Source organism: Nansenia antarctica, assembly GCF_963989245.1.
Source record: "Nansenia antarctica genome assembly, chromosome: 2".
In the NCBI taxonomy this organism is placed as follows: Eukaryota; Metazoa; Chordata; class Actinopteri; order Argentiniformes; family Microstomatidae; genus Nansenia; species Nansenia antarctica.
In genome coordinates, this window is record NC_137675.1 from 73,649,531 (window position 1) to 73,720,148 (window position 70,618).

Sequence of the window (70,618 nt, forward strand, 5' to 3'; positions counted from 1 at the left end):
AGGTCACACACAGACACGAGGAGGGCTTCCAGGAGCTGCAGGATGGCCAGTGGTGAAGGGAGGATGCTGAGGGAGAGGCGTGAGGTCCAGCCCTCCGAGGATGGACAGATGAAGCGCAGGATGGCGGAGGAGAAAGCCCAGGGGGAGAATACGTGGAGGTTACATGACCCGTACGCTACATTCAGGGAAGACAAGCCTCTGAAAATAGGTAAATGTTACAAGGTGCCTCAGGGTCTCAGCGATGAGGGCAAGAGGAAAAGGGAGGCCCCACCGTGCTCCAAGGTCACACACAGACACGAGGAGGGCTTCCAGGAGCTGCAGGATGGCCAGTGGTGAAGGGAGGATGCTGAGGGAGAGGCGTGAGGTCCAGCCCTCCGAGGATGAACAGATGAAGCGCAGGATGGCGGAGGAGAAAGCCCAGGGGGAGAATACGTGGAGGTTACATGACCCGTACGCTACATTCAGGGAAGACAAGCCTCTGAAAATAGGTAAATGTTACAAGGTGCCTCAGGGTCTCAGCGATGAGGGCAAGAGGAAAAGGGAGGCCCCACCGTGCTCCAAGGTCACACACAGACACGAGGAGGGCTTCCAGGAGCTGCAGGATGGCCAGTGGTGAAGGGAGGATGCTGAGGGAGAGGCGTGAGGTCCAGCCCTCCGAGGATGAACAGATGAAGCGCAGGATGGCGGAGGAGAAAGCCCAGGGGGAGAATACGTGGAGGTTACATGACCCGTACGCTACATTCAGGGAAGACAAGCCTCTGAAAATAGGTAAATGTTACAAGGTGCCTCAGGGTCTCAGCGATGAGGGCAAGAGGAAAAGGGAGGCCCCACCGTGCTCCAAGGTCACACACAGACACGAGGAGGGCTTCCAGGAGCTGCAGGATGGCCAGTGGTGAAGGGAGGATGCTGAGGGAGAGGCGTGAGGTCCAGCCCTCCGAGGATGAACAGATGAAGCGCAGGATGGCGGAGGAGAAAGCCCAGGGGGAGAATACGTGGAGGTTACATGACCCGTACGCTACATTCAGGGAAGACAAGCCTCTGAAAATAGGTAAATGTTACAAGGTGCCTCAGGGTCTCAGCGATGAGGGCAAGAGGAAAAGGGAGGCCCCACCGTGCTCCAAGGTCACACACAGACACGAGGAGGGCTTCCAGGAGCTGCAGGATGGCCAGTGGTGAAGGGAGGATGCTGAGGGAGAGGCGTGAGGTCCAGCCCTCCGAGGATGAACAGATGAAGCGCAGGATGGCGGAGGAGAAAGCCCAGGGGGAGAATACGTGGAGGTTACATGACCCGTACTCTACATTCAGGGAAGACAAGCCTCTGAAAATAGGTAAATGTTACAAGGTGCCTCAGGGTCTCAGCGATGAGGGCAAGAGGAAAAGGGAGGCCCCACCGTGCTCCAAGGTCACACACAGACACGAGGAGGGCTTCCAGGAGCTGCAGGATGGCCAGTGGTGAAGGGAGGATGCTGAGGGAGAGGCGTGAGGTCCAGCCCTCCGAGGATGAACAGATGAAGCGCAGGATGGCGGAGGAGAAAGCCCAGGGGGAGAATACGTGGAGGTTACATGACCCGTACGCTACATTCAGGGAAGACAAGCCTCTGAAAATAGGTAAATGTTACAAGGTGCCTCAGGGTCTCAGCGATGAGGGCAAGAGGAAAAGGGAGGCCCCACCGTGCTCCAAGGTCACACACAGACACGAGGAGGGCTTCCAGGAGCTGCAGGATGGCCAGTGGTGAAGGGAGGATGCTGAGGGAGAGGCGTGAGGTCCAGCCCTCCGAGGATGAACAGATGAAGCGCAGGATGGCGGAGGAGAAAGCCCAGGGGGAGAATACGTGGAGGTTACATGACCCGTACGCTACATTCAGGGAAGACAAGCCTCTGAAAATAGGTAAATGTTACAAGGTGCCTCAGGGTCTCAGCGATGAGGGCAAGAGGAAAAGGGAGGCCCCACCGTGCTCCAAGGTCACACACAGACACGAGGAGGGCTTCCAGGAGCTGCAGGATGGCCAGTGGTGAAGGGAGGATGCTGAGGGAGAGGCGTGAGGTCCAGCCCTCCGAGGATGAACAGATGAAGCGCAGGATGGCGGAGGAGAAAGCCCAGGGGGAGAATACGTGGAGGTTACATGACCCGTACGCTACATTCAGGGAAGACAAGCCTCTGAAAATAGGTAAATGTTACAAGGTGCCTCAGGGTCTCAGCGATGAGGGCAAGAGGAAAAGGGAGGCCCCACCGTGCTCCAAGGTCACACACAGACACGAGGAGGGCTTCCAGGAGCTGCAGGATGGCCAGTGGTGAAGGGAGGATGCTGAGGGAGAGGCGTGAGGTCCAGCCCTCCGAGGATGAACAGATGAAGCGCAGGATGGCGGAGGAGAAAGCCCAGGGGGAGAATACGTGGAGGTTACATGACCCGTACGCTACATTCAGGGAAGACAAGCCTCTGAAAATAGGTAAATGTTACAAGGTGCCTCAGGGTCTCAGCGATGAGGGCAAGAGGAAAAGGGAGGCCCCACCGTGCTCCAAGGTCACACACAGACACGAGGAGGGCTTCCAGGAGCTGCAGGATGGCCAGTGGTGAAGGGAGGATGCTGAGGGAGAGGCGTGAGGTCCAGCCCTCCGAGGATGAACAGATGAAGCGCAGGATGGCGGAGGAGAAAGCCCAGGGGGAGAATACGTGGAGGTTACATGACCCGTACGCTACATTCAGGGAAGACAAGCCTCTGAAAATAGGTAAATGTTACAAGGTGCCTCAGGGTCTCAGCGATGAGGGCAAGAGGAAAAGGGAGGCCCCACCGTGCTCCAAGGTCACACACAGACACGAGGAGGGCTTCCAGGAGCTGCAGGATGGCCAGTGGTGAAGGGAGGATGCTGAGGGAGAGGCGTGAGGTCCAGCCCTCCGAGGATGAACAGATGAAGCGCAGGATGGCGGAGGAGAAAGCCCAGGGGGAGAATACGTGGAGGTTACATGACCCGTACGCTACATTCAGGGAAGACAAGCCTCTGAAAATAGGTAAATGTTACAAGGTGCCTCAGGGTCTCAGCGATGAGGGCAAGAGGAAAAGGGAGGCCCCACCGTGCTCCAAGGTCACACACAGACACGAGGAGGGCTTCCAGGAGCTGCAGGATGGCCAGTGGTGAAGGGAGGATGCTGAGGGAGAGGCGTGAGGTCCAGCCCTCCGAGGATGAACAGATGAAGCGCAGGATGGCGGAGGAGAAAGCCCAGGGGGAGAATACGTGGAGGTTACATGACCCGTACGCTACATTCAGGGAAGACAAGCCTCTGAAAATAGGTAAATGTTACAAGGTGCCTCAGGGTCTAAGCGATGAGGGCAAGAGGAAAAGGGAGGCCCCACCGTGCTCCAAGGTCACACACAGACACGAGGAGGGCTTCCAGGAGCTGCAGGATGGCCAGTGGTGAAGGGAGGATGCTGAGGGAGAGGCGTGAGGTCCAGCCCTCCGAGGATGAACAGATGAAGCGCAGGATGGCGGAGGAGAAAGCCCAGGGGGAGAATACGTGGAGGTTACATGACCCGTACGCTACATTCAGGGAAGACAAGCCTCTGAAAATAGGTAAATGTTACAAGGTGCCTCAGGGTCTCAGCGATGAGGGCAAGAGGAAAAGGGAGGCCCCACCGTGCTCCAAGGTCACACACAGACACGAGGAGGGCTTCCAGGAGCTGCAGGATGGCCAGTGGTGAAGGGAGGATGCTGAGGGAGAGGCGTGAGGTCCAGCCCTCCGAGGATGAACAGATGAAGCGCAGGATGGCGGAGGAGAAAGCCCAGGGGGAGAATACGTGGAGGTTACATGACCCGTACGCTACATTCAGGGAAGACAAGCCTCTGAAAATAGGTAAATGTTACAAGGTGCCTCAGGGTCTCAGCGATGAGGGCAAGAGGAAAAGGGAGGCCCCACCGTGCTCCAAGACTCACTTAGTAACCACATTTTATGCAGCAAACCAATGACTACGGATCGTGTATAACCAACAGAACACATCAAACTAGAACGCACGGCGCTTCAACCAGAGTCCGCGGGTTAGCATCTCAGTAGCCCAGTATTAGACTGTGCTCCTTTAACAGGCGGTATAGGAGTAGTTCCGGACAAGGATCCGTCGCGCAACAGCGCCCCCGGGGTGCCGGAATAACAGGTGCTGGGCTCGAGGAGCCAGTCAGCTAGTCTGCCTGGCGGCCTCTTCTGGGACTGCCGGCCACGGGGTCGTGCGGCGGATCCTTCGCAATAGGCAGGGGATAATTGGATGCTAGGTTGGGTTCAATTGGCTACCAAATTGGGTGAAAAAGGGATAAAATCTAAAAAATAAATTAAAAAATTAAAAATAAAATAAATCTAATACAATAAAGAATTCATAGTGGATTCGATGATGGTGATCTGGCCAGGCCGTGCTGCAGCAAAGCAGCCCAAAACATGACATTTCCACCCCCATGCTTCACAATAATTCAACTTTGGATTCATCTGTCCAAAGAACATTGTTCCAGTTTGACTAGGTGTTCTCTGGCAAACTTTAGTCTTGCCCTGATGTTTTTTTTTGTACAGTAAGGATTTCCTCCTTGCATACCTCCCATGAAAATCGTTCAAAATGTCAATTGTGATGACAATTTAGGATTGTTCTTTAAGCATCTTGCGGTCTGCTCTTGGACTGAACTTGCTAGGACGGTCTGACCTGGCCATGTTGACAATTGTTTTAAATGTTCTCCACCTGGAAATTATTTTCGGGACAGTGGAATGGCTGATTCCAGATCTTTCTAAATCCCCTCCCAGACTCATACGCATCTGCAACCTTCTTTCTGAAGGCCTCAGAGAGCTCCTTTGATCTCGCCATGGTGATGCCACTCACTTCAACAATCAACAGCAAACCAAACGAAATGCCTGAGGTTTAAATAAGGCTCCTCCAAAATCCTCTCTAACGATGTTCTAATCATTTGCACCAGATGTGGTGCACCTGATTCGAATTTCAGGCATTTTAAGTAGTAATAATTGTGGGGGTGTCCTAACTTTTTCCTCAAAAGAAAATAACTAATTGTATTAATGACATTTAACAAATCATCTTAAAAAAACGTTTTATTTTAGTTATATTATCTCCATCTATCAATATTGTTAAAAAGAAGATCAAATGTCCATATATTTAAATATGTTGAAAAAGACAAAGGTTTTCATGTGGTGTCCTATCTTTTTCACATGACTGTGTATGTATGTATGCATGTATGTATACACACACACACACACACATCACAAACTGTGCAAGAAAATATGGTTATGGTCATTTACCCCTAATATATATTCATATATATAAGCTGTATATGTGCAACTATAACAATAAAAAGAGCACATTATTTCACCATAGTCTGAATGATGATTTTCACTTCTACAAAAAATAATAATGTTACAAACAATTATAAACGCAAAGTATAACGTGGATAAGCCTTTGGCGTATCTATTAATTCAAAACATTAAGCCAGTACCCAACAAAAATCAGTTCAATACTTGTTTTTGTCTTTTTAGACCCCTGACACGAATACTATTTCATGACATTGCCTTTCAATTCTTGATTTCTTTTTCTTCCTGCCCTTAAGACAGTCTCACCAAAGAACAATACTATGTAACATTCACTCCATGTCATCCATTTTGAGCCACTCATACAAACATCAGCAAACAGAAGAACAAAATCCTAACGTTCTATCCTAACCTTAGCACAAATTTCCCCTCAACATCAATGAACAATTCAAGCAAACATTTGAGTTTTGTGCATATTTCTCAAGTTAGCAATGGGCCAATAGAGAACATGATGGTAAGTGATCCAGAACCCTAAACTCTACGGGACCTGGCCATATTTGTCTCATCTTAACCTCTCACTTGTGCCTCTCGAACCTTCCAGTGGCACACAAGTCACCCTTTCCTTTCTTATTTTACAGAAAAAAAGCCTAAAAAGCCTATCAATAAGTGTCAAAGGGATCTGGGGTACATACAAAAAAAAAATAGAAGAAAATGAACAGACTTCGAGACATATAAGTGATCGTGGGTGGGCATTTGGGTGTGGGTAAAAGTGTAAAGAGTACAAATAAGAAAATAAAGCAGATTTGCATTGGTGGACCCTGCGGTTAATGGGGGAGGAGCAACAGGGAGAGGGGCTCAGACAGAGAGTGACACAAAGCTGTTGTACTGTTGGATGTTTCTCTTCAGGATGTCAGAGCAGGGCCCCAGCACACGTTCAAACCGTGGGCGGTCCAGCTTCACGCACTTCAGGGGACCACGGGAGACCACGGTCGCGGCACGGGGGCGGTTCATCAACAAGGAGATCTCGCCTACAGGGAGGGAAGGAGAAAAACCATCAACACCAACACCACAAAAGGAAATCATTCAACATTTAAAAAAAAGAAGAGGAAAATAATCATCCCCAAAAGGTTAAGCACATTAGAGACAAAAATAATAAACCGAATAAATCTGAGCACTTCAATGGCTGAAATGTTCCCATGTTTGACTAAAATCCTCAGAAAATGTCATTGAGGTGCTATAAATATTGCTAAGCACGGTAAAACAATTCTCTCTCTGCATACGAGACCTGAACTATAAAATACCAATTTCCAGAGAAGATGGAATCTTCAATTTGTCCTGAGATTACACTCACCAAAGTAGTCGGAGGGCCCCAGCCTGCCCACCTCAACAAACTCCTCATTCTCTGACCGTCTCTGAAGCACTGCAGCTGAGCCCTGCACAGAGGAAAAATAAATCAATTCAATGATTGTTTTTCAGCATGAGGGTGAAAGCGCACTACACAGTTTGACCAATGGCAGTATAACATAAGAAGTAAGGCAAAAGCAGGCATCAATCTTCTTGTTAGCTCTGAGAATATTGATGTTGAACGTCTCACCCGCACCCACAAATGTCTGTTTAAACTCAGAGTCTATAGCAGTGGTCCTCAATCATGGTCCTGGAGAGCCACAGCACTACAGGATTTTAGTCCAAGCAAAGCACTGACACGCCCGGTTCAGCTAATCTAGGTTTTGAAGATCAGTTAATTAGTTCTATCAGGTGTGATAGCAATAGGTTGGGATGAAAATCAGGACCCACTGTGGCTCTCCATGACCAGGGATGACTATCAGAGGGTTATAGGAATCAAAATGGAAGAAGGTAAATAATAATAATAATAAGGATCTGGTGAGTTCCCTCCTACCTCTAGGATGATGAAGAATTCATCGCCCGGTTCTCCCTGCACCACAATCTTCTGTCCGTCCTCAAATTGCACCGTCTCCAGAGCATCAGCCACCGTCAGCCTCTCCCACTTGTCCAGGGACTCTGCAGAGGGCAAGCGAAATTACTAAAATGCCCATCAGGTGGCACCAAATAGTAAAAACTAAAAACAAATTCGCTCTGAGTAAAAAGAGAGACATCATGAGAAAGACCAAGGGTTGTCTTCCCTGTAGCACCCTGCTTTGTAAACTCTACTCGCACAATATAAAATGAGGTTAGCACTGTGTAATGTCCGGATATGGTTGTTACAAAAGTTGCCATTGCCAAATGAAACAAAGAATGTGTGGCTCCTCCTCACCTAAAATGGACACCTTGCTGAGGAATTCCTCATACATCTTGCGCTTTCTCAAAGTGCTCCCCTGAAAGAGAGAGAGTCCCCATTAGGAATTATATAACATAACCAGCTGTTGCTTTTTCAGAAGAGCAGCAAATTGACCATATGCTATGAGGAATACAAGTACTTTGAGATCTTGCAAAAAGCAGTATACAAATACCATCAGGTAAAATTAAAGGAGCCAGGCTCACCATTAATATTCTCCTGTAGCTGTCTCTGTCGATGCCCCACAGTTTGACGTTGGACTTGGCTCTGACTGTGGCTGCCCTGGGGGTCCCATAGATCAGGGCGAGCTCTCCGAAGCTGCCCCCCTCCCCAATGCTGGTCACCCACTCATTGTTTACATACACCTGTATGAGAGGGAGTAAGAGCCCCAACATCAACACCAATGGACAGAGCAGCGATGTGATTCTGTTCCACTGAGAAGATGCGGTTACGAAGGCTAAGAATGTATATACACAAATAAACAGGTGATGTCATCTGAAGTATTTTCAAGAAGCTATAAAATCTTGATGACAGAGTGGTATGGCTTCTGTTTACAACAGGGCAGGATTACTATGCCAAATATTCTATCTAACAATTCCAAGATTCCAAGTTTTGCCTTCATAGTTGTAACTGTCATAGTAAAGAATCAATTTTCTTATTTTCTTAAATGTAAAAAGATTCTTTATAGAAATGTATATGTTATTGTTGTACAATTATTGTTTATTTTGTTTATCTAAACTTTGTAATTGTGAAGTGTTGACGACACCTCACTGTTCACGTACTGTGGTCACGCGATAAGACTAGATGCGCATATATTAACAGAAGCTGAACGTGAAAGGGTTTCCGTCACTGTCTGAAGAGAAGTTTGATGTTTAAGACTGTATATAACTATTCTAGCTACTCCTGAGGTTCTGAATAGAAGGCGCACACGGTATGTCGTTGTTTTGTTTGTTACTGTTTGATTGTGCATTTTGATTTGCCGTTTTCTAAAGTAATTTCTCACGTGTATGTAATGTCGGAACGCCATGCTAGCTAAAGAGGTGGTTAATATGTTGAGTGGGTAGCCTACTCGACGTAGCCTCGTTTTGGTTTCATTGTGTAATCAATACCTTATTTCACATTTCAGTTTTTCACGGTGTTTATGTGTACGGTGTGCACACAAAATAAAGAACATCAGTATCAGAATCGTGGGTTGCTTGTCTATCAGAAGAACACCTTCGGGAGCAGTTATAATAGTTGAGACCATAAGAAAAGATATACTGTATCAATATTTTCTGAATATGCCATGTAAGGAACAGTTACATACATGCTAAATAATACAAACTAAGCCAGCAACTTACGTCCATCTCTCCCTGATCGATGACATAGAAGTTGTCACCCTCATCACCTGAAGCAAAGAACATCAGCTATAAGGCATGTATTGTGATTAAATTATAGCAGACTGATTACCTCATAGCAGAAATAATGCATACCAATGTTCTGAAGACGTAACAAACCTTGCTGAATAACTGTCTCCCCAGCAATGTAGGTGACTGAAAACATGGCGTCAAATATGTCACTGCAAATGAAGAGTACACAATCAGTACAATTAAAAACACTGAAAGAAGGATTATCCTCTTTAGGTAGCCTACACCATTAGACGTCATGTTACCTTCTCTCATTGTCATCCAAGTGAGCAAACAGCACATTCTTTTCAATAGCTTTGGCCAAAGCAGCCATTGTTTTGTAGTCTTTAGGGATAACCTAGAGAGAAAAAAAGCAGTCAGATTAATCAATATCCAATTGGTAATGATTTGCACCATATGACATGAGACTATACTGATGTCATGCAAAAGAATATCAATACTACTAATATCACAGCACCAACATAATAGATACAATTGCAATCTTATAACATCCACAATCATCAGTTTTTCCAATATGAGTAGTAGTAACAGTTTTAGGGTGCACCTGTAGCGTGTGATTGGCTGAGGGCTGACCGCTGACCTTTCTGACATAGGAGGTGGCGTCCTCCTCGGTGTAGACCTCAGCACTGATGGCGCCCCTACGGCGGCGCCCCTTCACCACAGGGTTCATGGGAGGGGACACCTCATCCTCCCGCGAGTCCGAGCGCGAGTTGGACTTCTGCTGGCTCAGGATCTGCTTGGCCTCCTCCTGTTGAGGGCGTAATGTCAGTTAGACTAGAGGGCAGTTGAAAAATCTAGAACTTTATTGTTGAACTGAAGATGAGAATGTGCCCTTGTATAGAATGTAATCATTCCTGAATCAAGTTTTTGCCAGGTCACAGGAAGACTACGGTCGAGCTGTTGGCTATTTTCATAGCAGCAGCAACACAGAGCAGGATTCTCTGTGCTCTTGCATCTTGATGGTATTTCCCAACACCATTCCAGTACCGTACATAGTCTGGGTCAGCGTACTCCCTTCCTCTAGAACCAGACTCCCACCCACCTTCTCCAGCTTCTCAAAGTAGTCCTTGAGGAAGGCCATGGGCCTCTCAGGCCTGGAGGTGCACAGCTGGACGATGCAGTCCTTCAGCAGCTGCTGAATGTTGTGCTTCTGCACGTAGAGCTCACACTCCCGCAGGCTCCTCTCCTCCTCGCTGCTCGTGCTGCTGCCCGACGCCGCCATCACAACCTAACCTGACTGACCTGAGAGGGGCAGAGAGGGATACATAAACAGCCGGAATTTGTTCAAAGAAGAGGACATCATGTGAGGTGAGGAGGAGGAGAGAGGGAAGATTGAGCGAGTTTGATAAACAGATGAAACGACAACAGTGTGACAGTGAGAGAGAGAGTGGGGGCTGGATGAAGTTTGGTAAACAGAGGGTAGCAGCAACAGAGCGGAATGAGGTGGTGGAAACAAAGGGAGAGGTAGAGGAAACTATAAAGACAACAATTGCATGCAGGCAAGTAGAGGGTGAACAAAAAGATAAGCAAGGGCAGGAGTTTGGTTGGAATTGTGGCAAATTGAGCCTTTAGCCGTAGTTGTTCCATTTAGTCTCATGTGGACAGTGGACAACTGACTACACAAACATTCCTCTGAAATCACCATAGCCAGACATAAAACATTCTAGGTAAAAAAAAAAAAAAAACGACTCACTCCTTTCCTACCTTTAATTAAGAGACTGCGCAGTAAAATTGTGATGGAATTTGACAGGCATGCAACAGCAAGGTGCCAAAACATTCTCAATATCCCACTCATGGTGTGGGACAGTATAGGCTACTGAGACTGGGTTAAATGAGGAGAACGAGAAGGCAAGAAGCAACGTCCAAATAAAAGTATGCACTGCAAATGTCCGTTATGTCAATACAACTGTAGCCCTGAAGCAAGTGCCAGTACCCCTCCATGCCCTTATTAGTGGTCTGTCAAATAAATTGATTTGGATAATAAAGACAAAATCGAAACACAAACTCTAGAGATGGCGGGTGGAATTGGCAATTAATTTAATCGCAACACTTAATGAAAAATAATAATAATAATAATAATAATAATGTTAGCATAGCTAGCTGGCTACCGAGGAACATCTTTCTCTAGTCTAGTCCAACACCCTTCCTGTATAAGCAGGCAGCTACGTTAACTAGCTCACTCACACAATTCTCTGGCTCATTCCTAACATACAGCAAAAAAACACTTTATTATTTTAAATACATACGCTCATATATACATGTTCAGTAATAGAGAGAAAAATACTTCACTACGTTGAAGGTAGCTCAGGCCCAGAGGTCTTTTCTTAGCGAACAGCCATCTTGAAAAGCAAAACTAGCTGGCTAGCGAACTTGCGTTATCATAACAAATGTGGAAGGCGGAGAGATTACAGATCGTAATCAAGCGATCCGACCTCACAAGCAATTCCTCAAATGACATCACAATTATTCAGGGGAAAACATAAGAAATATGACTTACCAAACCGATGTAAATACTCTCCTGATTCTCCCGATAGTGTTCTTTCTGACGCTGAGAGTTCTTCGTCCCTGTTTTTTTTTTTGTCAGTCCTGGATGGAAGGCTGCCCTACCGGAAACAGGTTAGGACCAATCGAAAGCCGCCATTGACGTCAATGCCTTTAAAGAGACATGTCGTGTTTTTACATGTTTTGTAGTGCCTGCCAACACTTCAGAGAAACGGAGTGTTTGGACAACAACAGGTATTTAGTTGACTCCATCAACTGAATTTGTTGGTGTAGCATCAGAAATGTGAAACTATCATAGGGCTTAGCTACACCAACACTAATGGCATGGCACACATTTTCAGGAGAGGTTCCTTCTGTTCATAATGATGAAATTAACTTCTTACTTGAAATACTTCTCTCAAGTATAATAAAGTGGTTGAACAAACAGAGTAAGTATGCTGATGTTGACCTGTTTCTATAATTGATTGCGTCCGAGGAATGTATTTGTCTATGTAATATGTTGCTTTGGATAAAGGTGTGTCTGCTAAATGCCAAAAATGTAAATGAAATGTAAATGGAATGTTCACAAACATGGATGCTAAGAATTTTAAACATGATGCTTTTTTCACTCTTTTATTTGATACTCTTCAGCTCCAGCACCTCAGCTAAGTCTGATAACGGATGAGCGGTGGTATTTTCACTATTTTAAACAACGAAAGATGTCAAAGTATCTCAAAGTACACCTGTATGTTGCTCTCCTTGGCTTGCCCCAGGTGTTTGCTCAGTAGCTGTGTACACAGGCACACCTCTCTCTCTCTCTCTCTCTCTCTCTCTCTCTCTCTCTCTCTCTCTCTCTCTCACCCTCCCTCCCTCTCTCTCTCACCCTCCCTCCCTCCCTCTCTCTCTCTCTCTCTCTCACCCTCCCCCCCTCTCTCTCTCTCTCTCTCTCTCTCTCTCTCTCTCTCTCTCTCTCTCTCTCTCTCTCTCTCTCTCTCTCTCTCTCTCTCTCTCTCTCTCTCTCCTCCCCTCTGTCACTCCTGTACGTGTCCTCACCAGTCCTCCACTGTTTCATTCGTGTCGACTGCCCAGAGTCCGCGAACACAGCTCAGCAAACACTACACTCGCACAAGGGAGTAAATCATACTCATATACCCCAATACCTTAACAGCAGCAAAGGTAAGAGCCTCCATCTGTCCTTTGTCCTTGTGTTGTTTATCATAAGACCATGTCATTTCTGTCCATTGAAGGAAGGAGTGCTTTTCTTTTCCTTGCCTCTTACATCTAAGCTCCTTCTCTTAGTTTCAAATGGTCTCAGACGTATGTGGTGTGTGTGTGTGTGTGTGTGTGTGTGTGTGCGTGCGTGCGTGTGTGTGCGTGTATAGTGCGTGTGCATGTGCATGTGTGTGTGTGTGTGTGTATAGTGCATGTGCGTGTGCGTGTGTGTGTGTGTGTGTGTGTGTGTGTGCGCATGTGTGTGTGTATAGTGCGTGTGCATGTGCATGTGTGTGTGTGTGTGGGTGTGTGTGGGTGTGTCTGAACAGTGATCTTTATGGTGATTTGAGTCCGATAGGAGCCACCCTTGTTCCCTGACGGGTACAAGATAATGAAAGCCCTTGCAGAAATGTGTTGCATGCAATTCCATTTATCTAGGGTATCAAGATTAGAGATCCGTTTGAGGAAAATAGATTGTATTAAAGCATTGAAGGCAGAGGCATATACAAGCAGTGGAATGCAATATGACCAGTTTGACATGTTTCATACTGTAGGATCAATCAGGAAATTCCCCCAGTGTTCTGAGGGCCTTCAACCAAGTTCTTAGTCACTCACATTATAAATCTGTATCTATAGTACAGTATATAAAACACACGTTCAGATATGAAGGCATCATTTATCCAGATAGAACTATATCAACACAAGAAACAGGCAAAACCCACCATGTACGACTTAAAGGTAGCAATTAGGTGTGTTGGCATAGTGTGTGCAAAGGCTGACAAGGTTCATTGTTATTTTTGACTCATTGCTCAACTCACTAAACTAACACAGACTCAGTGGTCATGGTCATGGAAAGATAAAAAGAAACGCAGAGACTCAACAATCTGGTCAATGAAGTCTGTAAAAAGGGGTTTTAATAACCTTATTTCTACATCTGTTTTTCATCAGCGATCCATAGCAATCTAACCCAACCTCTCTCTCTCTCTCTCCCCCCTCACCCTCATCCCTGATTTTACTGCAGTAGATTTCCAAACAATCCCTGACAAGACATTCCTCTCCTAGCAGCATTCCAGAGCCCGCTTTGTTGAGACATGTCTCTGTACAGCTTTGGGCTTGAGCCCCTGTCCTGCCACGCCTGGAACAAAGACAGAACCCGTAAGTGAAACAGTAAACCAGTCTACCCGCATTTCAAACCCTATTACTTCTCCTTCTAAAGCCAGTGGCTTGGTGATGCCTCCTCATGTTGCAGTCCGAGGATGCATTTTCTCCTTCCTCCGTACTTGATGGCCATTAACGTTGTCTGCAGATCCACAGTTAATCTGATTATCAATAGAAGGAATATAATGGACATCCATACCATATGCATTTGACTGCACTCCAACAGTTACCCTCTTGGCACTTTAGAGAGAGAGATCCCACTGTTCCCTTGCATTACCAGAAATATAGAAACTTCAATGTTCTATGTGAACAGTCATGTTTATTTATTAGTATTTCTGTCATTAAATGTAAATGTAATATGCTACTGTATATCTGCTGTAGACTATGCTGGAGCTTGCTGCTGAACATACAGTCTATTGCCTACACCACTGATGTACTGCTGAATGGGTTGCTAGTAGATCTATGCATCAAATAGACATCTTTAGTGAATGAAAGAGATTATACTTGTGTTGAGATGTCTCCTCCCCACAGAGATTGCCGTGAGTCCCAACAACAGCGTGGTGATCATCTATGAGAAGAAGAGCAAGGAGTGGGTCAAGATCCATGAGTTGACAGAGCACAGTGGACGCATCACAGGTACTGACACAGAGAACCAGGAAGGAATTAGTCATTCACTTTACTTACTCACTTTGAGTCAAGACCATGGATATCATTGTAGCGACACTTACTGAAAAAACATATGAATGGTCACCAGAATTTTGTCAACAAGCAAGAACAACATTTCCAAGCTCCAAAGCTGACATTTTGTACTACAAATGGAGAAGTGAGCTGATGTAGGCACCCACCTGCTCTCACTTCAATTCTCTGTGGCTTTTGGTGAAATTAATTAGTTTGACGTATGACATGATTAGTTACCGTAATAGCACTAAAACACATCAACATGTCAATGAACTAATATCAATACACTGAACCATGATGAATGCTAGACATGTCAACAAACAACAATACATTTTCACTCACAGGTATCGACTGGGCTCCAGAGTCCAACCGTATTGTGACATGCGCCTCGGACAGGAACGCATATGTGTGGACCCTGAAGGACAGTGTGTGGAAGCCCACCCTGGTGCTGGTCAGGATCAACCGGGCCGCCACATGTGTAAAGTGGTCTCCGCTGGAGAACAAGTTTGCCCTGGGCAGTGGGGCTAGACTCATTTCTGTGTGCTACTTTGAGAAGGAGAATGACTGGTGAGAGATAAGAGATCATCAATATATGATGTAAACCTATTTTACATACTGGAATTTTGTTGTATTTTTTGACGGTTTTAGTCTAATATTCTGCTCCAGGGTTAGTGGTGGCGTAGTCACTAGGCCCTAGTGGATAGTGAGCTGGACTGGTGACCAGAAGCTCATGAGCTCAAATTCCACCTGGGAACACCACTACTAGTGTGCCCTTGAGTAAGGCACTTTGCCCTAAGTTACTCCAGGGAGACTGTCCCTATAATCTCTAATTGTGCTTTGGATAAAAGCATCTGCTAAATGGTAAAAATATGAAAGTGGTCTGAAGTTTGAATGAACTAAAATCACAGCTGGTAATTATAACATGAAACACTAGGTGAAGAAAAAGCAGAGTACTTTGGAAATCTCTCATGTAACCGTGACCCTTTGACCCCTGCAGGTGGCTCAGTAAGCACATCAAGAAGTCCATCCGCTCCACGGTGCTGAGTCTGGACTGGCACCCCAACAACATCCTGCTGGCTGCAGGTTCTGCTGACTTCCACTGCAGGTCAGAATGAGAAGGTCTACTACAGAGGACACGTTTGTGTCCAAGGCACTCTCAAGACCCTGTGGGGGTCTCCCTGCACTGTGGAGGCCATCTTGTAGGACCCACATGCAGCATGTCACTATGGGTTTATTCCCCACCTGGCTTGACACCTCTATATATAAACTAAGGGGCGTGTTATTTTAACAGCCTGACATCATTATGTGTTTGGGCAGCAGAATAATTTGGATGTATGGGAGTGTCTGCTATAGGTGGATGTAGGTACAAACCAGGCGAGGCTGGTGGAGGTAAAAATCGAGAAATGTTTGATACTATTCCTCATTCTATCCCATGCATTACAATGAGCCCTGTCTGCCGATTTCTACCTCCACCAGCCTCCACGGGTACAAACTGGTCTGTTACACTTACCAAATCTGGTCCAAATTGCTTTCCCAGGGTTTTCTCTGCCTACATCAAGGACATTGAGGATAAGCCAGGCCCCACGGCCTGGGGGGCGAAGATGCCATTTGGGGAGTTGCTGATGGAGCACAAGGACTGTGGTGGCTGGGTGCATAGTGTCTCCTTCTCCCCCAGCGGAGACCAGCTGACCTGGGTGGCCCACAACAGCAGCATCAGTGTGGCTGACGCCTCACAGGGAAAAGAGTGAGTCCCCAACAAAGGCAAAATGTCCATGTACATGAATATGCATTACACATTGATAAACATTTGGGTGGGTTCTACTATGTCCATAGTTAAAACACAGTCTATCGTAGAGTAGATAACGGGATTCACCTTTGGGAACAGCAATTCTGAGAGGGATTATTTTCTTTCTCAAAGAGTAAATCCCAGTCTTAGGGCATTAGTTGTGTGCTAGTGGTCTTACTGTCTGTGCACCTCAATAGTCGAAAGAGGCTTCCTATCCTCCTTTCATTCATCTGCACTGACAGGTCCCAAATCCCAGGGCCTATGTGAATACTTTGAGAGTGATTTGATAGGTGTGAGTTTAGCAATGGTTATGTAGCTGAGTTACCAAGGAGCAGCTACACCTTCAGGTTAGATCAGTGATTACACAGTAAGTAAGGTCACGAGTTCAAATCACACCTGGGGACACCACCATTAGTGTAAGTAAGGAACTTAGCCCTAAATTACTCCAGGAAGAATTTTCCAATTTTAAATTGTAAAAAATGTCTGTTTACTCTATACAAACATATATTGTACTAACAACTTCCGACCCATCTGTTGATTTCAGGGTGACCCAACTGACTACGGAACGCCTGCCTCTTGTGAGCGTTCTCTATGTGAACCCGACTGAGATTGTTGCCGCGGTGAGAGATACCTGCCTTGTGTTTGCCTGTCATATGGACTGTATCGCTCTCATTCATTCCCTTTTTATCTCTGTCTCTTTGTCTCTGTCTCTCTCTCGCTCACCCGCTCTCTCTCTCTCTCTCTCTCTCTCTCTCTCTCTCTCTCTCTCTCTCTCTCTCTCTCTCTCTCTCGCTCTCTCTCACTGTGTCTGTGCATGAAGCTCTTTAGTACTGCTTATCAGATAAGAATATAGTAAGTGTAGGTTTGCCAGAAGCCAATTAGAGCACACCAGGAGACCGATGCTGTTTGGGACCTACTGTCTGATAGCTACTGCTATAGCAGGTTGAAGGCCTACTGGTAGGTCATAGCCATTTACTGCGGGGTATTTCTCATCCTCCTCCACATTACATGAACTCTCCTGAACCAAAGGATCAATAGCTAAGATCACTTTACCGTCTTTGTCAATTTACTCATGTTTTATAGATCCAGCCATGTCCATTAACAAATTACAACCATTTAAAATGGCTGTCTGGCTATAGGCCTGCATTGCAGTGGCAAGGATTGAGAAGAGGGGTATACTATTAATAACACTGTCAGTGATTTCTGCATGCAGAGCCACCAACCAAATGTAAACAATGGAGCAAGTACATGTTAACAGGAAAATAGCACATGATTTTTGTGACATAATATGTATTGCGTTGTACACAAGGAATGACGTTGTGGATGGAGGGAAGCTCACATCTGCTGATCTTCTCAGCTGTCCGCACTACCCTTTGCAGCACTTTGCGGTTTTGGGTAGTGCAGTTCCTGTACATGCATCCGTCAGGATGCTCTCAGTTGTGCCTCTGAAGAAGGCCCCTAGGATCTTAGGCCCTAAGTCAAACTTTTTCAGCCGCCTGAGATGGAAGAGGCAACGTTATGCTTTTTTCACCACCTGGTTGGTGTGTTCATCCCAGGCGAGGTCTTTGGTGATGTGAACCCTCAGGAACTTGATGCTGCTGACCCTCTCTACAGCAGACCCGTTGATGGTCTTGTGCTGCCTCTTCTTCCTGAAGTCCACCACCAGCTCCTTGGTCTTGTCGTCTCGTTGCCGTCAGTGATCAGGCCAATCACTGTTGTGTCGTCGGCGACCTTGATCATCGTGTTGGAGCTGTGAGTGGCCACGCAGTCATGTACAGGGGTGTACAGGGAGTAGAGGAGGGGGCTTAGTACACAGCCTTGGGGGGCTCCTGTACTGATGGTCAGAGGGGCGGAGGTCTAGAGCCACTTGTTTACGGTTCGACAGGAAGTCCAGAATCCAGTTGCATAAGCTGGGGTCGATGCCTAGGTCCGAGGTCCAAGGTCTGAGCTTGCTGTCGAGTATGGCGGGGACTATGATGTTGAATGCTGAACTGTCTACAAACAGCATCCTCACATAGAAGTTTCTCTTGTCAAGGTGGGTGAGGGCTGAGTGGAGTGCCGTGGCAATGGCGTCGTCTGTCGATCGGTTTTCTCGGTAGGAAAATGTATGAGGGTCTAGGGAGGGTGGCAGCGTTCTGCAGATCAGGACCTTGATGATCTTTTCAAAGCATTTGCTCACTATGGCAGTGAGAGCAACAGGGCGCCAGTCTTTTAGGCATGTTACCTTACCATTTTTCGGTACTGGGATGATGGACGATGACTTGAAGCAGGAGGGCACTATGCCCGTGGAGAGGGAGAGGTTGAATATGGTAGTGAAGACACCAGCCAGCTGTCCTGCGCACACTTTAAGCACCCGGCCTATTTATTACTATGACCTTCACTTGGAGTTTGGCTCCAACTCCAATAGCTGATATATCCTTTTATTTTATTTTATTATTATTATTATTATTATTATTATTTTTATTTTATTTATTGCTAACCATTTTAATGACTTTTATGTGGATAAGATAACCAAGCTCAGGGAGAGTACGCAAGTCTCAAAGAACACAATATCTACGGACATCATTAAGAGCATCATTATGAAAGACAAATGCTGTAAATTTGAATTTGAACAGGTTGAAGTTGGTAAGATTGAAAGTCTCCTCCATGTTCTTCCTGGAAGTAAGTTAGCTGGCACTGACAACATGGATAGCAAATTGTTACAGATGACGGCTAGCATTATAGCTATTCCTGTCTGTCATATCATAAATAGATGTTTACATGAGGGACGATGTCCAAAGATATGGAAAGAGGCCAAGGTTACACCCATACCAAAAGATACCAAATCAGTCTTCAATGAAGGAAACTCCAGACCTATAAGCATCTTGCCTGTATTATGCAAAATCATGGAGAGGTGTGTTTTTGTGCAGATTAAGGATTATTTTCAGGTCAACGGACTGGCAACTGAGTCACAACATGCATATAGAGATGGCTATTCTACGTCCACTGCTCTGATACAGATGACGGATGCCTGGCTCGGAGCCATTGATAACACCATGTTGGTTGGAGCTGTATTTTTGGACTTCAGTGCTGCATTCGATGTGTTAGACCATTCTCTTCTGCTTGAGAAACTTGAATGTTATGGTTTCAACCCTCTGGCTCTGATGTGGATGCGGAGCTATCTGTCCTCCAGGTCACAGCAGGTGTATTGGAATGGCAGTCTGTCCAAGAGCAGGAGTCTGGAGTGTGGGGTTCCACAGGGAAGTTCGCTGGGGCCTCTGCTCTACTCTGTCTTCACCAATGACCTGCCATGGGCCACTCAGCAGGCCAAATTGGTTCAATACGCAGACGATTCCACCTTACATTATGCTGCACAGTCATGCAAGCAGCTAAATGAGGTCCTGAGTAGTGAACTTAACATAGTAAATGACTGGATAGTATCGAACAGACTTGTCCTAAATATCTCTAAGACAAAAAGCATGGTGTTTGGGTCAAGGCTCAGGCTGGCTTGCAACCCAAAGCTCATCTTGGGTTTATGTAACTCAACCGTTGAACAAGCGGATAGTGTGCTAAGCTCCTGGGGGTGACGCTAGATGGTTCTCTAGCTTGGAAGAAGCACATCAATAACACTGTGTCAAAGATGGGTAGAGCTATCGGCATTTCCAGGAAATGTACATCCCTTGTAGATCGTCCTCTTTTACGTCAGATTGTGCAGAGTTTAGTATTGTGTCATCTTGATTATTGCTCTCCAGTCTGGTCTTCGGCTGCCAGAGGTGAGATTAGGAGGCTCCAGGTGGCCCAGAATAGGGCGGCGCGGTTGGTTCTGGGTTGCTCAGTCCGAACTAATGTGAACAGCATGCATGTTGATCTCTCCTGGCTTACAGTGGAGAACAGGCTATCTTTGAACTCACTCGTGCTCTTGAAGACTGTTGAGTTGAGTAAAAATCCATCTTTTTTGTGTAAACAGCTAGTCCACAGAAAAAGTATACAGGACCACAACACAAGAGGTGCCAGAAATGGTCAGCTGGTACTTCCTCGGCCTCTGGTGTGAGTAGCGATATATCCTTTCTAAAGAATCTTGACACTGTCTAATGATCCTTGTTTCATAACAGGGCCATGACTGCTGCCCATACCAGTACTCCTACAAGGGCCTGGGCACTCTGGAGTTTGTGAAGAAGCTGGACATTCCCAAACAGACTTCCAAGGGAAGTATGTCTGCCATGCAGCACTTCCGAAACCTGGACAAGAAAGCCACTGACGATGATAGCAACGAGTTGGGCTGCCTGCACCAGAACAGCATCACGTAAGAACATGTTCTATATCCTACATCCTATACTATATCCTGTAGTGTGTGTGTGTGTGTGTGTGTGTGTGTGTGTGTGTGTGTGTGTGCGTGTGCGTGTGCGTGCGTATGTACATATCTATATCAGTAAAACATATATTCTAGAAAAATGTCCACTGAATGTTAGTACGTCTCTCTTGGCTTTTCTCCTGCAGTCAGCTGCGTGTGGTGTCAGGGGAGAGGGCCAAGGTGGACCAGTTCAGCAGTGTGGGTCTGGATGGAGCGATGGTGCTCTGGGACTTTAAGGTACAGAAGATTAGATTCGATTCGATTCAACCTTTTTGTCATTGTACAACAAAATATATTTTTTTGCTCTTGGCACAGGGTCAGCCATAGTCAGTGCCCTTGGAGCAATTAGGGGTTAAGTGCCCAGCTCACATGCAGCTCTCTGCTGAGGCAGGGATTGAACCAGCGAACTTCTGATTGCTAGCCATTCTCTCTAACCTCTAGGCTACCTGTCTAATAATTGTCTTTATTTCCATCTGCGCAGCACTGAGTCCATGGAGGTTGGAGGAGTCTGGAACAGGAGCCACTGTGCCCTTGGTGTGACCATCACTGTTTCAGTAGATCAAGTCGAAATCAACAGTTCATCAGTTATTTTCACATCACTGCCAATTTACCATAGGCCTATTTGTTTACAGAGAATGTATAGCATTGAAGAGTTCATTTCCAACTGGAAGAGTATGCCTACACTACTGTGCAGCATCACAATCAATATGTTATATTCAATATAATATTATTTGAATCAATAAATCAATACTTTTAAACAAATATGCGTTGTACAAGTTTTCCGTATCATTGTGTTGGTTCATTTCACTTTCAATGCTTTCCTTGTACTTAATTCATACAAAAGTTCCCTTCGGCAAATGAGTCTAGTAACACTGCAGTGCAGAATGCATACAGTTATAATTAATGAGTGTATTAGGGATAATTTGTGAACTGTTAATTAGTTACAAATTACAAAAAATGTTTGTGTTTATGTTGCTACAGTGTATCAAGATGCAAAAGCAGCCGGAAGGCTATGTCTAATTAGCATCCCTAGGCTATGTCCTCGGTCAAAGGGAAAGTAAATATTTGGGTAATATTTGAAAGACAAAGACAGTCTACAACAGTTTGAGCGAACCGCTGTCCTTGGAGACCACCGCCCACTGTTTCTGAGAGCTTGGTTATGAATAACATTTTGCTACATTAGGGGTGGTGCCAAACCACTGGGTTCTCTTTACCATCGGAGCCAATGAAAACAGCCGTATGTATGCTTGATCAATCTGATTCGTGCCGAACGACAACATTGCTTTTCTCTCTCAGCCAATTGGTGCAGGATATCTGAGTGACGCAACACGCTGTCAGCTGTTCTTGTTTTGCTCCGTTTTTTCCCTTCTTTCTCTGGCGTCTCTGATCTCAACTCTCATTTAAAAACATTTATGAACGATTTGAATTCTAAAAGATCTGGAAATACGAGGTGAAAACAGACAGGGTTGAGATTAGATCGTTTACTTCTCAATAAGTTATTCATAATTCATCCCCACTGGATCCTTCGTCGGCCGCTATCTTGCGAAGAGGCGCAGCCGATCCCAGGCCTCCAATCCAGGGCGGAGGAAGGGAAGGAGGTCGCTGGGAGTCGGGATGGAGACCGGAGAGGGAGCTGACGGGCCGGGCGGACCCGGGCCAGGGCTGGGACTTGGCTGCGCCTCTTTCAACCAAGACTCCACGTAAGCAATTTCGCCTCAGTTCCCGATGTCTACCGGATTGATTGTTCATACAAGACTCGACAAATTGAAAGCTCTATATATTTCAAAATAATTGTATAGCAATTTAGAATCTATAACACTTTTCTTGTGTGATGACTTCTGCTCTTTGGAATAATGCAACTGAATTACGCTGTTGCCTACTCCTGCCTAGTTTTTTTATTTATTTGAATGATGGCCTATTCTTTTGCTGTTATGATTAGGCCTAATGGATATAGGCCTACGGTAATTGATGAAAAAGTATCATCATCAACATATTCCGTCAATCAAACGATGATTAATCATAATAGGTTCGCAAGTTCTGAAATAAGTTCATCCGCGACAGAAAAAGAGTGCAATAGAATCAGTTTGAAGCCATTGCAAGTTCTACACTCAATCTACACCCTCTACAATTGTAGAGTAGACCTTTCTGTTTTTTGCCTCTTTCCCTATTTAGATATCTCACTAGGGGATGGATGTTTGGAAATGCCTCTGTTTACAAATCTCCTGTTCTGGGGGATCTCATTGAACACACACGCACACACACACACACACACACACACACACACACACGCACGCACGCACGCACGCACACGCACGCACGCACACACACGCACGCACACACACACACACACACACACACACACACACACACACACACACACACACACACACACACACACACACACACACACACACACACACACACACACACACACACACACACACACACACACACACACACACACACACTAGCTTCTAGAGTTAAGCTGTTAAAGTGACCCACTTGTGACCTGTGTTGTCACTGCATCGTAATTCACTCAGTGTCCCTTGGTGTGTAAGCACAACTTTCCAGGGACGCTTTAGGCCAAGCTCGATTATCTGCATGCACAGAATGTTGCTCAGACACCCTGCTGCTCACCTGATACAGTATGTGACTAGCACATGAGAATTCTCACAACCTGTCTGGAGACTGCACTAGCACACCCAAAGCAGAACAGTTTCATGACCATGGGAATGCAGTCCTATGTTTGGTTGTTTAGCTTGAATATACAATTACTCTGCAAAAAAAAAAACACACACATATAAATCTGTTTATTTTGCCCACACTATATAACATTTCATTCAAGATGTAATGAACAAAATATTACATTGTTGTAAGAAAATAAGAAAAATAACCCATCTTAAATATGGCAGTTCAAAGTCAAAGACAATAAATACTGTGAAGAGAGAGTATACACTGTGGCCCAGTGTGGTCAATGAAGAAGAGCAGTAACATAACAGCATCTCTTCTGGATGCAGGTTAGTACCTGTTTCAGAGCAGGATTGGACATGAAGCCCCATCAAGGAGAATGGTGGCTTTGAAAACCAGGTGTGGGTTAGGAAAAAGTCTTGGACTCAGTCAACTCTTTAACTATTTTAAACACACCGTCCCTAAAGATTACTGTCTTCACTATGTGGGGTTTTGTTTGTCAGCTCAATGATGAAACTGTGTAGACTAAACAACCCCCTGTGTCTTCTCATGTTTGGGTGAAAGAGTTGAACGAGTAGCCTACATTCCCATGAACATGTGCATGCTGGTCCCGTAGGCTGAGACAACTTATTTACATTTTCTTTTAGAAACTCATGGACAATAACTATCAACACTGCCTTTGCATTTTTGGAATATACCCAATATGTCTGTCTTTAGCAGCTCTAAATAGCTTGTTAACAAAGCCTGTTCCTGCATGTGAACATACTGTGAACCTCAGATACATTTTCCGTGGTGATATTACTGTATATATTCTTACACTTCTTACATAGTCATGTGTCTCTTATGTACTACCATTTGGAGCTACAGATGTGTATTAGAGACAGGATGTATGTGTGTGTGTGTGTGTGTGTGTGTGTGTGTGTGTGTGTGTGTGTGTGTGTGTGTGTGTGTGTGTGTGTGTGTGTGTGTGTGTAGCCTTGGGCAGTTGCTTCAGTCTTTTCAGTGGTGTTGCATCAGTTCAGGTCTGATGGTGCAGATATTGTGAGTATGGTAATAACCTCTAGTATTCTCACTGACTTTGGTGTTTGTCATGCGATCTCATAATGACAAAAACCTAATATACAGTATATGCAAACAATATCTGAGCTAAACCACATTTGTATCCCATAGGCAAAATAGATGTAAAATAGAAACCAAAAGTTACTCCCTCCTGCTAAGGAAGGACGGATGTGAGAGGCAGTCATTTCTAGTAGTTTGTCTTCTCAAACTCTGATTTTTGGTTTTTGTGTCTCTCAGGTCATTGGCTGTCGGAACGAAGACTGGTTACAAGCTCTTCTCTGTGACCTCGGTGGACAAACTGGACTGCATCCATGAGAGCGGTTAGTATGGTCCTGTCCTATAACTATTCCAACCCCCTTTCCCTAGACTCTATCCATAGGCCTCTGTTGTCTCCCTCAGCATAGCCCCATTCGAAACCCATCCTACTGTAGTATATCAATACCCTATTCCTTTGGCCCCTTGTTGCTTGTTTTTTTGGTATGGCCCTGTTCCAAACCGATCCACAGATCATATGCCTAGTCCCCTGTATTCTCCCTCAGTATGGCCCCATTCCAATATGATCCCAACACACTGTTCCCAGGCCCTTTTGACTCCTAGGACTGGGAAAGTATGGAGGGAATTCCTCCTGTTCTGGGGGCTAGTTGAACTGGCATCACACCTGATACCTATCTTATGCCAGGGGTTGTGAAGGTGTCCGTCTTGCACGCCAGGCCACTAGGTTAACAGGATCGTTTAAGGGTAATGTTCTTCTGAACAGGCCTAGTTTGATGTAATAGCTCTGTTTTTGTTTACAGTTTGATTTTGAGACATTGCATCCAGTACATGACTCATAGCCTGCCATGCTTTTGCATTTTCTGGCGTTTTTCTCAAGGTAGTTGTGTCAGTTACAGTGGGGAATTGTGGGGAATTGTGGGAACTTCCTCTATCACTTATTTCCTGGTAGTCCACTTCCTTGTGATGAATGGGCACATTCACCAGGCAGCCTGATAAATGATGTTTGGTAGACAACTAGATATAGATTATGTGAGTGGGTTGTAGGATGTTCTCCTGTAATGGCATAGAGTGTGATGTTTACATTTTTGACATTTAGCAGACACCTTTATCCAAAGCGACTTACAACAAATACATTTGTCTAAGTAAGTGAATCATTTATCCATCAGTCATCCCCAAGAGAGGGATGAGGTCCCTGCCTCAGGAGGGAGCTGCATGTGAGCTGGTGACTGGAGGGTTGCTGGCATCATATCTAACTGCTGTTGTGCCCTTGAGCAAGGCACTTAACCCTTAATTGCTACAGGGGCGCTGACTATGGCTGTGCAGAGCAAAAAATACATTTTGTTGTACTCTGTGCTGTGACAAATAAGGTTGACTCTAATCTAAGAAAAATAAATCTATGCTTGGACAAGGGGCCATTGGCAGTCACAATGCTAGAAAAAGGAAGAATTACATTTATTTTTATTATTATTAATTTATTATGTATTATTTAGTTAGTAGAGAAACTGTATAGGGGGGTAGTGAGGATGAAGAAGTCTTTAGGAGGGACAGTTAAGATGTAGCCTGAAGAGATGAGTCTTCAATCTATGGTGGAAGATAGGTAGTGACTGCAGTCCTGACCGTTTGCGTATCAAATGATGGAAGCTGCGGGGGCCTCAGGATTCATACACACTTGCCTCCCAAATTGAGAGCCTCTTGAAATGAACCATATTTAGAATGTCCCATGATTTACCCTATTTTCTTAGAAATACAGTACTATGGGTCACTACTACATAGTATTACTATAGCTTACAGTTAGTCATCCGACTCATTAAAACAAGCTTTTGGTAATAGGTAGTTACCAGCTGTTGAGAATAATTATAAGTTAGTACAAGAAAATAACCCATTGTTACCAGTACATTTCCCAGTAAATACCACCTGGCATAGGACTTATAGAAGAAAGTCCTATGCCAAGAAGAAAGTCCTAATCATTTCATCAAACACTTATGCCTTATGCCATGTTACCCATGCTGATGCCTGAAGACCCATCTCTTCAGGCTACACCTTAACTGTCCGTAACTGTCCCTCCTGAGACATCTACTACCCCCCCTGCGCTGTGTCTCCAGAGACACATACTCCCCCCCCCCCTATACTGTTTCTCCTGAGACATCTACTACCCCACTGTACTGTTTCCTGTGTCAATATACGAATAAAAATAAACCCTTCTTCTAGCAGGACGACTGGCAATGGCCCTTGGCCTGACCATAGAGTGCTTTTACTGTTATGACTAGTGGATAGACGATTCACTTACTTAGTCAAATGTATTGATTGTAAGTCGCTTTGGAATAAGGCGTCTGCTAAATGCCAAAAATGTAAATGCCTGCACGCCTGCTCTTCCCCAGCAGAAACGGCAGACGTGTACATTGTGGAACGTCTGTTCTCCAGCAGTCTGGTGGTAGTGGTGAGCATGGCCATGCCACGGCGCATGAACGTCTACCACTTCAAGAAGGGAACCGAGATCTGCAACTACAGCTACTCCAACAACATCCTCGCTGTCAGACTCAACAGACAGGTAGGTTTAGTTGTTGCTTTATAATTACTTGCAGACAGGAAAACATAGAACTGTTTTTCAAGACGTGAAGGGCATAGAAATGTTGATTGAATGGATTCCTATCACAAAAAGTATTTCATTACAGTTTCTCAAGTTTCATAAGTTGAGTGTTCAACAGGGAGGAGTTCTCAAAAGGACAGGTAACAGTAGATATCCTAGAGACAAACATAGACTGGAAGAGAAAGAGAAAAACAGAGAGTGGTGTTGTCTTTCACTTTTAACGACTGGAGAACAATAGCCATTGAGTCGACGCTAAACTCAACTTGTTGTTGAAGCATTGTCATTGTTGCACAGTAGACACAGAGGAATCAGAAAAAAGTAGAACCAAATGCTCTCAGTGCTGTTTGGGGTCTCCCCCTCATTGCCTTCCCTCCCTTCTTCCAAGAAAGATGTTAGCTTTTGTCACCCTACTAGCCAGAAGATTAATCCTGACAATTGGAAATCGATTGTATCTCCCTCTCGTACCCACTGGATAAGAGACATCCTTTATTTTCTTAGATTGGAAAAAGTCGGACTTTCTTTAAGTGGCTCCTCCAATAAATCTGGGAAATTATGGGATCCATTCTTCCAATTCATTCAGAGGATACATTTCCAACTCATTCCTGATTGAGGTATCTCTTGTGGTTTGGAGGGTTAGCAATATTGTGCTTGTTGTGGTGTAGGTGTTACTATGCTGCTATTCTGACTTTTAGTATCCATTACTGACACTGTTATAGATTACCTGACTGATGTTTTTTGGTTTTCTGTTTTTATTAATGTCTGTTTATGGTTGTTATTTTAGTTTTGTCAGCTGTTTTGGTGTTTAGTATTATGTCATGGGAGGATGTTGTTTGTAGACTACAGCTCAGCTTTCAAAACCATAGTCCCCTCCAGACTCGTCAGCAAGCTCAGGGACCTAGGCATCGACCCCAGCCTATGCAACTGGATCCTGGACTTCAAGTCGGACCGTAAAAACAAGTGGTGAAGATGGGCTCTAAGACCTCCGCCACTCTGACCATCAGCACAGGAACAAGGCAGTTCCCATGACCGGGTGGCCACTCACAGCTTCTGTAGGCGACGAGACGGCCTACAGAAGCGAGGTCGACTGCCTGGCTCATTACAGCCAGGTCAATAACCTTGCTCTCAATGCCGACAAGACCAAGGAGCTGGTAGTGGACTTCAGGAAGAACAGGCAGGCAAAAGACCCCATCACCATCAACGGGTCTGCTGTGGAGAAGGTCAACAGCATCAAGTTCCTGGGGGTTCACATCACCAACGACCTGGGATGAACACACCAACCAGGTGGTGAAGAAAGCACAACGTCGCCTCTTCCATCTCAGGCGTCTGAAAAAGTTTGGCTTACGGCATAAGATCCTAGGGGCCTTCTTTAGAGGCACAACCGAGAGCATCATAATGGGATGCATCAGTGCCTGGAACGGGAACTGCACTGCCCAAAACCGCAAAGCACTGCAAAGGGTAATGTGGACAGCTGAGAAGATCAGCGGGTGTGAGCTTCCCTCCATCCACAACACCTACAAGGACTGGTGTGTCAGAAAGGCCCTCAGCATTATTAGGGACCCCAGCAACCCCAATCAGAAACTGTTCGAGCTACTGCCGTCTAGGAAACAGTACTGAAGCCTCGGGGCTAAAACCCAGAGGCTGACAAACAGCTATTTCCTTTAGCAATCAGGCTCCCTCTTATTACAATGTAGGGTTACTTTTTTTACTTACTTATGTTGCTTATTATTATTGTGTTATTATTGTGTTTGTTATTATTGTGTCAGATTTTGAATCTGAATGCTGCAATGTCATTGTTGAGGAACCAAAGCCAAATAATCTTACTCTTGTGGACAGTAAGATGTAATAAAAGCGATTCTGATTCTGATTCTGGTGTGCTGTGCCGTTTGCAGCATACATACATGTTTAACACTTGAATCTTTATAAGGACATGCTAACCATCCAGAAGTGTCTAGAGTTACTGGTAGGGACTCTACGGCATAGCGACTTCTCTACTGCAGCTGAAGCCAATGGATGTTACCAACCTGTGCTAACTCTCACACTTCTCTGTCTGTTTCTGTTGTAGAGGCTGGTGGTGTGTCTGGAGGAGTCGATCTACATCCATAACATCAAAGACATGAAGCTGCTCAAGACCCTGCTCAACACACCGTCCAACCCCTCAGGTACACATAAACAACATCATTTGACTATTTATCTACATCAGCAGATGTTGGTGGAGGTAGAAATCGGTGGACAGGCTCATTGTAATGCATAGATAGTGGTTTTATTAATATAATTAACTCTTTGACTGCCAGCCATGTTCAGAGCGGAGAGCTCCACACTGCCAGACTTTTGGGGCATTTTCGCTGAACTTTGAAGACCCACCAAATATTGACTTTTTGGACTACATAAACATTGAACATATCTACCAAAACTTTAGACTCTCTTCTTTCATCAGAAAAAGAAAGTTTGTTTCTAGCCTCTTTGAGTGTTTAGAAATCGGCCGTAGAACATAGGGTGGTTTCAGCAAAAACACCTGATTTTGACCAATAAACAGAGAAAACGAGCTTTTTCTGCAGAACTTTTTTTTTTTTTTTTTTCTGCACTTTTTCTGTATCATCCGACTCTGAACTGTTTGAAGAGTCGCGCGATGGCCGCGATGCTCCGCAATGCTCCGCGCCGCAATTGGCACATACCCTGATCCGTTTCGCCATTACTACAACCCACAGCAAGCCACTTCCTTCTCCAGGCTTTTATCGAACTACTGCCCCCATCTGGGACCGAAATACATTACACCCAAGTCTGAAATTCACTCGCTAGGTGTAGAACATGTCAATAACGCGATCCCCGCGGATTTTTTTTTCTTCTTTTCTATAAGACGCCAATTGGCGTCTTTGGCAGTCAACGTTACTATTCTATAAGACGCCAATTGGCGTCTTTGGCAGTCAATGAGTTAAGGGGGTGCTTATTAAGTTGTATGTATTTGAAATGACACAGTTCTCTTCAAAATGTCACCCCCTTTGGGCCACAGAGCTCGGCACCGGTTCAGCCTGATTACCCTGTGTGTGGTTCTAGACCCTCTCTCATGCCCTGTGTGCCCCACCTTCTGCCCAGGTCTCTGTGCCCTCTCCATCAACCATTCCAACTCCTACCTTGCCTATCCTGGCAGTGCCACCATCGGAGAGATCATAGTGTACGATGCCAATAACCTGGTGAGGCCACACTGCATTGCTCCACAGTACATTGCTATACCACCAATCTGTTCAGTAACATTTACATTTAAAATTGTTTATGTTTAGCAGACGCTTTTATCCAAAGCGACTTACAAGTACAATAACAACATGGCTTGTGTCACTATATCATGATACTGCACTATACTAAAGTACTGTATACTTCACTACACCACACAATATCATAGAAGATGTACTAAATCTCCCTCCTTCCCTCTTTCTCTCTCCCTCAGAGCACAATGACCATGATCCCGGCCCACGATAGTCCCCTGGCAGCTCTCACCTTCAACGCTTCGGGTACCAAGCTGGCCAGTGCCTCTGAGAGGGTGTGTAGAACTAGGAGGCCTGGGGGACTGCTTTGACTGCTAGCCTACATGTTGAGTCTAGGCCCTGGATGTGTACCAAAAATATTTACAGGGCAACAACAAAAACGCTAGCGAATATGAGCCCTGACTGTCATTTTATCCCTCTGTTTATCCCCTGCCTCCCCCCCCCCCCCCTTTCTCCCTCCCTCCACATCTCACTCTTTATTCCTTTCCCTCTCTCTTATTCCCTCCCTTATTCTGTCTCTCCCTCCCTCTTTCTCACCATCCTCTCCAGGGTACTGTCATCCGAGTGTTCTCCATCCCCGAGGGTCTACGTCTGTTTGAGTTTCGCAGAGGGATGAAAAGGTCAGAGTTCATACACATTATTCACACACACTTCCCAACAGAACATACAGTAAAGTTCACCATATGAGCAGTGCTAAGTGCATATTTGGTCTCAAACACTCATCTGCATGTGGACTAGAACAGCGGTCCCCAACCTTTTTTGTGCCACGGACCGGTTTCATGTAAGACAATATTTTCACAGAACGGCATTCAATGTGTGGGGGATAAATATGCCCAAATAAAATGATACGACTGGCATAAAAACAAATATAAAGTGCATAAAAAATACAACTCACCATTACGCTGAATTAGTGCAAGCCCTGAGCTTGTATCTTTGCAACGAGCTGAGAAGCGAGAAGTTCACTGCAAATGTTCTTAACGGCAGGCAGGATCAACTCTTTACCAATAGTGAATGGCTTCTTAGCCGTGGCAATGTGGTTAGCCACTAAGAATGATGCTCTCAGTGCACTCACATGTTGATGTGGTGTGCCATCAGTAATTGCTTCTGTCCTTCTTGTTTCTTAAAAAAAAAAAACTCCAAAGGCTTGTCTTTTAATGCAGGATACATTGTCTACATGTGCTGAAGCAGGTTTGAAGGCTTCATTGCCTCATTTGCTAGCCTGTCGACACATATTATGCAGAGCGGGCTGGGTGCGTGAGAATCACCTGTAACGATAAACTCGTATTTTAAGTAGGACTCCTGATATTATCTTTTAAATGCAGCTTTCTTTTTCTTGGCAGTCGTAGGCTCTTCTTCTTCTGTCTCCTCATTGGGCCTTTTCCCCGTTCCAAAGAAGCTCTCCAAAGACGTACATTTTTTACTCATTTTTTTGCTAATTTTAATTTTTGGTATAACGCATCACATGACTGAGACGAGCGTCTTGACATGTGTTTTTCAAAATAAAACATCTAAAACACAAACATTTAAAAAATAATCTTTAGTAAAAAATGTATTCATTCTTTCTGTGCGGCACGGTACCAAATGACCCACGGACCGGTACCAGTCTGCTCCCCGGTGGTTGGAGACCGCTGGACTAGAAGACATATTCAATGAAGAAACTTTATTAGTATTTTTTAATCCAGGCACAGTTCAATGGGTCTGTGCAACCAACCCAAAAGTAAGACACACAGGCATGCGTGTACATAGCCTGGAATGTAGACTTTATGACATACCAAAGACAGATTTATGAGCCTTTAATGAGAGATGTCAGCTAAATCTGGTTACCGTGATTATGGGAGTCATTCATTTATGGGTGACGAGTAAATGCTAAGATGTTATGAAAAAAAAACATTAGAACAGATTTAGAGACTAACCTTCTTTGTGTGTGTGTGTGTGTGTGTGTGTGTGTGACTACAGGTATGTCAACATAAGCTCCCTGTCCTTCAGCCCTGATGCTCAGTTCCTCTGTGCTTCCAGCAATACGGAGACTGTGCACATCTTTAAACTTGAGCAACATGGACCAAGGTACACACACACACACACACACACACAGACACACACAGCACATTTTTTAACTAGAGCAATACAGACTAAGATGTACACACCCCCTCTAACCTTATCTCTCTGTAGTGGGGAGGAGGAGGTCCCGACCTGGTCTGCATATGTGGGTAAGATGTTCTCAGCGGCAAGCAGCTACCTCCCTGCCCAGGTGTCAGGCATGATGAGTCAGGACCGCGCCTTTGCCACTGTGCGTCTCCTAGTATCTGGACAGAGAAACGTCTGTGCCCTCGCCACGTGAGTGCGTGTGTGCGTGTGTGCGTGTGTGTGTGTGTGTGTGTGTATTTGGCCTCATTCGTCCTTGTCCAAACCATCCAGGACAGGTTCAAAGGAAGCAAACTCAATCTTCGCTTTGTGGAAAGGTGTATTAAAGGTGTATGTGTGTGTATGTTTTCTCTGTCAGGATTCAGAAGCTTCCGAGGCTGCTGGTGGCCTCGTCTGATGGGCAGCTCTTCATCTACAATGTGGACCCGCAGGACGGGGGGGAGTGTGTGCTGGCTCAGAAACACAGGTGAGAGACATGCTCGGATTGATGAAAACATTATTGGGTGGTAACCTTGCTTTTGCTTATCCAATCATGAAAGTGATGGTGAAAGCGAGAAAAGGTAGGGTCCTATTTGATTCAAATAGGTCCTCCGCCTCTCCCCCACCCCCCCAATTCTCTCTCTCTCAGGCTGTTTGGAGTTGATGAGGACGGAGAGGAGGGGGCAGAGTTTGAGGGGTCAGAGGTCACAGTCCCTGTCCAGGCCTGTCCTTCATATGCTGCAACTGTAGCAATACCAACCACCGGGCCAGTAACTGCTACACTCACAGGTACAGATGTATACATGTGTGCATGCAAGTATTGTATGATTATGTTTAGAAAGCAATTAAAAACAATGTGACTGACTACAGGACCGGAAAACTGCGTACTGTGCACTCATCCAAACTGCACGTCAGGAGTGACTGTGTGTAAATGTGAGAGAGTAGTGTTGCTAGAAGTGTGTGTGTGTGTGTGTGTGTGTGTGTGTGTGAGAGAGAGACCGTATGTAGTATATCTGTACTGGCCGACGATCGTAAATATTAAACGTGTTCAATATTTATGATCAAAAGTCCTCTAGTGTGTGGGTAGAACTGACAACTCCCGACTCCGTGGATTGTGAAGTGGAATGGAATGTAGCCTATCAAGAAGCTTGCGTCTTCATCTTTTCGTTCTAAGGCACTTTATTTGCCCTGTTGCACATGGCTGCCTCGTACAGGTCAGTTAGGGTATTACTACCCTGATGACGCGAGATTTCTGGCTAGGGAGACTAGAGTGTAGACTGTCGTAGGACAGATCTTTATGTATGTGGTGTGCTTTATTGGGAATATCGGAGCACACCACACACTAGGGGTGCAACGGTTCTCGGTTTTTTTTACGGACGGTACGGTTTGCGTTCCACGGCTCAATTCACTAGTGAACCGTGACGGTTTTCGGTTTTCGTTTTTTTTTTTTTTTTTTTTTTTTTTTTAACCTTTATTTTACCAGGAAGTCACATTGAGATTAAAACCTCTTTTACAAGAGAGACCTGGCCAAGACAGGGTCAAAATAGTAGCTTAAAAAAACTGTTCAGATAACAAGACAGGACATAAGACAGTGGCAACAATACAATAGACAAACAATGGTAGGGGTGATTAAAACATTGAGAAGTCTAACCAAAGCAGGTACAGCGAGCGGTGACCACATCCTTTAATCTACGCTTGAAGATACTTATGGAAATAAGGGCCTCTAATTTAAAAGTAGTCTGTAGGTCATTCCAAGACCAAGGGCCATAATAAGACAAGCTTGCCCTTCCAACATTGTTCATGATAAGTGGCACCTTGTATTGTAGCCATCTACGAGACCTGAGACCCGAGCCACTCGGTATAGGGATGAACTTCAGGCCCAGATAATTCGGTAAGAAGCCAGAGATGATTTTAAACACAAGAGTGTACCAGTGTTGGAGCCTTCTGACAGAAAGAGATGGCCATCCAACCAGACTATACAGTGTACAGTGATGGGTCCTGAAGGCACTATTGGTGATGTATCTTAGAACCGAATGATACAGGGGGTCTAGCTTGGATAAAGTGGACAGAGAAGCAAACCTATATACTGTATCACCATAATCCAATTGTGAAAGGAAAAGGGCGGAGACAAGACGTTTTCTGGAAGCCAAGGAAAAGCAAGATTTAAATCTATACAGGAAGCCCACTGTACGCTTAAGCTTTATGGCGAGAAGATCAATTTGGCCGCGTTCGTAAATTAGCTCTGAGAGCGCCGGAGCGTCCACGTGAATGCCTCGAACGCGGCCTTTGGTCAGAGGTCGAGTTGGTCTGGAACGTTTGTTTCTGAACCGAACCGTACCGAAAACCGTGACCCAAAATACCGAACCGTACCGAACCGTGGGCCAACTGAACCGTTGCACCCCTACCACACACAATACGATCAAAACTGTTCAATCCATGATTTTTTATCTTCACGTGTGGGGTCTCTCTCTCTCTCAGTTAAGATTTTGAAAATCGTTATGTGTGTACCAGGCTTAACAATGACCCCCCCTTCCTCCCAGGTTACTCTGAGGACGGCGGGGCCAAAAAAGGCGAGCTGATCCCGGAACACGAGTTTGCTGCTGGGCCTGTCTGTCTGGACGACGAGAATGAGTTTCCTCCTGTGAGCATCCAGAAGCGCTAACCCTGATAGTTAGCTAGCCTGGGTGTCAGTCTCTGCTTCAGCCAATTTATTTGCCTGACAAGGCAACAATGTATAGGATACATTATGTATATACATTATAGGATGCAGAAAAAAAGTCAGATACCAGGGCTACCGGCTAGCCAGGTCCCATAGAGAAATGCTACCCAGCTAGCCAGAGCCATTGATGAGAGTTTGGTCACTGGAGTGTTGGCTTAAATGGAGGCCAACTGGTCCAGTAATTGTGTTCATTGGCAGTTCCATTCAGCTCCCAGTGCACTATACTTCTTGAAGAATCTTAACTTAAATTACATCCCTGTCTAATCTTCATCACATTCCATGTTTCAATGAATAACATGCTCTTAAACGACATCACATACTTCCATGGAAGCCATGTTAGAGCCTCCTGAGATTAATTGACCAAATTAGAATCCACATTTTCTTCATGAGTGAATATGGAATTCTCAACAATGGCGTTCTCAAGTTGGCCAAACTCTTACTATGTGTGGCTCTGCTGCTAGCTAGGTCCCATATAAAAACACTAACACACTTTTGTGCTAGACTACTCCCTTTCCTAACTCCTACCCCACATAGCAGTGGCCTAGCCAGAAAGACCTCCCCAGTAACTCCTACACAACAGTAGGTTTATAGAAAGGTCATGGGTTTAAATGCTGATGTCGCAAGGTGTTTCACTCAGTGAATACCGATATTACTTTTCATTCCTCTGGAATAGATATTTCATTGGTTTTTACAATTTTATAAATGAATTGACTTTTTAGTAAAAAGTGTGAAATCTGGCCAAAGTGTCAGAGGGCATTGTTATATTATAGCTATGGTAAAACATGAATTCAGTATATGTTTCACCGTAGTGAAAGGATGTTGAAAGAGTGTTTAGATGTATTATATACGACATTTTTTTGTTCTTAAGTTGCGGCCTTAGCTAGGTACTACACAGCCTACTTACAAACAATTTGGTATGAATTTATTGCATATTATACAAAGATTGCTGTGTGCCTAGCTCAGGCCGACCATTGTGCGCACACAGTTTGATGCATGTATTGCTGCATGTGGCCAGTTCAGTTCATACAATACTTACACTTACTCCCACAACCTCCAATTGAGCGCCCGTGCTCAGTGCGACCAGGTAGAAGTTGCTCCTAAGCCCGGATTAGCTTGTTTCTACCCTAGGTCCGCTATGCAGACCTTTGATCAGTACTTAAGGACCACTTCATTCTACTTTGCTCTATAATGGCCTACATGTTGGCATTAACAGTGTGTCCTATTTGAATGAGTCACTGACAGCAGTTCACACTCATTCTCTGTGGAGGGCGTTGTGGCCATTGTATTAAATAGGTGAAAGTATTTTTACCTGAAAACGTTATTACTTGTAAATGTCTTTTAACCTTATCGCGTTGTCTGGTCCAACAAAAACATTATCTCAGAGTTGTATCTTGAGAAATGGCAAATTTGGGAAAGGATAGAGGAATGGATAGTGTTTTCCTTGATAATGGGAAATGTGGGCATATGTCTGTTGTGTTGTCGTGATCTATCTATAACACACTCCCGGGACCATTTTAATTGCTAAAGGTCTGTTTTGGTGTTTTGGTAGATAAATTGGTGCCGTGACGGAACTCGAGGTGGCCAGGGGAGGCGTCCGTGAGAGGGTAGAAGGACAGGTGGACAGACAGGTGTGGCGCAACAGGTGACAGCTACACCTGTTAGAACACACCTGGTGGATGCATGAGCCAGGACAAAAAAAATACAGAAACTCATTTCAGGGTGCTAAGTTATTTGTTCATTTAGAGAAAAATAATAATAATAATAATGTTGATCTTCAAAAAAATGTTAAATTGAATTGTCGCTTCCTAATTTCAAAGAGACCAGAGTTGGGTCTTTCTTCCCCAATGACTGTATGACGGGTGTGTTATATGAGTGTATGAGGTGCATGCCTGAACGGACATATAACCACATTTTATCATAACTACATTACTTGACAAATATTTTATTGATTAAGTTGTATCATGGTAGCATTATCATAACTTTTATTATGTTTATTATATGGTATTTAACCATAAAGATAAGAAATTGAACTGTTTTATTATGTATTTTTTCCAATTCTGTGTTTTGCTGTAATGATACTTATTCAATGTTTACATGTACGCCTCCTGGATACGTTTCAGCAGGTAGTTTTGTATGTATGTGCCTATAATATCATTTGTAAAAGTGCAAAGTATTTTGCAGATTGCACAAGACCAAAAAAACAAACAAAGGAATAAACCAGTAGATTTCAGTAGGATTGAAATTATGCAAAGCATATGATTTGCCTTCTGTGTTTTGTCATTATCTGAGATGGATGATGGTTGGACCAGGAGATATAGATGTACACATATTTATATCTACAGTGGAGACAGTCAAGAGGTGAGTCTCACTATGGAAAACTAAAAAGAAAATACTTTGTATTTGTCTGCACTGCACAGCCCCACCGTAAATGAGCCAGCAGGGATGTTTGTCATGTTGTCTACAGTAAACTATTAAGATGATAACATGACCAGCTACAACTCATGAAAGCCCTGTGTAAATTAAACACCAGCCCAGAGGTGTTGTATGAGCTAGTGCTTTGGTGGAGGATTTGTATAGATTGCTGGGAGAAGATGGTTGCATGATCATGCCAACTACTGATCATCACTCGTCATTGCCACACCAGAGAAAATTAAGACACTTTAATAAACAGATATTATCAGCTCTAACTTTACTTTCTGGATCTCTGGCAAGTAAAACATCTAGATTCCTGAAAAAAACATTATAACAAAAATAACATTTTAGAGAAGGTATATTTATGACTAACTCCCCTGAGATTTCAGACCAAACTCTCTAAATGCTTGTTCACTCAAATTCCAAAATCTACTATTTGGTTCCTTACCCTGAAAGGCATTTTTAAACAAAAAACAATGCAGGTCAATGGTACCTAAATTAGGATGTTTGAAATGTCATGCCTGAATCATCTCAAAGTCATTTAAATCCAGTCATTGAGTGTTTTCATAGAATTCGGGATGACTTGGGCATGACATTTAAAATTTCAGAGCATTGAGACATCATTGTCTTCAATAATACTTCAAGTTGTGAGCATGTGTGTTAGTATATCAAAGAATAGTTTATCTTAGTTTCCAGATCGACTTCAGAATCATCATAATAATAATAATAATAATAACAACTTAAATGTATATAGCACCTTTCAGGGGACCCAAGGTCGCTTTACAGACAAACAGTCAGGCAAACAAAAACAACAACTAAACTAAAGGCTGAAGGCCTTGGCAAACAGGTGGGACTTGAGGGCCGTTTTAAAGGCGTCCAGGGTAGGGATGTTGCGGATCACCGCAGGGAGATAGTTCCAGGGCTGCCACACTGAATGCTCTGTCCCCGAAGGTTCGGAGGATGGTGCAGAGGGGGCAAGCAGACCCGAGTCTGAGGACCGCAGGTTCCGGGGAGGGGCATGTGGGCGGAGGAGGTCAGATAAGTACTGGGAGGCACGGGCATGGAGGGACTTGTAGGTGAGGAAGGAGGATTTTGTAAGAGATGCGGGACTTGACCTGGAAGCCAGTGGAGGTGGATGAGGGTGGGGGTGATGTGCTGCCACGGCTTGGTGTGTGTGTGAGAGAACCCTGGCAGAGTTTTGGGCATACTAGAGCCTGTTCAGGGTTTTGTTGGGTACCCCGAACAGTACACCATTGCAGTAGTAGGAGGTCGGATAGGCAGTTGAGGAGGACGGTGTGGGAGACAGTGTCAAAAGCTGCAGAGAGGTTCAGGAGGATGAGGATGCTGATGCGGCCAGAGTCAGTAGCGATGAGATCGTTGATGATCTTAATGAGGGCGGTCTCCGTGCTGTGGTGTATTCTGAAGCCAGATTGGAGAGGCTCATAGATGGACATGTTTTTCTTCATTTATAAAGAGAATTCAACTTTAATATCTGCCTTGTGAGTCCTCGTGCGCAATGTCAGTGCTGAAACATGCAGTTTCTCCCTTGTGAATCTTCATATGCATTATCAGCTCTTGATTCTCAGTGAATTCTCTGCCACAAACATGGCAGCGGCAGCAAGAGAGTCTCTCCCCCATGTGGATTTTCATGTGTGCTTGCAGGTTTCGTCTCTGAACAAATGCTTTGCCACAAACATGACAGTGGTGCGGTTTCTCCCCTGTATGAGTCCTCATATGCACTTTTGTTTCAGAGCCAGTGATAAAACGTTTGCCACAAATGCGACATTGATACGGTTTCTCCCCTGTATGGATCCTGGTGTGTGCCTTCAGACTTCCACTCTGAGTGAATCCTTTGCCACAGAAATGGCAGCGGTATGGTTTCTCTCCTGTGTGAGTCCTCATATGCACTTTCATTTGATAATTCCTAGCAAAAGATTTACCACAAATGTGACAAAACTTTGCACCTATGTGAGTTTCAAGATGATCACTCATACTCTGTGTGGTCTCAAACCGTTTTCCACAAACCCCACAAGGACTTTCTGAATCATTTGTATGCATTTGAACATGATCAATTAAAGAGGAAATAGAAACAAATGACATTCCACATGCCTTACAACAAGGAACAACATGACTTTGAGTCTGAGTTACAGGACATTCTAGGGTTACAGCAGAGGGGGCCAGAGGCTCATCGGATGGTTCTAATACACTGTATTCCTCTCCATCAGGTTCTATTTTGATCTGCTCAATTGAGATGCTTGGTAGAGACTCCCTCTCTGGGTCCTCTCCATTTTGGATTTGGTAGAGTTCACTGTTCACACAGCAAGAAGTGAATGGGAATATGGTATCAGCCTTCGATTCTTGAAGATGCTCTCCTTCCTGTGTGGTTATGAGTTCTTCATTTCCCTCTCTCATATGTGGGGGCTGTTGGCCCTCATCATTGTCAAGACTGAGGCTCCACTCCTGCTGCTGCTTGGGGGGAACCTCCTCCTCTTCAGTGACAGTGAGCTGGTGCTCTGAAGGGAAGTGGAGAAGATACATTCACTCATAAAATTCAGCTTGTTTTTCCAGAGCTGGTCATGAGGTCACGGTAAAACAAAAAAAATGTCACCCCATAATCCTAACCCAATCAAAATCCAACAACCAGGGTGACAATAAGACAGGGGTTGGCTCTTATATGAGTGATAGTTTGAAAAAACCAATAGAGTGTGGTCGGGACACTTTTGAGTTGAATAAGGGGAGTGACAAACATTTATCTGGACACTGCTTCTAAAACAGACCTAGAATTGACATCATTGACTGCATTTTGACATAATTCTTATCGCATGTCCCCCCGTTGAGCTGTATAGCGGCACTTATTAAAGTGCTCTTATGACACTTAACTCCTCCTACTGTCCCGGCTCTCTCCAGGTTTGTTGTGTATAATGGAGAAGCGTTTCTGAAAGTACGGTACCGGTAGGATACAAATGCGTGCCGTACCGGTCTGGTCAATGGAAAAGCGCCATTAGTGAGTGTGACCTGGTGGGTATTCCATCAACGTCGCTAAAGAAAAAGGTCTCGCGAGACTTTCCTTTAGCGACATTAACGGAATACCCCCCTTTTTTTTTTACCACGCCACATAAACAACAATATGAATATAATGACTGTTAGCTAACCTTGCTCGTTGACGGCGTTTCCAGTCAACTATATTAAATTAACCACATGACATGTACATACCTGCCCTGTGTTGCTTTATCTCAGGTTTCAGAACAATTTCTAGTAGCCTCCGTAGACGTTCGCTCTCTTGTTTTGAACGCAAAACGTCCTCCTGGTACTCCGCTATAGTTTTTTCAACTGCCCCAAATATCTCCTCGGCAGCCACTGCTAATCGCTCGTTGAGAAACACTCTCAATGACTGAATTTGAGACATATTGGGAGAATTTAAGTTGGTAGCTAGCTAAATTCGTGCTTCATACCGACTTCTCGCTAAAAAAGACAGCAGTAATAGGCGGCACACTCCTTCTTCTTGAGTGAGTTTTTACGACAGGTTCTGCACTATCGCCCCCTAATGGAATGGAGTATAACTGTCTGTCTGTGAATGTCTGAATGTAAAGAATGTCTGTCATGTAAAGTAAAACATTTGTTTAATAATATCTAATTGAAAAAGCACACCTTCCAAACATGAAACGTTTGACTGCTAAGAACCTCTGATCCTTCTAGACTACTAGAGGAGAGACGAGCACATGAGTGATTGGGTCATTTAGTGAGGTGAAAGAAGGAGGCTAATCGGTGCAGAGCTGACATGACCCTCTACTACATTATGAGAAACTCAGTTCAGCACAATAAAGCTCTACCTGAACATCTTGTTGCATCTTGCAGGGGACCTTCCTGAACAGACACCAGGTAAACATAACTCAATAGAATCAGTTATTCTTATTCTGAATTATTCTGATTCTTAGTGCGTGTCTCGAAAAGTGCAATATCTACATTGCTCATGGTTGAAAAAAGCCTATAGGCCTATGCCTATATTTACGACAGATTGGATTGATTAACTATTGGTTTAACTCAAATGTTTTTCAGTGGATATGAGATGAAATAGAAACAGCTTTTCTCTTCTTTGAGAGAAGATGTAGGCCTCTCTCCTGTAATTCCTGCGATCATGGCCGAAATTGTATGGGGAGACAGGGGGACACTGGACAATTTGATGGACAATTTGTCCCCCCCAATAATTGATGCTTGTGAAATGCAGGCAATACCACACAGTACAGCTAGTAAGTATATTTTGCAAACAATAGCAGCATTTAAATAGTTTAGTTTATGTTCAACTGGAAAAGGTAGTGATCACAGAATTTCGTGTTTTGACTCTGCTGGGAGTTCGTTAAAAATGCCGTTAAAAAAGCCTTTAAAAAGCCAGAATAAAAGTATTTTTTCTGAATAAAAGTCAGAAACGTATTCAGAATAAAAGTCCTAAAAATAAAATGTCTGAATAAAAGTCCTAAAAATAAAATTTCAGAATAAAAGTCTGAAAAATAAAATGTCAGAATAAAAGTCCGAAAAAAATATTTATATCCCCCCCAATGTGTGACTGACTATTTCGCCCTTGCCTGAGATGCAACTATTGTCCAGTCACACAACACTAAGGAGAACATGCATGGTTGAGAATATATTATTAAAAATTGTGAAAAACCACCGCTCATCTGTAATCAGACTTAGCTGAGGTGCTGAAGCTGAAGAAGATCAAATGGGATGAAAAGAAGCATCCGCACACGGATGTGATGGGGAAACGAAGCTTTGGACGCATTGACACATTCAACACAATTGTGTCAGAAAAAGTGTCGATCAATCGATGCAGTCGATACAGCAGCTCCATAATGCCATCTGCTGGTCAGGTCGTGGTATGGCGGCTGTATCGACTGATTCACAAGTGAGGAATTTGGGGCAAAATACAATAACCCCACCGTCATCTGTGAGGTCTTGGTCAATAAAGGTGCTGTGACAAACTGTCGATGTGTAGGCTATGTGGCCATATATGTGGTCTTACATGTTGGTGTGTCTAGTAGACTATAATAAATACATGAATAAATTAATAAATATAAATAAATAGATGCAACTCTTGTGTCCATTTCTGATATGAATAGAATATAATTTGCCATTTAGCAAACGCTTTTAATCCAAAAGCGATTTACAGGGATATTCCCCCTGGAGTAATTTAGGGCTTTACTCAAGGGCACGCTAGTGGTGGTGTTTCAGGCAAGATTTGAACTCACAACCTTCCGATCATCAGTCCAATTCACTATTCACTAGACCACCACTATCCCCTTGACATGTAAGGATACAAATCTGAATGAATTTTCGGCATGTGTGGGACAATTGGAGGACAATGGCTGTTTGACAATTGGAGCAGATATAGATGGTCAACATGTCATAACAGGGCCAACAGTGTTGGGACGTGCTCGTGGAACAGGGAAAGAGTGCAAAACAAGGCTATATTGTGGGAACTGGACAGAGATGTGCTTATGTGAACAATAAAATATGTATTGCTTGTGTACATGAACAGGCAACGTTGTTTTTCTATCTGGCTAGCCTATGTGTTGCAATTATGAATCTATGATTATCTTTGTATTTTCTATATCTATCATTGCGTCGGAAGTTCGACGCCCAGTCGTGACTACTGCGTCGAGCGTAACATCACTACCGCACACTCAAAGACACAGAGAATAGATTATTGACAAGAGAACGACTTTAAAACATATTTTATAAATGTTATTGTTACGGGTAGCTTTCACAACTTCCAAAAGGTTTCTGTTCAGCAGAGAGAAGGCAAAGACACAACAACTAACTACTGGTATGTTAATCAGGTATTTATTTTGTGAATATTGAAAAATGCACAAATGCAAATGTTTTTTGTTTTTCATCTGAGAAGGGAGAGAGGACATTAAGTGTCACTGCTTTGTTAAAAAGACACCAATGATACAGTTTCTCATTTTTGTGTGTGTTTGTTATGACACTTAATGTGGGCTGTCAGGTTATGTTTCAAACTAAATGCTTTCCCACAGAGATGGCAGCTATGTGGCTTCTCCGCTGTATGGATCCACATGTGTGCTTGCAAACCTGAACTCTGAGTAAATCCTTTGTTACAAAACTGACAGCGAAAGGGTTTCTCCCCTGTGTGTCTCCTGATGTGCACATTTCTTTGAGAGCTATGGACAAAACATTTGCCACAAACATGGCAATTGTAGGGTTTCTCTCCTGTGTGTGTCCTTATGTGTGCTTTCAAACTTCCACGCTGAGTGTATCCTTTGCCACAAAACTGGCAGCAATGCGGTTTATCCCCAGTGTGAACCATCATATGAACTTTCAGATGAAAATTTTGAGAGAAATATTTCCCACATATAGGACAAAACTTTCCTCCAATGTGAGTTTTCAGGTGATCAATCAAACTTTGTGTGGACATAAAATGGTTTCCACACACACCACAACAATGTTGTTTATCATTTGTATGTATCTGCACATGATTAATCAAAGAGGCATTGGAGCGATAAGAGATCCCACACACTTTACAACTGAAGGGTGTATTTTTGACTGTGTGCATGACTTTGAATGACGTTGCTGAATTAATCTGTCTGGATGGTTCTGATACATTGTAGTCCTCTCCATCAAGTCCAATTTCTAATTCAACCTGTAACTGTTCACTTGAAGTGCTTGGTAGCGCCTCTCTGTATGTGTCCTCTCCACTCTGAGTTTGGTATGGATGTGAGGACTGAGTTGGGTCCTCATCATAGTCATTGCTCACACAGGCAGGGGGGAAGATGGTATCAGCGTACAGACCAGCTTGAAGTTCCTCTTCCTTCTGACTGGTCTGGATTTCCTCTGGTTCTTCTTTAATCTGTGTGGGCTCTGTCCTCCTCTTGCCCTTGATGGGGGTCCCACTCCTAGCTGTCTCTTCAGAAACGGTGACTGGCTGGGGGTCTATAAAGATGGGGAGAGGATGAAAAAAGCAAACACTTAGGTATTTTGACACGTGATCTATCTCCGCTATTTTTTCTTTCTAAATCCGATGGTTCGCTAATATTTCCTGGGTATTTTCACATAATAGTGGAGTACTGACTTCGGTTCTTATAAGGACGAAAATACTAAATTGTTGGCGAATTACGTAATGTCGTCACCACCTTAGCAAGCTGTTAACCTGTTTTTGTGCAGAACAACAAGATGTAACTGGCCTATATCCTTCTGTGGTTTATCTTCAGCAACATCAATGTAGCCACATACCTTCTCTAAATAACTTCATGTCAGGTTTTATAAAGATGTCCAGCAACCTCCGAAGACGGTCGTTCTCCTATTTCGACCGGGAAACTTCCTCCTGACAGTCAGCGATCGTTTTCTCAACTGCTCCGAATATCTCCTCCGCAGCCGCGGTTAGTCTCTGGTTGAGAAACACTCTCAGCGACTGGATCTGAGACATTTTAATAAAGTTGTTTTCAAGCTATAGCTAGTTAGCTAGTTCTCTCGGCTTCATAGTTCTATTCAGACGTGAGTGAACGACAATAGTGGAACTCCGCCCGTTTAGCTCGGGTGCATGTCAATGAGGATTTCTCCAAAATAAAAGCGCCTACGTTAAACCTGTCTTACCATTTACAAGTATTAACTTTACCTGGAAATAAACATTGAATCATCTCAATGTATTGTGTGTTTTGAAGAGTTTGTAATTCTTCTAGTATCCTAATGACCGTAATGAAAGACTGCTGCACTGCACAGGGGACATATAGCAGACACAAAGTCTAAACAAGATGTTTACTAGCACGGTACCCAGTAACACTTCTAGGATATGAATCAAGTGCCACCTCTAGATTGCATAGGATTGCATTGGATTAACTGTCAATAATTGTAAACCTAACCAGCATCTATATGCTGATGACACTGTTGTTGTATATGATTGGAAAATATGTTGTACAGTCCATTATCATGTGTTCCATATGCAATGTAGAGGTGGCACATTTAACTGTTGCACCACAGTAAAAGGCCAAGAATACTTTGTATGACACCCCTCATGGTTGAAACTCTTGCAGCCGGTTTCACAGACACTAAAAAACATCTTCAATGGAGATTTTACATTGAAAGTGTGATTTAGTCCAGGACTAGGCTTAAGCCTTGTCTCTGAAACCGGCCCCTTGATGTACTAGAAGTGTTGTTGAGTAGATTGGTAGTAGATGTTTAACCGTGGAATATTATTTGTGTAAAGTCCATTATATGTACCCTCTGTAAAATTACATTGAACTATTTTGAAATTGTACATACTGTCTATTACGCAATATTCCCTATCATTAAACATGTTATTAAACATTGTGATCCCATCACTTTACAGTGATCTTTTACCTCGCGCTTTTATTTTGATTTCGCGAAAATGAAGCCGGAAGTCTTATTGTCAGAACACGCTATTCCACCGGTGTTTATCGTTCAGAGAACACAGCTGTTCTGCAGAAACCGCCGAAGAATGTTTCGCAGATTTCGCGCAAATTATACACTATCGCCATCTGATGGAGTGGAGATCGCATTGGGTCAAGTTATATACTGTAGGTCAGTATTGTAAGGTTATATGTCAGTATTGTCAGATTATAGGTGAGCAGTGGGTCAGGCTATATACTGTAGGTATGTCAGTATTGCCAGGTTATAGGTGAGCATTGGGTCAGGCTATATACTGTAGGTATGTCAGTATTGCCAGGTTAGAGGTGAGCAGTGGGTCAGGCTATATACTGTAGGTATGTCAGTATTGCCAGGTTAGAGGTGAGCATTGGGTCAGACTATATACTGTAGGTATGTCAGTATTGCCAGGTTATAGGTGAGCATTGGGTCAGGCTATATACTGTAGGTATGTCAGTATTGCCAGGTTATAGGTGAGCATTGGGTCAGGCTATATACTGTAGGTATATCAGTATTGCCAGGTCAGAGGTGAGCAGTGGGTCAGGTTACAGTGGCCTGTGTAAGTAATGGGACACAGTGAAGCCCCTACCAGGTAAAGGAAATGGATCTCTTGTTTATTTTTTGTTAGACTCTTCTTTACATCAAACTTGATGAGCAACTTTAAAAACAATAATACAAATAGTTAATAGCAAGTTTAAAAAGATGGGTTTTGATGGATCTACTGCAGTATTGTGATGCATCCAAAGACAGGAGAGTGGATGAAGGAAGGCAGATGTCAATGGAGGGATTCAAATAGAGGGATGTAACACTTGAATACCGCTTATAAGACTTATTCTTATGGAAAGTTTCGATGACTGTGATGCCTTTATTTATGTAAACCAGCTCCTTACCTTCTTGTGATTTTATTCTTTTTCTAAAAGTGTTTTTTTTCCCCTTTCCTAACACCAGGGGAGCCACCCCTCCTAAATTTCGTTGTTTGGTACCTGTACTGTAGCAATGACAATAAAGTCCATTCATCATTCATTCATTCATTCATTCATAGTTGATCCACTTATTATACAAATGTACTTATTGTAAGTCGTTCTGGATAAGGGCTTATATCTGATATACACGTATATTCTTCTTATTATAATATAAGAAGTATATTATATTCTACTTCTTATAATATAATATAATATTATGTGATATAGTTGCCCTGCCTTCCAATCAGTCATTCTAAAGGTGATGTTTACCCCTATGTCAGTGGATGATGATAAATAAATATAAAACGGTTGAAAGTTTGAAAAAGTATGATCATTATAGTGTATGAAACGTTTGGAACATGTGTTTTTGTTTTATTCATGTTGTGACTTCTGTCTGTAGAATAAGACAATACTTGTAAAAAGGGCAAAATAAGCTAAAAGCCAAATAAGCTTCAGCCTACACCTTTTCAGTCCTTTGTTTTGTTTTGTTTGTCCATACTGTAGGGGGACATTTTGTCATTACTACTATCAGTCAGACTGTCTGGGCAGAATTAACACACTTAACAACCTCAACCTCTTCTACAATTAAGTCAAGTTCCACAGCATTCAAGAAGGCCATGATCTTTATGCAGGAGAATGCTCCATCACATGCATCCAAGTACTCCACTGCTTGGTTAGCCAGCAAAGGCCTCAAAGATGACCGAATAACGACCTGGCCCTCTTCCTCACCTGACTAAAATCCTATTGAGAACTTGTGGTCCCTTCTCAAAAGTGATATTTACAATGAGGGAAGACAATACATCTCTTTGAAGAGCAAAAGGCTGTGGTTGCTGCTTCAGTGAAAGCTGATCGTGAACAGATCATGAAACTGACAGACTCCATGGATGGAAGTCTTATAGCAGTCATTGAAAAGAAGGGTGGCTATATTTCTCACAGTCACAGAATATTTTTGAAAGTGCAAAAATGTTATTTCATTATCATTTTGTGTTAGTTATTTGTTACACTAACTCTAAAAATGTTGAATAAATAAGTGAGTTGGAATTCATTTGTTGTAATTTAGTTGCCTAATAATTCTGCACACTTATATTCCCATGAGAAAGACAAAACTCACTTTTCCATTGTTAAACATTCAGGTTTGAGGTTCAATAACATTTTAGAATGACTGAGAGCATTTGTTGTTCAACAATAAGATTAATCCTGAGAAATACAATTTGCCTAACAAGTGTGCACGCAGTGTATATGAAGTTGTGTGTAAAGTTTCAGCCCAAAAAGATGAAAGGAGATAAGAGGTAAACCACAAACTACCAATACGTTGCAGGTATTTATTTTGTGAAACTTTCGGGATCTCAGTAAAATACAATATCTAGGTTCCAAGTTTTAAAAAAGTGCAGATTTGTTAAAATGTGCATTTATGACGGGTTCAAACAGATTCACCTCATGGTCATCATTACAAATACAAATGTTGTTTTTATCTGAGAATGGAGAGAGGATGTGAAGTATCTCGAGTGCAAGTCCTCATTTTGTAGGCTATGCATTGTCAGAGGAGCGTCAATGCTGGAACATTTGTAAAAAAAGAAGATTTTGCGATGATGCAGTTTCTCACTTTTGAATGCGTTTGTTGTGAGCCTTCATATGATATGTCAGGTTACGTTTATAAGTAAATGTTTTTCCACATAGATGGCAGCTAAGTTGCGTCTCCTCTGCGTGGACCTTCATGTGTGCTTGCAGACCTGAACTAAAAGCAAATCCTTGGCTACAAAACCGACAACGAAATGGTTTATTTCCTGTGTGAGTCTTCATGTGCACTTTTCTTTGAGAGCTATGAACAAAACCTCTGCCACAAAGATGGCAAGTGTATGGTTTCTCCCCTGTGTGCGTCCTGATGTGTATAATCAAATTTCCACGCTGAGTGTATCCTTTGCCACAAAACTGGCAGCAATGCGGTTTATCCCCAGTGTGAACCATTATATGAAGTTTCAGATGTTTTTGAGAGAAACATTTCCCACATATAGGACAAAACTCTGTGCCAATGTGAGTTTTCAGGTGATCTATCACACCTTCTGTGGACGCAAAGCATTTTCCACACACACCACAACAATGTTGTTGATCATTTGTATGTATTTGTACATGATCAATCAAAGAGGCCATGGAGTGACAAGTGATCCCACACACTTTACAACAGGAAGGTGTATTGTTGACTGTTTGCATTAATGACTCTGTTGTTTGAATGTGTATGGATGGTTCTGATACCATGGAGTCCTCTCCATCATGTACGATTTCTATTCCAATTTGTTCCCTTGAGGTGCTTGGTAGCGCCTCCCTGTATGTGTCCTCTTCAATCTGAGTTTGGTATGGATGTGAGGACTGAGTTGGGTCCTCATCATAGTCATTGCTCACACAGGCAGGGGGGAAGATGGTATCAGTGTACAGACCAGCTTGAAGATCCTCTTCCTTCTGACTGGTCTGGATTTCCTCTAATTCCTCTTTAATCTGTGTGGGCTCTGCCCTCCTCTTGCCCCAGCCAGGGGTCCCACTCCTGCTAACTGTCTCATCAAGCACAGTGACCGAGAGTGACTGGGGGTCCTCACCATGGTCACTGTTCACACAGGTGGGGGCAAAGATGGTATGAGTGTGCAGACCAGTGTGAAGATCCTCTTCCTTTTCCTCTTCCTTCTGACTGGTTTGGATTTCCTCCTTTACTTCTTTCATCTGTGTGGACTGGATCCTCCTACTGCCCTGGACTGGGGTTCCATTCCTGCAAACTGTCTCCTCATCATGGTCACTGTTCACACAGGGAGGAGGGAAGATAGTATGAGCGTACAGACAAGCTTGAAGTTCCTCTTCATTCGGACATGTCTGGATTTCTTCCTGTTCTTCTTTTGTGTGTGTGGACTTGTTCCTCCTATTGCCCCAGACTGGGCCTTGTAACCTGCAAATGGTCTCATCAGAGACCGTGGCAGTGAGTGGCTGGGCGTCTAAATGGAAGGAAAGGATGAAAAAATATATATATAATAGGTAAGTAAGAAAAAAAGAGACTCCTTGGCTTTTCACATAGTCCTCTTAAAGTTATTAAAGCCTAAAAATCTTAGAACCCTTGGTTAATTGAAAGTAGACTTAGCTCGGCTATTGAAAAGAGGACTATGAGAAAATACCCGTAAAATGTTAACAAGTTCAGTTTTCAAACATCTGCTGAAACATTTGCTGAAACCAAGTGTGAAAATAGGCTAAGACGCTGAACAATTCATGGACCTCTAGTACAGCCTTTCTCAAACTTCTTTGTCCTGAGGCCCAGTCATGTCAGTTTTGGGGTTACAAGGCCACGTCGTAATTACAAGAAATTAGCTAGGTTTTTTTGCCTCTGGTTATTAATTTAAATTAACATTGTTAGATGCTGGTGTTTTCTAAAAAATAATCTAGACTTGCTTGGAACATGCCATGACTAAACAACAGCTGAAGTAGCGTGCAACTGAGTGATTTCTGAAAAGACTGAGAGAACAAAGGGTGCAAGTTCTCACGGGCTGGAAAGCTTAACATTCTAGAATCTTGAATAAAATAGAACTATTTTCGACCTGGCGAGTGACAGAAGCAGAGAGCATAATTTGACTCGCACTGGAGTGCCAGATCAGGGGGGTCATTTCTAAACGTTGCGTACGCCCCCAAAAAACATGCATACACATTTTTGACGCACATTTGGGGATTTATATGAAACCAACTTTGCATGAAAATGTGCAGTCCTCCACGCAAACTCAGACCCATGCCTACACACAGAAACTAGAGAAATAAGCAACTGCTACTCCGATGGCAGAAGGATGAAACTTGAGAAACAGTTTGAAAGTGATACCATTCTGTAAAATAAATTGGAATATTACGTGTTATAAGAGTTGATTGATTGATTGATTGATTGAAAACTTTATTAGAAGATTTGCAGAAGTAGGTACATGAAAGTACATATTACATACACGGTCAACTAACAGGATAAAAACCCAAGAAAGCCACTGGCTTATTTCAATTGGGGTTCCCTGGGGTTCCCTGGAGTGCAGACTGCAGGTAGCCTACAGAGCTTCGCTATTCTGTCTGAAACTCGCCTGGTAATGAAGCATTGTTCTTTTTTATTTGATGACTTGTTTGATCAATTGGTAGCGTGAAACTTAAGTTGTGAACGAATCGCGAGTGTCCATGCTTTCTATGATACTACTGATGATGTATCAAGGTCTTGAAGGGTTATCCCATTTAATTGTGAGGAAGATTTCAACCACTACCCCTTGTAAACTCTGTTCCGAGGGGCAAGCCGAAAAGCGAGTGGCACTCCAAAACGAGGGGTAGGCCTATGGGGTAAAAAGGGGAAATGGGATTGGGCCTAATAGCCAACAATACCAGTGCAGTTTCATATTGTTATGTGTTCACGTGTTAGTTGCGCATAACTGTTGCGCAGAATTTCACTAGGTGAAATGTTTATGTATTTTCGCCTCTCTGTCGTGATTTGCCGTCATTGTCTTCATGCAGTCAGTATAGATTCATATTAATATAGGGCGTTTCACTAACCATTTATAAGCAACTATGGGCGTGGACAAGTTAGATGATTTAATTTGTTGATTTGTAATTTGTAAACGGGAAAAGGCGTGGGACCTGCGTACGCAGCTATGAATCAGAATATTTGTGTGCGTAAACATTTTTGTTTGTCTATGTACGCAACCTTTTAACGCTAGATCTAAAGTTTTATAAACGGCCCATCGTTGGAGAAACGCTGCTCTAGTAAACACATTAGCAGCGACGTAGCCAGTCATCGTAGCTAGCTTTTAACTGTAACATTAATTTAGCCACATACCTATTCTGAATAACTGTATTTCAGGTGTGATGGGTAGCAGTCTCCGTAGACGGACATTCTCATCTTTCGACCGGGAGATTTCCTCCTGGTACTCTGCAATCGTTTTTTCAACTGCTCCGAGTATCTCCTCAAAAGCTGCATTGAGAAACCCTCTCAGCGACTGCATTTGAGACATTTGTAAGGTATATATTTAAAGTTGTTTTGACCAGCTACTTTCAAGCTAGCTAGTTGGCTCTCTTATCTTCATTGTTTACTATTCAGACAAACAACACAGTGTTCTTCTTCTTCTGGATTTAACGGCAGCTTGCATCGTTGACGTTGCACTACTGCCACCTTCTGGATTTAGTCAACTCCTACATTGTCAGATTTGCCAAATTCTCGAGAAGCATCCAGCTGCTGACTCGCAGAACAGCTCTAGGACACAAAGGAATTTGCACGTGTTTAGCACGAGCTTGTAGCGTCAGCACTGGCCAGCTAGACTGTTTTAAAAAGATGCTGTATAAATAACGTGTATTTTTGTCGTTATTATTATTATTAATTTACTTATTACAGGAGTCGTCCCTGACACTATCAGGCCAGCAGATAGCGCTATCGTCAGGTGAATTATAGAATAGCCTTCCAAAGTTCATTATAATAACTTTAATAATAATAACTTTTATTTGTATAGCACTTTTCCTGCAAACGTTGCAGCTCAAAGTGCTTTATTATTATAGGAAATACGTTTTGTTTTAGGCGACTTTACTCCACGTTTCTCTCTTTACTTTTTCTCGCTCCATCCTCTTATTTTTCCTCAATAAAAATGCATTCATTTGTGTTGTGGATTGTTGTTTGACTGGCTGCTTTGCTTCCCTTGCTGTATTACACACAGTAAGTACAGTAAGATGCTAGCTCCATAAAGGTCTCAGAAATTGCCGTCGATTCAGCATTGTTTAGTGCCACAAAAGTCTTGGGGCCGGGCCTGTGTTCACATATTAAATGTGTGTTGGGAAAATGTCATCAAAATAATATCTGAACTTTACCATCACTGATAATACAATTGGTGCATATCCAAGACTTTACATTCAATAAATGGAGCTGAACTGTACACAGCGTCTAGACACTCTAGTCCGAGTCATCTTCAGTAAGGGATGCATTGTAGCATTCTGTATGATATTATACTGTGCGGTGTGTGTTTGTGTCAGAGAGAGAGAGAGAGAGAGAAAGAGAGAGAGAGAGAGAGAGAGAAAGAGAGAGAGAAAGTGCTAACCACCAGGGTAACATGTGAGGTGTAGTAAAGAGAGGTGTAGTAAACATGTATTTGTATTGAACTTTTATTTATTCTGGAAGTGAAAGTACCTCCAGCCTCTCTCAGCCACACTACTCCCCTCCCTTCCTCTCCTCTCCTCTCCCCTCCCCTCCCCTCCTCTCCCCTCAGCCACACAACTCCCCTCCTCTCCCCTCCCCTCCCCTCCTCCTCTCCTCTCCTGTCCTCTCAGCCACACTACTCCCCTCCCCTCCCCATCTCTCCTCTCCCCTCCCCTCCTCTCTATTCATCCACACTACTACCCACTGCGTGTTCCAGATGAAACCCCTGCAGCCCAGTCATACATATCCTCCTACATGTCTGTACTATCATGTACTATCTGTGACTCCAGGGGAGCCGTATCTTATATTATACAATTATAAAATTATTATAAAATTATTATTATTAATTAATGAATAAAAATTATTGGTCTCTGGAGATTCTGGTGGGTTCTGGAGGGTCTCAGATGGTCTTGGGTCTCTGGGGCAGACACAGGTTGTAGTAGGCGTTCTGGTCCCAGAAGTCCTGACCCTTCCAGCCACACCAGCCCTGGGGGAGGAGGGGGGGGTGGGGTTAGTTACTGTTTATAATGAATATTAGACCATACACTTGTGTAGTGGACATAGTAGGTAGCGGATGTGACCTGTCGTCTTGCTCCAGGCCACGCCCAGGATAGTATGGGCCAGGACGCCCCCCCCTGGACCGGAGGAGCAACAACAACAACATCAACATCAACAACCAGGTGAGACGCCAATGCTCTGAAGCTCCCGGGCCTCCATAGTCCTCAGGCTGTTACTCACCAATCATTATAGGAGTTCCCTCAGTCACACACTGATGACCACATCCTGTGATGTCACGGTGAGGCGGAGGGACTCAAACTCAAACCGCCGCGACACTTCCTGCTGGTGGCGAACTGGAGGGAGGCGACAGGAAACGTCATCATCAACAACAGTCATCAACAAATGTTTATTTCTACTAATACTATTGCATACTATTACTGCTGCTAGTATCTTCCCACTCCACTGTTGTTGTTGTTGTTGTTGTTCCTGCTGCTACCTCTACTTTATTTCAGTACACCGTCTACAGCTGTGTTCTGTGTATATGACAAATACACTTTGGTTTGGGGAAACACACTGAGACCGTACACATCTGCTTTAGACTATTAGACGGGTAACACAGCATGTAACAGCTGCTAAGACATGTCTGACATAGACCAACCGTCAGTGGAGCTCAGTGGCTTGCACTTGAACTCCAGTCGCAGGATGATGGCATCGGAGTCCGTAGCAACGGGGTTGGCAAGAACCTGCGGCGCAGACATGCGGCCCCAGCCTGCCCACCTCAACAAACTCCACACAAACTCCCACATCTCTGACCGTCTCTGAAGCACTGCAGCTGAGCCCTGCACAGAGGAAAAATAAATCAATTCAATGATTGTTTTTCAGCATGAGGGTGAAAGCGCACTACACAGTTTGACCAATGGCAGTATAACATAAGAAGTAAGGCAAAAGCAGGCATCAATCTTCTTGTTAGCTCTGAGAATATTGATGTTGAACGTCTCACCCGCACCCACAAATGTCTGTTTAAACTCAGAGTCTATAGCAGTGGTCCTCAATCATGGTCCTGGAGAGCCACAGCACAACACTGGGCTTTATTGGAAAACAACTATGTTTTATGTAACTATATGTAACTATGTGTAATAATGTAATTAATACAATTTAACAATTTCACTTGGGGGGTTCAGCTACGAATGTTTTCTCAATAGCCCCCTGATCTATTCATCTCTCCTTCCTATCAAACATTAAATAATTGATTGAGTCCATTGATCAAAAACGGACTATAATGTCCATTTACATTGTAATTTAATTGATCAAAAGATAACGTCTCTATATTTGAAGATAAGTGAATATATTTTTGTATCTCTTTCTTATAAATGAAAATGATACAACATCATGTATGTGAACAAGTTTTGGCTCAATAAAAAACATTTGAAATAAAAGATAACTTCTCACTATTACTGCTAATAGTATACTGGCTTAACTACTAGTTGTAATTTATATTAGGCGTTATTTGTGTTTTTACCAGCAGTTTACCTTGTTGGTAGCTATGTCGTAGATAGCTAGCTATGTAGTAGATGCTAGTAGCTAGCTGTGTGCTGTCAACCGTCGACAAGCATATTACCCTGTTTAATACATAATAATGTATAATAACTGTAGCATATTACCCTGTTTAATACATAATAATGTATTATAACTATAGCATATTAGCCGTTTTAATAAACATATAATGTATATTAACCTTTTCTCCTTCGAAGCTGTGATGCTCTCAAATGATGCCGTTGGAATGATGCTCTCAAATGATGCTCCGCTGTCGAGTCTTTCTGAGGTAATTTCTCAACGTTCTGACGCGCCTCGGTTCGCGAGACTAGTTCTCTTTGGCGCCGAAAGCAGTCGTAACATCTTTGAGTCTTTGGTTTTAAGATTAACACATCGCAATGTGGCACTAGTGATAGGCGACCCACATTGTAGGCTAGCCTACGCTAATACACTACGAGAGCACTTAGAATACATAATAGTTTACAAGTAATATGTATTATATTATTTATCCCCCCTCACATGTATTGTGTTGCCTACATGTTTTGCTCACGGCACTTCTTATCCACCACTGATGTAAAAACCGAACAATGTCAGAATGTTTGCTTTTATAATATAGACTACCCACTTCAGTCACCTACACCACAGATAGAAAGTATGGAGTTTATCTTGAGCCTAATTAAAATTAAATCGCCGCTATTTTATTTTTTAAATAGAACAGGTAGAGAATAGAGAATCAAGTGAGTTCCCTCTGGTTCCCCGAGCTATTGATTCAGATGCTCGCTACACAGAAGACGACAGATTATTTGAATTGATCATTCACATCTCGAAGTGGCTCCAGACTGGTCGACGTGGGAGAAGACCATATCATTTGACGCTGAGACTGTGTGTGTGTGTGTGATTATTATTATTATTTATTTTTTTACAAATTGATGTCATTTATCAGATCAGACCCCCGTCACCCCCCGCCGCCGCCAAAATCTCACTCTGAACTCTGTTCAAAACTTGAGAGCCCTGCTATTAAGAATTTAGAAATGTTAAGCTTATGCCAGTTATGACGTTAATTCTTTCTGGGTCGAATATATGGGTTCACCGTCCAGCTTTGCAAAATGAACTTGTGACTTCAGAAACCAAAGCTATTTAGCAAGTGCTTTTTCATTGCAGCTATTATTTCATGACCTCCCCAATGGTTAGATGGAGGTTGGGGTTGTGCTTCTTCTATCACAACATGAGATCGAAGACAATTGGACCTAGCACTGTAAAAGGCAAGTGAGAAGCAACAGCTAACTAAAAAGCATTGACCTGTGTGTGAGAATAAAAGCCTGTTGTGTTGAATTAAATGAGTGTTTCCAATATTGATGAGAGTATTGTTGTTGCTCAATAGTTTAATCAGTGATTTCCCTTCTAGGCCAACAGCTAAGAGCATTCTGCTGTTCTGATCAAAGGCATAAGGGTTTGTGTTCAGCTCAGGACAGGACACAGAGATTCAAAGGTGGTCAACAACCACTACCTGCCCTTTGGAGGTAAGCATATAACCTCATTCGAACCTCACAATAATAATAATAATAATAATAATAATAATAATAATAATAATAGCAGCATTCTGGCCCATCATTTGTCACACCCGACCAACTCTATGCCAGCTTTCTTTGGAACTTTGGAAACAGGAGAAACACGATTTTAGGAACTTGAAGAATAGGGTTCCTCTGGTTTTAATGACTCCTTCAATGTTTCCCTACAGGCGACACTGCCTCTGGTGGGATGGGGCTCGAGGGCTGTTCTCCAGGGGGGGTGGGGGGGGGGAGCTCCAAGCAGCAGCTGACCCTGGAGGATATCGCTAAAAACATCAGAGAGCGAGAGTACAAAAGGATTGTGGTGATGGCAGGGGCAGGGATCAGCACCCCTAGTGGCATACCAGACTTCAGGTGACAGGATATAGAGACAAGCCGAGCTTCCTAGACACTTAGATCTGAGGTGATTGGATAGGTGTACGCATGTAGCTCTACCTCGCCCTCTAAGAGACTTTGTGGAATTGTCAGCATCCTGCTTATATCTACCCATTCCTTTCAGATACACACTCACTCACCTATAGCTGGGAGAGACATTATGTGACTAGGCCTCGCATGTAAAAAATAATAATATATACTGTATATATATATATATATATATGTTATGGTACATGTGGGGAAACTAGGGTTAGGGTTAGGTGCTACGTCGACTTGGTACATGCTGGCATGTCTAACCCTACCCCTAATCCTCTCCCTAACCCTAACCCTACCCCTAACCCTAACCCTAACCCTAGTTTTCCCACATGTACCGTCTTCCCACATGTACCATAACATATATATATATGTTCTCCCTCCTTTAACAGGTCCCCCGGCAGTGGTCTTTATGACAACCTCCAACAGTACGACCTGTCCTATGCAGAAACCATATTTGAGATCAACTTCTTTCACCACAACCCCAAGCCCTTCTTTGCCCTGGCTAAATAACTTTACCCTGGGAACTACCAGCCCAACTTGACACACTACTACTGTACGACTCCTCCACGACAAGGGTCAGCTTCTCAGGATGTACACACAGAATATCGACGGGTTAGAGAGAAGTAAGTTTGATCTCAATTAAGTCTTATAAGAAGAAATCTGTACAATTTAATATTTTTACACAGGAAATTGTGTGTGTGTGTGTGTGCGTGTGTGTGTGTGTTGTGTAGTGGCAGGGATTCCTCCTGGGATGCTGGTGGAGGCACATGGCACATTTGCTAAATTGCTACTGCTACTTGTACTGTGTGTCTGAGAGAATACAAGGGAGAAGAGCTGCGTGTGAGTTGGTCACACCACTGCTACATAACACAAGAAGATATTGGATATCATTTTGTCATTACGTGACGTTAGAATTATAAGGTTCTATCTCCATTTTTGTCAAAATTGAGTTTTTTACATAATCTGATCCATTAGGTGTTTATTAATGTGTGGTGTTATTTTTAAAATATTGAATTTTTTTAGTTAGTAATAATTCATAAAATACAAAGGTTCCATCTCACAGAACGTAATGGAATGTAAAAACTTTGACACTCAATATCTCTGAACGACCCTAAACGGAGGTAGAACCTTAGAATTCTAAGCTCACGATTAAGTCTGTCCAGCTTCTTTTGTTTATTTGGTAGGATGTATTGTTTTGATTGTCTCCTTTATCCTCCTCAGCCTGATGTGATGAAGGGGGTGGTTCCTAAGTGTCCCACCTGTAAGGGCGTGGTCAAGCCTGACATCGTCTTCTTCGGGGAAGAGCTTCCTCAGAACTTCTTTAACTACCTGCGAGACTTCCCCCTGGCCGACCTGCTCATCATCATGGGCACGTCTCTAGAGGTGAGGGCTGGGGCCTGCAGCAGACACCACCCACCCACACACATTTGAATACTTTATTTGGTTCCACAAATTATATTACACAAACAGGGAATCAAATATTTCGGGGCTAAGCAGCACTGAACACTCAAGGGTACACATAATACCTCCTTCTCCACACGGCCAAGCTGCCAATGATAGCTGAGACAGAGCAAAATTTGGCAACTTGTTTGGCCTTTCTTTTAGACATTGCAGCAATTCTCAGACCCCTCATGGTGCATTTATATACATGGCCCAGACTTCCAAATACAAGTATGCTGAATTTACACTTGTACCCAAAGCTGGTTATCGTACTAAGTAGTGGTTGGTATTTGATATACTTGTCCTGGAAAGTCTGGTCCATGTACAGGTCAAAGGGGCAGCCTACTTCTACAATCAGCACCTCCTTGTGGCTGGTGTCAACAAAGACAACATCAGGTGTATTTGGGATGTTGGCAAAAACGTCATTGGTAAAACCAAACCACTCTGGTAACACTCTGGCATGCTTGTACATAGCTGCGCTAGATGGTAAGATGTTTTGTACTGTATCAGACACAATGACACAGACACACAGACACACAGACACACAGACACAGACACACAGACACAGACACACAGACACACAGACACACAGACACACAGACACACAGACACAGACACACAGACACACAGACACACAGACACACAGACACACAGACACACAGACACAGACACACAGACACAGACACAGACACAGACACAGACACAGACACACAGACACAGACACAGACACAGACACAGACACAGACACAGACACAGACACAGACACAGACACACACACACAGACACACACACACAGACACACACACACACACACACACACACACACACACACACACACACACACACGTTTTGCTCACGGCACTTCTTATCCACCACTGATGTAAAAACCGAACAATTACAGAATGTTTGCTTTTATAATATAGACTACCCACTTCAGTCACCTACACCACAGATAGAAAGTATGGAGTTTATCTTGAGCCTAATTACATCAAAAGCAAAGAAATATTTTGTGAGAAAAAAAATCCACTTTGTAAGCAAAAACATAGATCCATTCCGTAAGCAAAAACATAGACATAGAAACTATTGGCCAGTGACGTCATTCTACTGCTCTGTGCTTACTACCACAGCAGATGAATGTGTGTATCTTAAACGGCAAAGACAATAATGTAATCTTCTTGCACTTGAATAGTGTTGGGAATTTGTATTAAAATAACTAGAAGTGATAACTCATGTACTATGTGCTCATTTAAATAATATGTGACTGAGGTCAGTTGAGAACAATAGGAAGGTCTCGCAATTAGCCAAAAGAGAGGTTCTGTTTTTGAGCGACAAGAAGAAGACAAGCTCCTGACTAAAAGAACGTTTTATGATTCAAACCGCCTGTAAATTACTTATTTTTACCTATGTGCTAACAACCATTTTACACCTGCTGTTATGATATTCTATTTTTCTGTACTGATTTTATACTTTCATAACTAATGATTAATGATAAGTCTATTCTTCTATACTATTTTTTAACTTGTTAATCGAATATTAAGTCATAGGACTGTGTAACTTCAACAGTTATGTTTTCACAAGCTATTCTGATAAGGACACTGACTGCTCTGTGCTCACACAAGTATCATGACAACGGGAGGCCAGAAGAAGAAGATAACACACAGAAAAGAGTTGAAGGCCACATGACTAATTAAAACACTTGCTTACAAATCAAATGGTCACAGCTGCAACAGATTTTATGCTGACAATTAAAGGGGGAGGGACAGCCCAGCCCCAAATGTTAAATAAAATGTATAAAGTACTATGTACCAAGGCTAAACGGGGTTCTTGTCTGGTGAAGCTTCTGCAGTTAACCTGTTGACGGCTAGCTGATACGGGCCTGCGGAGGTGAAACTAGATGGGACCACTTTTCCATGGAATTGAACTATTATTGCTTGCTGATGTGCTTGAATAAATATTATCTTAATGAACAGTTCAGTAGTGGTGCCTAATATTTGATTGTGTAGTGCCGGAGGAAAAAGGAAAGACGTAGGCAACGTAATGATAACTGTTTAATCAAAACAACAACTTGTACTCTCAGTACAGGACCAGAAAATGGTTACCAAAAACTCGTGTATCTAAACAGGAAGGTGCAACGTTAATAATCCTCCCCTCTGCCCCTAGTGCCAGAACTGGTTCCCTCCCACTACACAACCAACAGTAAGAGGAGAACATGAACCCATAATGTAGTCACTACACCAGCCCCCCCAGTGTTCACCTCAATATTGGAAATCCTCACGGCGAGGAGGGCGTATGGCCCGGCCCCTACGATCGTAGGTAAAGTCAGGAGGTGCGGGAGGAGGTGTGACATCGCCCATCACGTCCTCCTGCAGGGAAGGACGGGGGGCAGCGACGACCGGGGGCTCGCGAGCTGCGGGGGGTTGTCGGGGTCGGAGGGGGGAATGGCCAGGGCGCGGCAGGGGAGGTAGGACTGGAGGCCGGCCTCTGCGCGGTGGCAGGGCCAAGTCCAGGGGCAGTTCAAGGTCCAAGTGGGCCGGTTTGAGGCGATCAACGGACACACACTCAGGCCTACCCCCCATGTCAACCATGAAGTTCTTGGCTCCGGCCTCGATGACACGGAAAGGCCCGTCATAAGGAGGACGTAGTGGAGTCCTGTGGCCATCATGACGAATGAAAACGAACCTCGCTGAGTGCAGCTCCGGGGGCACCCTCGAAGTAGGGACACCATGCTGCGTAGTCGGGACCGGGACGAAGGTCCTGGCGCTGTCCAGCAGGGAGGCGCGCTGAGCGGCGGCGGACCAGGGCTCCGTTGACTTGGGAATGAAGTCACCGGGGACCCGCAGCGGCTGTCCAAACACCAGCTCAGCGGACGACGACTGGAGGTCCTCCTTAGGCGCTGTCCTGAGCCCCAGCATGACCCACGGCAGCTTGTCAAGCCAGTCGCTGTCCGTGAGGCTGGCTCGAAGGGCGGCCTTCATGGATCGATGGAAACGCTCACAGAGCCCGTTCGCCTGCGGGTGATAGGCGGTTGTGCGGTGGAGCTTGACCCCCAGATTCTCCGCCACCGCTGCCCACAGCTCTGAAGTAAACTGTGAGCCACGGTCAGAGGAGAGATCAGCAGGGGTGCCGTAGCGGGAGACCCACACCGCGATGAACGCCCGGGCCAGGTCGGGGGCTGTCGTTGAGGAGAGCGGAACTGCCTCCGGCCAGCGAGTCGTCCTGTCCACCATGGTAAAGAGATAGGTGTATCCGTGCGAGGGGGGCAGCGGCCCTACCAGGTCCACGTTTACATGATCGAACCTCCGCTCAGGCACAGAGAACTGCTCCAGGGGGGCCTTGACGTGTCGATGCACCTTGGCGCGCTGGCAGGCGATGCACGTGTCAACCCAGGCCCTCACATCCCTCTTGAGCCCATGCCAGACGAATTTCTCTGACACCAGCCGTGAGGACGGTTTCCTACCAGGGTGAGACAAGCCGTGTATCGCCTCGAAGGCGGGGCGCCTCCAGTTGGCGGGGACCACCGGTCGTGGCTGACCCATGGAGACGTCGCACAGGAGCGTGGCCCCTGCGTCACCGAAAACCACCTCTTCTAGGCGCAGTCCTGTGTCCGACAACTTGAGAGCCTGGACGGCGGGGTCGGCGGCCTGGTCTGCAGCCATGCGCGCGTAGTCCAAACCCAGTTGGACCGCACCAACCACCGCCCTGGAGAGACAATCCGCGACCTGGTTGGACTTCCCAGCAACGTGCTGGATGTCTGTGGTGAACTCGGATATGTAGGCGAGCTGGCGCTGTTGGCGGTCGGACCACGGCTCCGCCACCTTGGACATGGCGTGCGTGAGTGGCTTGTGGTCCACGTAGGCCGTAAACTCGCGGCCCTCCAGTAAAAAACGGAAGTGTCTGACAGCAAGCCACAGCCCGAGGAGCTCCCTGTCGAATGTGCTGTACCTTTGCTCTCTGGGAGACAGCTGGCGGCTGAAGAATGCAAGAGGCTGCCAGGCGTCCCCAACCCACTGTTCGTACACCGCTCCCACAGCAAAGTCAGAGGCGTCCGTGGTGAGAGCAGTGGGTGCCGAGGGCGAGGGGTGGGCCAACATGGCAGCGCGGGCCAGGGCCGCCTTGGTGTCCTGAAAGGCTTTGACACGCTCCGCCGTCCAGTCCACCGGCTGCTTCAGAGTCTTGCCCTTCTGGGCATCGTACAGAGGCCGCAGGATGTGAGCGATGTGGTGGAGGAAGCGATAGTAGAAGGTTACCATCCCGATGAACCCCTTGAGCTCGCTGATTGTGCTGGGGCGCGGGAAAGCAGCGACAGCTTCTACCTTCGAGGGGAGGGGGGTCACCCCCTCTGCGGAGACCCGGTGCCCGAGAAAGTCGATGGCGTTCCGTCCGAACTCACACTTCGCCGGATTGACAATCAGCCCATGTTGGCTGAGCCGTGTGAAAAGGGCCCGGAGGTGGGACAGGTGCTCCTCCTCCGTGGTGCTTGCGACGAGGATGTCATCCAAGTAGACGAAGAGGAATGGTAGGTCCCGGAGCACCGAGTGCATGAGGCGTTGGAAGGTCTGCGCCGCGTTCTTCAGGCCGAACGGCATCCGCAGAAACTCGAAGAGCCCAAATGGCGTGATTACGGCCGTCTTAGGGACGTCCTCGGGGTGCACCGGCACCTGATGGTACCCCCGTACCAGGTCCACTTTGGAGAAGAAGCGTTTGCCTGCCAGGTTCGCTGAAAAGTCCTGGACATGTGGGACCGGGTAGCGGTCAGGCTTGGACGCGTCGTTGAGGCGGCGGTAGTCCCCACATGGGCGCCACCCGCCGTCTGACTTAGGGACGATGTGCAGGGGAGACGCCCAGGGGCTGCTCGAGCGCCGAACGATGCCCACCTGCTCCATATGCGCAAACTCCGCCCTGGCGATGGCCAGCTTCTCCGGGTTGAGGCGCCTGGCCCTGGCGTGGAGGGGAGACCCCTCGGTCTCGATGTGGTGCTCAACTCCGTGTTTCACCGTGGGCGCGGAGAAGGTGGGCTTGGTAAGGTCGGGGAATTCGGCGAGCAGCCGAAGGTACTGGTCACTTTCGGCGAGCGTATTGGACCACCCGCTGTAGACCGCCTCCCCCTGCGTACAGGCGAATGAAGCGAAAGTCTGTGAGTTGACCAGGCGCCTGTTCCCCACGTCCACCAACAGGTTGTGGGCGCACAGAAAATCACGTCAGGGTCACCAGTGTAGTGCCGGAGGAAAAAGGAAAGACGTAGGCAACGTAATGATAACTGTTTAATCAAAACAACAACTTGTACTCTCAGTACAGGACCAGAAAATGGTTACCAAAAACTCGTGTATCTAAACAGGAAGGTGCAACGTTAATAATCCTCCCCTCTGCCCCTAGTGCCAGAACTGGTTCCCTCCCACTACACAACCAACAGTAAGAGGAGAACATGAACCCATAATGTAGTCACTACAATTGGATCATTTTTATCTTAAGAAGTTATATCAAGGACGTCTCGTTGAGATTAAACGAACTCGCTTGTAAGTGACGACTCAATTAAATCAATTCTGGAGAAGTTGATCGCCTTACAATAGCATTAAGGTTGATGCAGGCTCACTAGTCAGCTATGGCTGATATAATATCTAACATTTTATATGAAAACACCTGCTAGCATGCTAATTTCACACGTAATTCGCTCCGCTAACGTAGTACGGAGTTGGCTAGTTAAATCACATCACAGTGATAAATATAATTCCATGGATACTACTGAAATTCTCTCTATCAGTCCTGTTCTCTTGAGAAAGTTGACAAGACACTTCCTGGTTGCCCTGTCCACCTCCACCACACTCCAGTACGCCCTCCAAACCTTCTCTTGTTAGTCCCGATCTTTTCAGTTCCTCCATAATTTCCTTTCTTTCTGATGTATCGTATTTCCTGCAGTTAACAAGTGCATGTTCTACTGGATGCTTTCCTATAATGTGGAGAGTTCGGTTCAAGTTACTGTGCCCTATTCTTAGTCTTGTCATTACTCTTTTCTATTTTCTCCCCTTTTTCTTTCACTACCCACTCTATTTTATATTGCATGTAGTTGTCTTCTTCTTGTCTCCTGATCCCACTGCTGCTGCCACTCTTCTCTCCATACAATAATCTTTCCCTCTGATTTTGATAGTTTAATTATGGTGTCTGTACTTTATTTAACATCTAGTTTGTCCACTCTCTCATTACCCAAAATGCCCATATGCGCAGGGACCCAAATGAATGTGACCACAGTTCCTTGTTGTATTACTTGAATGTGAATGTATTACCATTATTTCAAATATCAGGTCATTGAGATTACTAGATGTACCTAGCTTTAGGCTGTACAGACCAGATGCTGAGTCACTACAGATCAGAGCTCTGTTGGGTTTGGCTTGTTTAATCCATTCTAAAGCCATTCAAATGGTGTACAACTCAACCATATATACACTTATATATACGGTACAGTTTGGTTGCTTTTGCATAATTCAACTCTGTGGCTAGGAACTACAACTGCAGAACCAGTATTGTCTGTTATTGGATATTCTGATCCGTCCGTAAATACCTGTATTTACTCTCTGTGTATTTACTTTCTGTATACCTATAAAACTCATATACTATAATCCACCACCATTTGTTCTAGTACCCACACGGGGGCCAAAATAAGTATTTCCCTCTCAGATTTTTGGATGCACTATCACCATCTGGCAAGTGGAGATCACCTGGAGACAAGGTTATGTGTGGTGAAGTTTTTGCTATATAATAATAATAATAATAATAATAAATATTTCTAGTTCAACACATCTCTAATTTTCATAGCACAAGTTACTTATCTATCAATACCAGCTATCTGTATCTATAACAGTGTAAGATAATGTAGCAGTTCGGCTTTGTTGATTGGCCAGCCCCTTTTCCACTGCAGCAGAGCTCCACCAGGCCTGGTCACCTCAAGTCCCCGTGTCAACCAGAACAGTTTGTAGAATTCTGTCTCGAAATGGCCTCCATGGTCGAATCAGTGCCCAGAAACCAGCACTAAACAAAAGGCAATTAAAAAAACGTGTGGCATTTGCCAAGACCCACAGCCTGCTAAAAGGATGGACGCTGGAAAAGTGGCAGAAGGTGGATTTCTCAGATGAATCTTCGGTTGAATTACATCACAACCTCCGCAAATATTGCAGGAGACCTACTGGAGCCCGCATGGATCCGAGATTCACCCAGAGGTGTGCGAGAGATTTGCAGGGTGGAAGGCAATATCAATAGCCTAAAATATCAAGAAGTATTAGCTACCTCTTACATTCCCAACCATAAAAGGGGTCAAATTTTGCAGCAGGATGGTGCTCCATCGCATACTTCCATCTCTACATCAAAGTTCCTCAAGGCGAAGAAGATCAAGGTGCTCCAGGACTGGCCAGCCCAGTCACCAGACATGAACATCATTGAGCATGTCTGGGGTAGAATGAAAGAGGAAGCATGGAAGACGAAACCAAAGAATCTTGATGAACTCTGGGAGGCATGTAAGACTGCTTTCTTTGCTATTCCTGATGACTTCATCAATAAATTGTATGAATCATTGCCGAACCGCATGGGATGCAGTCCTTCAAGCTCATGGAAGTCATACAATATATTAGATATGGATCTCACAGCACCACTACTTAATTCACTGAAGTTATGCAACATATTTTAGTATTTGAAGCAAATTATTTGTTCAATTTTCACATTACTCTCTGTAGGCGACAAAACTTTTGTCTTGCCAAAATCTGACCTTTCTGTGTTCATTAAATGATCAATCTTTCTTCAGTGAAGCAAATTTATTTTGGTATATTAAACATAATTTGGGAGGGTTTTTGCTTTCATATGAGCCATTTCTAAAACCAATGGATTAATTAAAAGTCAGGTTATAAACTGTTGTTTCTACAAAATGGATAAGTGACAAGACTTTTGTCAGGGACTGTAGATCTCTGGTCACACAGCACAACCAATACAACTTTTAAAGAACACAGGTCTTTATTCTGTGACACTGAGTATTTGAAAATCAAATACTATCTAGGTTAGTTGAAGAAAGCACAATTCCAGTCAAGCAACATCCCTGAGAAGAGACCACCTGTCAGACAGTCAATGCATTCATTAATACTTTCTGCATGTCTGGGAAAAGTCAAATATCTATGATGAGTGAAAGAAAACACAATATGTCCAGAAAGGTTTAGTGTTCAGGAATTCTCAAAATGCCTGGCAATATAAAGTGAAATATAAACAGGTACCAGTATTTGTTTCAATTGAGAGGAAAAAGTTATGGAATTTGAGATGTGTCATAAATGAAAGAGACGTTTTTATCTTATTTTAGAACAGTTGCTTTCATAGAATAATCTGTTACTAGGCCGTGCGAATTGTGCACTATCGCCTCCTGCTGGGTGGAGTTCAAACGGATTATAGATATTTCAGGTCAAATTCTTCCTAATAAATATTTCTTCTTGTAACCAAGCGTTGGGTCTTAATAAACTGTTGTGCCGCTTTCAGCACATCTAGGCCTACACCTTCATAGTACTTCGTATCACTCTACCATATCTCTGATGATCATACAGCTCAAACAGAGAAGACAATGTAATAGTAACATTTAACAAACATGTTATCAGCTCTTTATTTTGCTATACTGAGTATTTGGAAAAGTACAATCTCTAGGTTAGTTGAACATAGCATTCATTTTGCAACACTAATCCAACATCATAAAGCTTTACAGTTTGGAAATTCACAACTTCTACTGGAGATAAAAAGCTTAAATTAAGTCAAAAGTCAAAAGTCAAAAGTCACTTTATTGTCCCATCACTGGGAAATTTGTTTTGGGCTTACACCCCACAGCAGCCAACAAAGAGCAACAGACAATACAGAATGATAAAAACACAAACAGAAGGCAGCCCTGATTAAGACAAGAGTGGAAATAAAACAATAAGCAAGATATGTTTACATTCATCTGGTGCAGTTTAAAAGTTTAACAGAAACGGGAATAAAATAATTTTTAAATCTATTTAATCTAGAGCGGGGGACTCTGAACCTCCTCCCAGAGGGCAGCAGTTCATACTCTGCATGTAGGACATGGGAGGGATTCATGAGAATTCTATTAGCCTGTCTGAGAGTAGCCTGTTCAAAAATAGACTGCAGGGATGAGTGGTCTTTCACCCCTATGATCTTCCATGCAGTCTGTATCAGTCGGACCAGTTTGGACCTTAGTTGAACAGATAGGTTACCAAACCAAGATGTAATGCCGTATCTGATGAGACTGATGAAATTAAGCAAACATTGCAAGAGAGGAGAGCACTATGAGCAGTCAATAAATGCATGTTATCCATTCTTTCATACTTTCTGCATTCTGGCATTGTAACTGCCAATGGCCCCTGGTCCTAGAATAGATTACTTTTTCTTGCTATGACTGAAGGATAGATGGTTCACTTACTATGACAAATGTATTTGTTGTAAGTTTCTTTGGATAAAGGCGTCTGCTAAATGTCAAAAATGTAAATGTAATGTTTCTGCATGTCTGGAAAAAGTCCACTCTCTAAGATCCTAGTTGAAGAAAGCACTATACATCTGTTTAGGTTACTTTTCAGGAATTCAATAAATTATTTGTCAATACAAGAATGAAGATGATTATATAACAGTTGCTCTCATGTGAATCCTCATGTGTGTATTCCTATTTCCATTCTGAGTGAATCCTTTGCCACAGATGTGGCAGCGATACGGTTTCTCCCCAGTGTGGGTCCTCGTATGCGCTTCCAGACTGCTACGTTGAGTGAATCCTCTGCCACAGTCATCACAGCGATGAGGTTTCTCCCCTGTGTGAATCCTCATATGCACTTTCATATCAGTTCGAGTGACAAAACATTTGCCACAATCAGAGCAACAATGTGGCTTCTCTCTTGTGTGGATTCTCAAGTGAGTACTAAGGTTTTCACTTCGATTGAATACTTTTCCACAAATATTGCAGCTGAATGGTTTCTCCCCGGTGTGAGTCCTCATATGCACTTCCATATGAACATTTCTGGCAAAATATTTACCACAAATATGACAAGCCTTTGCTCCTATGTGAGTTAGCATGTGATTGATCATACTTTCTGTGGACTCAAAGTGTTTTCCACACACACCACAAAGATGCTCTTCCTCATTTGAATGCACTTCTACATGTTTCAATAAAGAAGCCATAGAGTTAAATGTCTTTTCACATACTTTACAACAACAAGGAGCATGACTGGATCGTTCTGATATGTTGTAGTCCTCTTCGTCAAGTTCGAATGTGATCTGTTCACTTGAGGTACTTGGCAGAGAGTGTCCTATGTTTTCTTCACTTTGGGTTTGGTAAGGGTGTGAGGACTGAGTTGGGTTTTGATCATTATGGTCACTTTTAACACAAGCAGGAGTGAATGTGAACTCTATGGTATCTGCGTCAAGCCCTTGAAGAGGCTCTTCCTCCTGACTGATCCTGAGATTATCATCTTCCTCTTTTATCAGTGGGGGCTCTGGGTCCTCCTGTCCCATACCTAGGCTCCATTCCTGCTCACAGTGGTGCTTCTCATGGGGAACCCCCTCCTCCACTTTCACAATAACATTGACCGGCTGGGGGTCTGGATGTAAAGAATCAACCAAAGCTTTATTATCACAACATATAAGCTGGTGATTAATTTGACCGATTAACATTGCTAAAATAACCTCAACTGAAAGTGAATGGACAAACACAGATGTGTATGTGTTTTATTGACATACAAACCTGCTCGTATCTCAGGAGCCGCTTCCAGGAGCCTTCGTAGACGCTCGTTCTCCCCCTTTGCACGAGAAACTTCGTCCTGGTACTCCGCTATCGTTTCTTCAACTGCCCCGAATATCTCCTCGGCAGCTGCTGTTAAACGCTCGTTGAGAAACACTCTCAACAAAAGTATCTTAGACATTATGGGGGCACTTAAACTCGACGGGAAGTAGTTTTTTTAGTTTTTGTGGCTAGCTGCTGTTTGTTTACTAGTAAACCACTTCCGGGTCACGAACTTTTCTTCATATTACGGATTTCTGGTAGACTGGACGTCGCCTGCCACCTGCAGGTTTTCCCAGAGAACACTACCTAATTTAAATAACAGTTCTCACAAAATGTAAGTCACCTGACGTGAACCTTCATTCGTTACGTGACGTGAACCTAAAAAAAAGCTGCTCCCACAAAACATACATCTAAACATCATGACTATCAAGTCATCACGATTTTCTCATGTATAGGCCAACCCTTAAGAGAAACTTTGCAGACCACCAATCTCTTTGTAAAGCTGGCACAAAGGCTTCCATTGTTACGGCCTAAATCAAGCGGTCAAATGTGGCTGCACCCCAGAACAGACGGACACAGAGACTAGGGTAATAACAAAGGATATTTATTAAAGGGGTTAGGCAGAGAATGGTCGTAGGGCAAGCGGGGGTCAGGCAGGGGGAGTAGTCGGCAGGCAGGCAGGGGGTTAGGCAGGAGGGGTAGTCGGCAGGCAGGCAGGGGCTTAGGCAGGAGGGGGTAGTCGTTAGGCAGGCAGGGGCTTAGGCAGGAGGAGTAGTCGTTAGGCAGGCAGGGGCTTAGGCAGGAGGAGTAGTCGTTAGGCAGGCAGGGGCTTAGGCAGGAGGGGGTAGTCGTTAGGCAGGCAGGGGCTTAGGCAGGAGGGAGTAGTCGTTAGGCAGGCAGGGGCTTAGGCAGGAGGAGTAGTCGTTAGGCAGGCAGGGGCTTAGGCAGGAGGGGGTAGTCGTTAGGCAGGGGCTTAGGCAGGAGGGAGTAGTCGTTAGGCAGGCAGGGGCTTAGGCAGGAGGAGTAGTCGTTAGGCAGGCAGGAGGGGGTAGTCGTTAGGCAGGCAGGGGCTTAGGCAGGAGGGGGTAGTCGTTAGGCAGGCAGGGGCTTAGGCAGGAGGGGGTAGTCGTTAGGCAGGCAGGGGCTTAGGCAGGAGGGAGTAGTCGTTAGGCAGGCAGGGGCTTAGGCAGGAGGAGTAGTCGTTAGGCAGGCAGGAGGGTAGGCAGGGCAGGCAGGCAGGAGTGGACTGGTGGAGGAGAGAAAACAAACAACGGTGAGAAAAATAATAAAACAACTGAGAAAAATAAACAAGTCTAATTTCGGATATATAATACACTGGGGGGACAAACGAGGGCGCGAGACGACTAACCACATGGGATCAGATTGATCAAGCCTCA

General features: G+C 44.2%; 4 protein-coding genes and 2 pseudogenes across 8 annotated transcripts; 3 read left to right on the plus strand and 3 right to left on the minus strand.

Annotated features, from left to right (window-relative positions):
• Positions 1-5,132: 5,132 nt before the first annotated feature.
• Positions 5,133-11,560, minus strand: prkar1aa (protein kinase, cAMP-dependent, regulatory, type I, alpha (tissue specific extinguisher 1) a). Of its 2 annotated transcripts, none has more exons than XM_080550647.1 (11): positions 11,482-11,560; positions 10,027-10,226; positions 9,565-9,732; positions 9,230-9,321; positions 9,075-9,136; positions 8,919-8,965; positions 7,785-7,943; positions 7,558-7,618; positions 7,183-7,304; positions 6,637-6,718; positions 5,133-6,313 (listed from the first exon to the last, which is right to left on the minus strand). In XM_080550647.1, the coding sequence occupies exons 2-11, from the start codon at positions 10,204-10,206 to the stop codon at positions 6,141-6,143; spliced, it is 1,146 nt and encodes a 381-aa protein (XP_080406773.1). In that variant the 5' UTR covers positions 10,207-10,226; positions 11,482-11,560; the 3' UTR covers positions 5,133-6,140. The 2 variants fall into 2 exon arrangements, with proteins under 2 accessions (XP_080406773.1, XP_080406772.1); XM_080550646.1 differs by having other exon boundaries at positions 9,529-9,732.
• Positions 11,561-12,501: 941 nt separating this feature from the next.
• LOC308151154 (actin-related protein 2/3 complex subunit 1A-A) lies at positions 12,502-21,385 on the plus strand. 2 transcript variants are annotated; one of them, XM_080523977.1, is made up of 10 exons: positions 12,502-12,641; positions 13,702-13,832; positions 14,367-14,471; positions 14,858-15,080; positions 15,511-15,618; positions 16,051-16,257; positions 16,844-16,919; positions 20,391-20,581; positions 20,776-20,866; positions 21,111-21,385. In XM_080523977.1, the coding sequence occupies exons 2-10, from the start codon at positions 13,769-13,771 to the stop codon at positions 21,114-21,116; spliced, it is 1,071 nt and encodes a 356-aa protein (XP_080380103.1). In that variant the 5' UTR covers positions 12,502-12,641; positions 13,702-13,768; the 3' UTR covers positions 21,117-21,385. The 2 variants fall into 2 exon arrangements, with proteins under 2 accessions (XP_080380103.1, XP_080380102.1); XM_080523976.1 differs by having other exon boundaries at positions 12,521-12,641; positions 13,699-13,832.
• An 828-nt stretch (positions 21,386-22,213) lies between these two features.
• Positions 22,214-37,241, plus strand: wipi1 (WD repeat domain, phosphoinositide interacting 1). The gene is made up of 13 exons (XM_080523961.1): positions 22,214-22,329; positions 24,614-24,696; positions 26,752-26,918; positions 29,020-29,116; positions 30,048-30,145; positions 30,397-30,489; positions 30,764-30,834; positions 32,171-32,278; positions 32,384-32,548; positions 32,715-32,822; positions 32,985-33,124; positions 34,876-34,976; positions 36,604-37,241. The coding sequence occupies exons 1-13, from the start codon at positions 22,244-22,246 to the stop codon at positions 36,652-36,654; spliced, it is 1,368 nt and encodes a 455-aa protein (XP_080380087.1). The 5' UTR covers positions 22,214-22,243; the 3' UTR covers positions 36,655-37,241.
• A 4,910-nt stretch (positions 37,242-42,151) lies between these two features.
• On the minus strand, positions 42,152-44,904 carry LOC308150584 (annotated as a pseudogene). The gene is made up of 3 exons (XR_013938011.1): positions 44,712-44,904; positions 43,590-44,411; positions 42,152-42,231 (listed from the first exon to the last, which is right to left on the minus strand). The product of XR_013938011.1 is annotated as an uncharacterized misc_RNA (transcript).
• Positions 44,905-56,779: 11,875 nt separating this feature from the next.
• LOC308150585 (NAD-dependent protein deacetylase sirtuin-3, mitochondrial-like) lies at positions 56,780-58,432 on the plus strand (annotated as a pseudogene). Its single transcript has 4 exons — positions 56,780-56,944; positions 57,391-57,624; positions 57,733-57,841; positions 58,223-58,432. The product of its transcript is annotated as an NAD-dependent protein deacetylase sirtuin-3, mitochondrial-like (transcript).
• Positions 58,433-66,370: 7,938 nt separating this feature from the next.
• On the minus strand, positions 66,371-69,360 carry LOC308150586 (uncharacterized protein; the record flags this gene model as incomplete). Its single annotated transcript, XM_080523401.1, has 3 exons — positions 66,371-66,387; positions 68,734-69,039; positions 69,183-69,360. 3 exons carry the CDS (start codon positions 69,358-69,360, stop codon positions 66,371-66,373), a joined length of 501 nt encoding a protein of 166 aa, XP_080379527.1.
• Positions 69,361-70,618: the final 1,258 nt, after the last annotated feature.

Excerpts from the sequence above, each read along its gene's own strand:
- prkar1aa (XM_080550646.1), bottom strand. The coding sequence starts at position 10,206 with ATGGCGGCGTCGGGCAGCAGCACGAGCAGCGAGGAGGAGAGGAGCCTG. Across the intron at positions 9,137-9,229 it reads TTGGATGACAATGAGAGAAG|TGACATATTTGACGCCATGT; the intron begins GTAACATGACGT and ends CTTCATTTGCAG. Across the intron at positions 8,966-9,074 it reads GGAGACAGTTATTCAGCAAG|GTGATGAGGGTGACAACTTC; the intron begins GTTTGTTACGTC and ends TCTTTGCTTCAG.
- LOC308151154 (XM_080523977.1), top strand. The coding sequence starts at position 13,769 with ATGTCTCTGTACAGCTTTGGGCTTGAGCCCCTGTCCTGCCACGCCTGG. Across the intron at positions 14,472-14,857 it reads GCACAGTGGACGCATCACAG|GTATCGACTGGGCTCCAGAG; the intron begins GTACTGACACAG and ends TTTCACTCACAG. Across the intron at positions 15,619-16,050 it reads TCTGCTGACTTCCACTGCAG|GGTTTTCTCTGCCTACATCA; the intron begins GTCAGAATGAGA and ends TTGCTTTCCCAG.
- wipi1 (XM_080523961.1), top strand. The coding sequence starts at position 22,244 with ATGGAGACCGGAGAGGGAGCTGACGGGCCGGGCGGACCCGGGCCAGGG. Across the intron at positions 30,490-30,763 it reads TGGCCAGTGCCTCTGAGAGG|GGTACTGTCATCCGAGTGTT; the intron begins GTGTGTAGAACT and ends CATCCTCTCCAG. Across the intron at positions 30,835-32,170 it reads TTTCGCAGAGGGATGAAAAG|GTATGTCAACATAAGCTCCC; the intron begins GTCAGAGTTCAT and ends GTGTGACTACAG.